Genomic DNA, 72,089 nt, shown 5'->3' with positions numbered 1-72,089 from the left:
AAACAAACTACTGTTTTGGTGTTATACCCAAAATCTTAAAAGAAAGTCCATGTGGTTGTTGACTCTTAAAAACTCCAAAGGCAAAAGTATTCAGTTATATTCAAAATTGTAGAAAAAAGTTTAAACTCACCTAAAACTAAACAATAATTTGAAACAAACTTTTGTAATAATAATTATAGATTTTCTTTTCAATTGATTTAGCAGGCTATTTTTTATGGTACAGTAATTAACTAAATTGTCATAATTCCAAATTATCTGTTGAGGCTTTCCTGTTAATCTAAGACAGTCTAGATATCACATTAATGTGCATTTCACTGTGTGAACATATCTTATGTAACTACACGTATTTGAGATGTCATCTTCAAACACATACACAATAATCCGATAAATTTCTAGCAAGATTGAATAGTTCACAGTTGCAAGGGGAAAGCAAGTGTATGTCTACAACACTCAGCCTGAACATTCACCTTGTCCGTTGTTAGTATCAAAGTACTTCAGGATCAAAATGTGTAACAAAATCTGCGCAGATTGCACTGACTAACTGTTAATGCCAGCCATTTTTTACCACTCACCTTTAAAGAGACAAACATAATTTAGTAGATTATAAACGAGACATACCTAGCACCTCCTGAGATCACACCAGACTTCTGGAACAATGTACCATCTAATGCTACAGACTGACAAATAGAAAACATGTTTAACTTTAAACATTATTATCAATAATTTTTGCTCTTTTTTTCCAATTAAGGAACCAGTATAAATCATTTAAACAGTTTGATAATTTTAAAGTTAATCTTATTTAAACCATTTGACAAGCAACAAAACTTATATCTAGGAGTGACTATCACTAGACTTGCAAACAAAGATGAAAGCTCTATTCTGTTCATATGCATTAAATAATTGCTACCTCCAGTCAGTATTATTTACCCTATATTTCCTAATGGATATCAATGTTATTTAACTTACATGTGCGTATTTTTTATTCTCAAGCCTGTATTACATACCTTATGTCTCTCATGACCTCCGAACGCCACTTTTCTAGCATCCTCTACCGTCTCGCAAACTAGAGCATTTCCACAGGCAAAGATTAAAGCTTTCTTAATAGATGGTGGCTCGTATCTGATTACATCAACTACCAATTTTACATTCTTTGGTTCACGAATTTCCCTAAATAAAATTATAAAATCAATGTTATTGGAACTCTATGTATTTTTAACCACAGCAGGTCAATGCTTCATTTACAAAATTTTATGATAAAATTCTCTATTGTCATCTTACATTCTTTTTTTTGGTGTTATTAAGCCACATTAACATCGCCAATATCATACAGCAACTTTCAAGCTTAACAAGCATTTGATAGTATTGCGGGCAATACAGTAGTCCCCTACCGGTCCCTCAAAAAGTTCTTTAATTGTCATACACTCCTGTGTATTGCCATTTATAATGAATTTGAGGATGAAGTCTGTATTTGAAAATATCAACCACAAAACATAATAAAATAAGTTTGTCTATATCACAGTAATGTGTTAAGTTTCCATGCTTAGTAAGGAAATTATGTTTATACAACCTTGTCATATTATTACGATGTGGGATTTTAAAGTAAATCCTATAAGGAATGAAGAAGTTGGAGTGAAAATACCAGTTTCTCGAAAAAAATCTAAGTTCAAGGGGGACATAATTCTGGAAATAGTCTTGCTAGAGTATTTAACCTTCTCAAAAATGTCGAGTGATAATAAGAAACATATATATGAAGTTTGAAGTAGATACATTAGGAAATAAAGAAGATATTTAAAAAAGACAACATTTTTTCCCCTAAAAAAATCTAAGTTCAATCTAAGTTCAAGGGAGGTAATACTGATATTTTTTGTGCTAGAGTTATAAACCTTGTCACATATGATGTGGTTGATGACCAGAAACTTATATTTAAAGTTTGAAGTAAACACCTTAAGAAATAAAGAACATATAGTGAAAAAGCTGAAAAATTTAAATCAGAAATCTTGAAATTCAGGCTATTTGTTGCCATAGCAACCAGAATTTTCAACATAGGAAGAAAAGAAAAAGATGTGCATAACCTCCAGACTGCCATCTACCCATATTTCAAGTTTCATTAAAATATTTTCAGTACTTTTTGAGTTATCACTGGATCCAGCTTATGTGTAAAATTTGCCATATTTTCAGACTATTTGTTACCATAGCAACCAGAATTTTCAACATAGGAAGAAAAAAAAAAGACGTGCATAATCTCCATACTGCCATCTATCCATATATCAAGTTTCATAAAAATATTTACAGTACTTTTTACGTTATCGTGGGATCCAGTTTTGTGGACGGACGGACTGACGGACTGACAGACAGACAGACAGACAGACAGACGGACAGACAGACAGACGGACAGACGGACGGAGGGTAAACCTAAAGTCCCTTCCGGTTAACCGGTTGGGGACTAAAAAAGTGGGAAAAAATGTATTTGAATTAATTAGCATTTTTAAAAAAATATTGAAATAGCCTATAACACTATTCAAATATAGTGTTATTTATGAAAGTGTTACACATCACATTACTAGCAACCAGATTAACTAAAATTACTACAATACAATATTGAAACAAAATGGTTATGTGAAAGTCAAATGCCCAAATCTGTTAATAAATAAAAAAACTAGTGATGGTGATATAACCTGAACTTTAACTTTTGAACTAAAAGGTTAATGTCATATAGGGGTCAAGGTCATATTTCAATATGCTTGGTATGCACTGGTTACCTGGGTAGAACCAGTTGTGGCTAGCAGGTTAGGATACTCAATACATAAGAGGTATATGCCTGTCAATTTATAGCCGAAACACTGTTAAACAGATGCTCTTCACAACAAATAACCTTACCTTAGTTTTTCATTAACAGGTTTCACATCTAGATAATCAAGGGGAAGAAAGGTTTCAGGTTCAATCCTCTGTTCCTTCATATACTGGATACATTCCTTTGCTGTTTTCAGTGTGTCACAGATGATGGCATCCATGTATTTACCAAGACATTTGGTGATAGCTATCTGGTATCGCTTGTGACTTGGTTGACACAGATCTATCAATCGTCCATGCTGTCAAAGAAAAACAATTTTTTTTTGTTGACGGTTATGACAATACATAAATAATCATTTTCAAACTGCCGATTTTGTATAACAGATATATTATCCTACTTTGGCAATGCAACCATTAATTGCAAACTTGAAAATGTTCCAAATCCCAAAAAACATTATTATCAAGATGCAAATAATTTTAGTAGGTTGTGGTCAGTATGCAAGATAAATACAAACCTAGTTTTAAATATATAATAATACATCACTATACTATAGGCTCATGGTAAACACATTCATCAAAGTAATCCAAGTACTGTATTGGTAAACACTAAACTACCTGTATACAACAAACAACAGCTATAAAAGCAAACAAAGGACAGTGTGCTGGACTATTCTCAGTTTTTGATAGTAATACAAGAGCCTGGATAACCTTAAATTTTCTTACATTCAAAATGGGCCATAATTATGTCAAAATCCATGTTACTGATCAAGGTCCTTGATCAGTGACCTTATATTATGCTCTTAGATAAGACACTAGTGTGTGAAGTTTCAACTCACTACTTAAATTTGGATATAACCAACTTATATGCAAAAACTTAACCAAAATGAGACAGCCAAGTCTACACTTGACCCTTGGGTGGGTACAAGGTGTTTTTCAATTATTCTAGCTCAAAACTGAACACAAATTTGTTATAATAACAAAACATATGCATTAACATTACTTACCACACCAGGATATAAACGCTTTAAGTTGTCCAATAATTCTGCTTTCTTCATAGCTCGAGCCGACTCATGTTTATCAACCTATAAATTATGAGAAATTATAGTATAAAAAAAATCAAATCAGTAAATTGATCTAAACTTAGTTCTAAAAGATATTTGTAAATATTTGTATTCAAGACATATTAATACTGTTATTGACACACAGCAATCTGGCCTTTAGAATACCTAGACTGCAGTTTGTGCATTATTTTAGGCACAAGTAGGCTTCTTGTACAACTTCTAACCATTCAGTTAGCTACAAAGCTTTCTCACAAAAATGAGTACAGGATTCCAAGCAGAAAATGCCAAATTAATTTAAATATATTTCTGGTTAAGGCACCAATAATTCAACAATTCTTTTATTTCATGACAACTTGCACAATTCATACTCAAACAGATTCAAGGGGATTGATCATTACCATTAAAATTATGTTCAAAGAAAAATTCAAGGCAAGAAAATAAACAAATTTTAGATTAAATTAAAATACATAGCAAACTTAATGACAAATTCATAAACATACCTTTGCTTCACTAAGTTGCTCACCAATTGAGCATAATTCATTTTCAATTTGTTGTATTCTTTCATTTGCAGTTGTAACCTCCCCTCCTAGTTCTTCTTCAGCTACTCTTTGTTCTTCTATAGCTTGAGTACTCTGTCTGTAATGACAACACATTTCATACTATGCTCATGGTTTGTATTTAATCACATTTCCAAAGTGCTATTGGGACTACTGTAAGACATTTGTTATTTAAAGACACTAGATTGAAAGACAAAGATATGATCTAATGTCAAGGTATGCCAGCAAATTCAAAAGGGGCACAACTCTTAAAATAATAGGTTGAGTGCTTAACCTGTGTTTTGATAGAACATACTTATGTCCCAAATTACACAATTATAGGTATCTATCAAAAGCTATCCTGAGGAAACCAATAATTTCACAGAAAATATGGATTAAATGGAGCATTACTTAAACAATAATAAAACTGATTGCAGCAAAAATGGAACTTGACCTGTGTCTTCATATAACATACATATATACATGCCAAATATCAACACAATCATTGTCATCGTGGTTATTTTAATTTGCAGGTTGAAAACACAACCAATTCTAACAAAATTTCAACCGATGATATACATCGCCAATCTGTTAACAAAAAAATCCCTGAAAGAACAGATATTACTTTATTTACTGTTTTTGGATTTCAAGTAGTACATGAATTACCTGATATAATCATTTAACTTCTCCACACGTTTCTTATTCTCTTCCATCTCGTGTTCTTTTTGTTTGATTTTAGCTAACAGTTCATTCTTCTTACGTATTTCATTATCGTATCTATCCTGGTCTGACTTCTGCTCTCTCTGAATTGAGTCCATTTCCTGTAATAATTTAGCCGATCTCTTCCCCGCCTCTTCCTTCAGTCGCTGGTACTCTAATACCTAGTAATGGTGATATAGTAATGTAATATAATGCTCATTTTCAATTAAACTTTCAGTCACAATTAATAACACAACAAGGTGAAAGATTTTGAAATATATAAAATAATCTGTTGGCAAAATTTAAATTTATTTTTATATTTAATACTATACAAGTATAACAGTACTAGTACCATTAATATTCTAAAATTCTCATTTTACTGTTATGCATTCAATAAAGTCAATGTTATTCACATATCAAAGAAAAAATTCACTACATCAATGAAATTTTCATGTACTTTTTTCACCTTATAAATACTATTCTGAACAAGGTTTTTCTATTTTTAGCTCCGGTGACCTAGTTTTTCATCTGAAATGACCCATGTTTAAACTGGTCCAGTAAACGCAATGTTAATCTCAAACTTTCATTACATTTTATAGAAAGCAATGACTATTTAAAGTAAATTTTTTTATTATTATTTTTCCATGTAACAAATACTTTTGAGAACATAAAGCAATAATTCACCTGAGATTCCTCAAGTTGAAGGTCACGACCTTGAGATTGTGATTCTTCTTCAATCTGCTCCTCAAATTCTCGTCTCTTTGCATCTACCTCTTCTAATTCTCTCTCTAACTCATTTATCTGCGAAGAAATATGCATATATCTCAGTTTATTTTATATCATTCAATATTTTTACTTCTGCATAAAGACATAGATCTTCTCACTTATTTGTATAATATATTCACAATTAAGTTTTTTATCTGGAGCTACATCTAAGAAAAATGTACAGAAAAAATAAACTTTATAAACAGCAAATCTTGAACTGTGATACCGTGGAGACAGTAGAAAACAAGAGTAGTTGTATGGATGCTTCCAAAGTTGCTTTGACATAGAAGAAGAAAGCAACACAACGTATATCTTGAGCATCAGTCAATAAATGAAGGCACTATGACACAGTAATTAAGCGTGGCAGAAAATATAACAAATTGGTAACTATAGGCTAGAGTGAAAAATTTCTAATGCAGAGATATTCATGTATTATATATACAGCATGTAGATTCATATGTTACAATACCTACAATGTTCATGATAAAAAAGATAAAACCATGTGTAATGAAGCAGTGGAGAAACATGAATTCCTACTTACCTCTTGTTCATGGTTATCATGAGTTTTACGTGCCTGTTTCAGTGATTTTCTAAAAAATACAATACAATAAACAATTGTAAAATGTTAATAAAAACATAAAATTTTCACACAATTAAACATTTTCTTGTTTCTAACAAGGCAAAAGAAACTTGTTTTCTGGTTTTATAATGGGGCAAAGGAAACTTAAAAAGCATCCAATTTTCAGAACAGACTGACATCTTATTTTAAGCCATGAAATGTTACAAATTCCTTAAATCATAAAATCTGGCTCTTATTGTTTAAATTTGACTCGAAATATGAGAAACAGTGATCATATAATGAAGTGAGAGCATTACTTACTTGGCACTGTCTAATTTTTTGATCATATGGGCTGTTTTCTCTTTGGCTTTTATATACAGTGGTCTTTTCTTGTTCAGCTCAACTTCCTAGAAAGAAAGAAATGATTTATGTTACTTATGTTGTAAAACATAAATTATTGTATTATATTTAGTATTATCTGTTATTCAATATTACTAAAGTTACTGTAAATCACCAGCACAATACTGGCACATGGTTTGACTCAACTATCTTTTTTTCTTTTCTTTTTTTATTTAGAATAAGCAACTTTCTCTTCAAAATCAAAATTTAAACATGTTATTTCTAGGGCTGTTATTGATAGAAACAATATCAATGTAGTTTTTATATTTTTCTGTCAATAATCGATACATAAAATAATTTTTTTTGACTAATTAAATGTCTAGACATTATGAAAATTTCACCCAAAACATATTCAGAAGCAGGTGTCCATATCTTACATTATGCTGTTTTTACACAGTGGAAATATTTCACAGTAATGATGACAAAAATAGAATGGTCAGGAAAAAAGTCATGCAACGGGCTTTAATAAACAAGGCACTTTTAACTGTTAAATCATTTAAACTGGTATGAAAATGAATGACAGACAAGTAATTATAGGTAATTATCGATATATCAGTGTATCATTGATATTTGTAACCTGATATCGATATATCGTTGATATGCTTTGCACTGAATCAATGACATCTCTAGATATTCAAAAACAAAGACACACAATAAGCTACACAACTTACACTCTCTTTTATGGTTGCCTCTACTTTTGTCAGTTCTCTCTGAAGCTTGCCTTGTTCTTTCTTTTTTTCTTTGATCTCGTCTTCAATCCTGTCTTTTTTCTTCACCTCTTTCTGCAGGGCATGATTCTTGTGGTTAATATCCTCTGTTACCTTGTCTATGTCTCTCTCATTGTAGAATAAACGTAACAGTGACAGATCCAAATGTTTGTCTTCCTATATATATATATATCATCATAAAATATACTACATTAATACACTTATAATTCAACATGAAACTATTTTTAAGGTATTTAATTATAATTTAATACACATATGATCAAGGAACATTGGTCACACTTTAAATACAAATGCCTATATATATATTTTTTTTGAAAAAGCTTAAATTAAAGTTTATCAGCCAACTGTGGGCTTGGTATCAACTGTCCAACACTTATTCTTGATAGAAAATATAAAAGACTTTTTATAGTCAAATTAATAGGATACTGGTGAAAAAAAATTGTTGCATAAAAAAGGAAATAAAAGATTTCATAGTGACATCAATCTAATCATTTATTTAGGACTCTAAAAACAAGACAAAGCCAGGCCATTACTTAAATATAAACGTTCTTCAACACTGCCTTTTTACAAGATATAAGCTATAATCCGGAAAGAAGTCTACATAAGTCTTTGACTTCCTTTTCAATCCTGTTTTATATATTGTTGTTGTATCATAATTGTATATGTTTGCATTATATAAAATAAATATTGTTTAAACCAAGATATAAGCTGACTTAAAAAATTGTATTTCATAGTACACAAATAGATGTGACTTGTAAAAACCCACCAGTTCTTGTTTAAGTTTTTGGTATCTTTCTGCCTCATCTTTCTCTAACTTGGCCTCTTTTTTCTCTGCAGCAATACCTTTCTTTTTATGATAGTTGAACTGTGTGTCTTCCTCAGCCTTCAACATCTCAGCCTTAGCCTTGTCATAATCCTCCTTTAGTTCTCCTGATCTGTAATCACATGTGGCCGTTTAATAGTTTTGAAATTTCAATAAAAAGAATACTGTATGTTTCAGTTTCAAAAAAAAAATTCTAGCTTTCACATGTTAAGGTACAGTTCTTCAATGTTAATTTCATAGTTTTCTGACAAGGATCAACAAATAGATTATTTATTTCTGCAGAATGTTTTTTTGATAAACATTTTCTATATGCATTTTTCTTAAGATCAAATTATGTAAGTGAGCCACTCAACCATGAAGAATAAAGCATTATCATTAACATGGTATGAAGTTAATACATATTAAAAGACATGCTGATATCTAACAAAGCTCTATGCCTACACTATTTAATACTGTATACCTGCTTATTTCTTCAAACATTGCCATTCTTTCCTTGGCATTTTTCATGGCAAGACTTTCAACAGTTCCCTGGAAGACAAGGAAGTTCTTGGACTTTACAAGAACACCGATTTTCTCCAACTCTTGGTTGTACTGTGATGATGATACTGACTGAAAAATGATAAAAAATAATAAATTTAGAAAAATTATTCCTACTTTATTTCAAATGACTCTTAAAGGAACCCAAAGGAGGTCCAAAAGCCATTGTGTCAGAAAACAAGAGCTGTCGGTAGGACAGCAACGCTCGACTATTCTTAGTGCTTGATAGTAAAAAAAATGCTTGATACAGTTACCTCCTCCTGTTTACAGGTTGGGGTCATGATGGTGAACAAGTGTGCAAAGTTTCAAAGCCATATGTCAATGGACTTTGATAATATTTGAACTATTACAAAAACTTTAACCTAAATTCTAAGTCGAAAAAGGGGCATAATTCTGTCAAAATGCTTGATAGAGTTACCACCTCCTGTCTACAGGTTGGGGTCATGATGGTGAACAAGTGTGCAAAGTTTCAAAGCCATATGTCAATGGACTTTGAAAATATTTGAACTATTACAAAAACTTTAACGTAAATTCTAAGTCGAAAAAGGGGCATAATTCTGTCAAAATGCTTGATAGAGTTACCTCCTCCTGTCTACAGGTTGGGGTCATGATGGTGAACAAGTGTGCAAAGTTTCAAAGCCATATGTCAATGGACTTTGAAAATATTTGAACTATTACAAAAACTTTAACATAAGTGGTTACGCCGACGCTCGGGTGACTGCAATAGCTCTACTAATTCTTATCGAATAGTCGAGCTAAAAATGTAAGGTTTTTCCTGACAAAGTATCAGCTGTACCTACAGCCTACAGTAATAACTTTGATCAAACTAAATAGACTTAGCAGGCTTTCTTTGAGGTATACTAGAAGCATAAAAGCCATTATCAAAGTGACCAATGGCTTACATAATAAAATCTAATAAACTAGACAACAAACCTGTCCATTGATTTTATGATCAGATGACGATCCATGTATGATTCTGGTGAACACTGTCTCCTTCTCTGTTACTTGGTCAGCATACACTGCTGTCACTGAAGCCCTATTAGCTGCTGGTTTACCAACTGGAGCACCATGAATCAGATCCTGTAGAAATTAAATTGTATACTTACTAATTAAACATTTAATAAATATTTAATAAATTTAATAAATGGGAATGATTTCTTGTGTGAATAGGAAAATGCACCATGATGAAACAATATCAATAAAGTTAAAACATAAAGCTTACATGTATTTACTTGTATTAAGATATGGCTATATTGAATTTAAACTCAGGAAATACATGTATGCATTAATTTCTTACCGACTTTAACAATGCATTTATAACTCATTTGATTATAACAAACATACTGTATGACTTTTCAATTTTCATACAATGTAAAATTATATATACAATCATTCCTCATTAAATTACTTACACTTAGCCTTCTCACACGTAGATTAGATGTTTTCTCACCAAGTACAAAACTAATTGCATCCATAAGGTTGGACTTTCCTGCAAATTAAAAATAAAAGAAGTTAGTAAATATTAAATACAAACTTATTTGCTGCATCATGTGACTTCGTGTCTCAGGTGAGGTCTGAGAAACATGATTCCCTGTAACAATGCTCCTTCAACAAGACACAACATGTATCAATCTAGTTGGTTTTTTCATACAGTTTTGTGGCCAAAATAACGCTCCATTTAAAAAGCCAAAAATATTTTTTTTCACAATAATGAAAAATTACAATTGTTAAATTGTAGCCAATGACAACACTGTCAATACCATAAAAACATGAGAAATAGAGACATTAAACTATGAGACTTTATGTGATAAATTATACATTATAATTATTAAATTATAATTTAACTGTATAAAATAGTACTATTTTCACAAATTAACCTTTCCCCTCATAAAAGCGTGTAACGGTGTTTCGACGGCTTTTTGCCCCCCCTGTTTTTGAGGCCTCAAACAGTGAAAAAATGCCTTATTTAGGCCACAAACACTGGTTTTCGTTTGTGAAATGTTGTTAAAAAAAGTGACCACTTTTTTGGCGTCATCCCCCATCCAGATGTTACATGAGGGGGTTGCCAGAAGGGGGACATGCCCCCTTCTGTTTGGGGGGGGGTTTGAAGGGGGGCGGAGTCCCCCTCATCGCCAAGAAAATTTTGGACATGTGACAGGCTAAAAATGGCCTCAGGTTGATCTTAGGGTAACTAGTAACCGACGCTGAAAAGCCTTTTACTCTATCTCAATTCATTGAGAAGTTACAGCACTTTGAAATCAGTTTTGATGGAAAAAAACAATGCAAAATAGTGATTTTTGGCAATTTTGAGACGTCCCCCTGTTGCCATGGTAACAGGAAATTTACGATTGACGTGCTGTTAAAGAGGCTATGGTGTAGTCAACATTTGTGCCAAGTTTCATCAGTATTGAAGCATTTTTCATAGTTTCATAGCAGTTTGAACTTGTGACAGGAGGCTTTTCAATGAAAACGGCCATTTTAGCAATATGCTCATGGGGTAAAAGGTTAAGGAATTATCGTGTACAAACAAGTTCTCAAACCTCTAAGCATTTAAAGGTATTGTAGTATAAATAAGAATATATCTTTATGAAATTCTTTACATATGTACACTTTAATCTTTATGTAACATTTCTGTAAAATTTGACTGAAATTCAACAATTAAAAAAGCTCTTTTTCCATCTTGGAAAAGCACAACTCTCTTTTGTAAAACTGACATGGCCTCTTAAAAGAAAGAACCTAATCTCAAACCCCTTCAAGTATTTCTGAAATTCTACTGTTTAGTTTAGCCAATGAAGTGATTATCATATGAATATCACAGGACAATGAAATACCCTACAGGATGCAGGTACCTGCTTGAAGATATTTTTGTCTCTAATATTCATTTTTACAAATAGTTAATGGTGTATTTACAGGACTTACAAAAGTAATAGCAATTTGTATGAAATTATGCTAAGTAATAAGATATATTCAATGTAAATATTCCTTACTATGCACTGTTTTAATTTAACAGCAGCAGACATGCATGACATGTCTGTCAGAATCTAAGCTTTAATGCACAAAAGTTGAGAACATCATAGTCACTTCTAGTAAATAGATAACAGCTCATAAATGAAAGGTTTGAGAATAGGTTGGATGTGAGATCATATATGGCACAAAAACACAATTCTTTTTCACCCCCTCATCACATGGGATACAGCACAGGCGCTAGTCACATAATCAAATATTTTACATAATCGGTCTATATATGTATATAAAGATATAAGGCCCCCAACGAAACAAAAACATCATGCAGAACAAACAAGAACACTGCTGCAATAAACGACCAGATCACGGTTATCTCTTTCTGGTCGCCATCTGAAAGGATCAATCCAAGTGCCAATGCTTTTTATTTCATAAAAATCCCTCAAATAGCAAAGAAATTGGGAAAAGTTTCGCAAAATGCCATTATTTTCAATTCATGTCGTTTTCGACGTCCAGTCCATTCATGTATACAAACACGATTTCTGATCGATTTTTACGGAAAAAAACAAAAAACGGCTAGAATTTCCACGCACGTTCCATAAACAAACTCTTTTCCTATCGATCTGCGAAGTCTTCACTGATCAAATGCCCTCTTCGTACGTATTTCATCAGTGTTTCTGCCAGCTCTGATTTTCTGAGGGTCTTTTATGACCCCCTGTATGATATTTTAGGGGTCATTTCAAATTCATAAGGGTCATGCCAATAAATTTAACAAAAATGTAAAAAAAAAAACAACAGGTAACACTTTATAAGTTTTATTTACAATATTTTGTATATTTTTCGTGAAGAAATTGGTCAATCTCTGCTATTTTGGATTATTTGTCATCCAATAATAACGCTGTATTTCTTAAAAATTATGTGTGTTAATTTTCATAGAAGAAAATGTAGATACTATATTGAAATTCGTTCATAGTCGCCTTCTATTTTTCATAGTGCTTCATAGTACCGCCTAGTGACGTAATCAAGGGCCAAATAAAGCTTGACACTAAATATGTTAGTGTTCATCCTTAGCTGTTTTACAGAAATTAGAAACATTCTCCTGTCGCTATCGCTCCCTTCGAAGTTTCTTATTTTCTGTAGAACAGCACAGATGAACACTAACATATACGCAGACTGCATTTTCCAGCAGACAGTTATTCGTTCGCAGAATATGACGACAACAAAATAAATAATTTTGTCTGGGCGCTTTCAATATATGCAGTAACGTATAAATGCAAGCGTTTATTAACTAGTTGAAATTGGCTAATGCCGGACCACGGACCCGGTAAATTTCATTTCTCATTAAAATTATAGTGGAGCCCACGGTAAACATTCCGTACATTTTTATACTGAATTGACGGTTTATAGTCTGTATATCTTGTGTTGAAATCAGCGACGGTGAAATTCTTGCGTCACAAAATACGCACTAACTAAATTTCATTGCGTCATGGCTGAAAATAGTGCGCCAAAAACGCAAAAACGCGCTCTGGCAGAAACACTGATTTCATTAAAAAATACACAAGGATCTTGCTTGTGACAGTATTTTATCGCCATGTGTAGCGCATGTATATACTGTTCCGCTCTGAATATTATATAAGGATTTGATTGGTTAAGATAATTACCGGAATACTATTGACCAATCGTATAATACTATTTCTTTGCTTCATTTATCTGTCACTTCAAATTACAAATGGCGCACTTTACTTGACCTCCGCTTCTACAACCAATATTTTTAAATATTTGAGTTCAAAGAGGGCTCTAGTTCAATTTAGACTTCGCAGATTGATAGAAAAAGAGTTTGTTTATGAATTTTATGAGGAAATTTTAGATGTTTTCTATTTATTTCGTAGAAATCGACCAGAAATCGTGTTTGTATACAGTGTTAGCGATTTTCCCTAACTTTACTGAGTACCTGGGACTCAGTGCTAATAGATCTGTTACGTCCCAATTCAAATGGAACGAGTCCTCAATTACAAAAACGAAAAAGAACGATTTAAATAAAAATCCCATATTATAAATACTATTATAAATATGGGATTTTTACTTATATCGTTCTTATTTTTTTGTTTTGGAAAGAATTTCGGTATCTACAAAGACCGGTCAATAACGGTATGACGGAATTTAGCGCAGAACTGGCAATGGAACCGACGATGGGAGAAATGCAGTGATAAATTCATTCAATTGCCGTTATAGTTGGATAGTTGATAAGAGTAATCAGTGTTTCTGAAAGATTTTAATGTGCTTTATTGATTAAAAGTGCTCGGAAGTAAATCCCAGGCGTTTTTATAAATATTCCTTGTAAATGTAGCGGTGGGTGGGGAAATGTTGTTGCCTTCCTTGTGTTTTTTATAGTATATATATGGGATTTTTTTTTAAATCGTTATTTTTTTTGTTTTTGATATAATTTCAGGCTCCTGTGGTCCCAGGGACTCAACAGCCCTTTTTTTCTTTCCTCCCTGGCAATTTTAGCGAGTAAATTGATATGTTTACTCAGTAAACGCGAACACTGGTATACATGAATAGATTGGACGTCGAAAACGACGTGGATTGAAAATATTGGCATTTTCTGAAACTTTTACTCATTTCTTTGCTATTTGAAGAATTTTAATGAAATAAAAAGCTTTAACGCTTGGATTGATCCTTTCAGATGGCGACCAGAAAGAGATAACCGTGATCTGGTCGTTTCTTTCAGCATTGTTCTTGTTTGTTCCGCATGATGTTTTTGTTTCGTTGGGGGCCTTATATCTTTATATACATATATAGACCGATTATGTAAAATATTTGATTATGTGACTAGCGCCTGTGGGATACAGGGATACTATGTGAGATTAGGTACTTATAAAAAGCCAATGTACCCTTGACCTTCTGTACTCATGAAAGACCTGGAAAAACGGGGAAAACCCGTTTCTGTCAAAGTCCATGACAGTTATGGCCTCTTGCAAGCTGTGGGTGTGATGGTCTCAAACAAGTATACAAAGTTAATACCTCAAATGTAGAGTAATCATAGAGAAAATGCATATACCTGATCCATTAGGCCCAATGATTGCTGAAAACTTTTTGAAAGGTCCAATCTTTTGTTTACCGAGGTAGGACTTGAAGTTGTCCACCTCAATATACTTTAAATAACCAGGCATTATTTATTCTGAGGATGCAGTATGATTTGTTTCAATTCTTTACTACATATAGCACACTGCAATTTAATTGCAAATATGTATTTTGTTTATATTTGGCTAAAATTTGACATAATTTTAGCGCGAACTGTGTTGTTTGCTTTGATCTCGTTGATCGCGAGATTTGAAAAGGTCATGATAATGTCCAACTGTGAAAATGAATTTAGGAATGAGAACACTATATAAAAAATGTCTTTAATTTTAGGGTAAACACCACTAAATCAACAAAGTATTATTGAACAAAGACATTTTAGATAAGCAAATATAGCTTGATGATAAAATACTTTTTATCCCAGGTATGAGATAAGAAACATGTATTTAGGGTTAAATAGAAATGTTGAGCAGGATTAGAAAATAGTCATAAAAGAAAGTGCACACTTTAATTTATTCCCTAAGGTATACACTTAACAAATCTTGTAAGTGTGCATGTATAAATTGTCTCATATGTGAGTCAATTTTGACCCTATCATGCTCAAATTTAAAATAAATACAGTTGGAAGACATGATATTATATTCCATTCATAAAATTATATGCGGCAATGTAAAACTATCTGATTTAAAGCGCGGGAAGATATTATCCAGGGATAATTTATGAATGGGTGTAACCATATGGCCGTTCTAAGGATATTTCTAGAAACCGTGGCTAGCTATAGATTTTCAAATGAATTTCAACAGTTGATAATACCAGTTCGTAAATGAACCATTATCATGGATTAAAAAGTTCTGCGAAAGTTTGAAAATATGCTTCTTATGTGGGAGTCTCGATGAGAATGTCGGACTCCGATCACATATATAGATTCATCTTTTGGAAATCATTGTCTTAAACTTTTGTAAAACAGTTCCCTCTCCAACATGCACATTACCTTGCCTTTCTCGCCGAATTAGTTTGCATATAGGTTCAGGTTTGACCATGTATGCTTCTGAAATCATTTTCAGGAAACCTGTGAAAGATTATGTTTCTTATTCTAAGCGTTTCTATACTACAAACAAACGTTAAACTAGAATTTATCTAACCATTAAAATGACCCCAATCTGATCAAAAATTTAACGACTGATCATTTTTCAACGACTTTTTGATTAAGATATAATATTTAATTGTTGGCAGGGTCCATTCTCAACGTTGAAAAATGAGTGTCTTCTTAACAACCTTTTATCTTCCGCGCGGCTTTAGTGCAGTTTAAATATATATGCTGTCCTACTTGGGCCAGTTGATTGACACCTATTCATTGACACGGAATATTTCTTTCTCTAAAAATTTTGTGTTTCCCTATTGTATAATTGTAGATAAAGTAGCGAAAATTTACATGAAATATCCGTCGTCATTGGAGGTTGAATTTGTCGCATACTTAAAATTAAAATGTTTAAAAATTCGCGATGATTAATTTTAATTCTTGCATGTTTCTATCGAGAACTGCACAGCTTATTTACCATACCAGTGGCTATAGTGAAAGTTCTTCGGAAGAGAATGATAAATATCGCTACTTATCTATTAACAAGAGCCAGTGCGCTCGACTGTTCTCAGTTCTTGATAGTAATAAGTTCAAAAACGGTCATATTCTGTAAAAGTCTACATAAGATGTACGTGTCTTGGATAATGACCCATCATGCTTTCAAATTTAAACCATTCCCTTCAGCAGCCGATGGAGTCAATTTTGAACGGATTATTGATCAATTTTCAACGTTGAAAAATAACCCCTACCTGTTAAATTATGACCCACCACACGTTACCCCCGTTGAAAACAAATGAACTGACAGAAGACATGTTTTCGATAATAAGAGACATCAAATAAAAAATGTTTAATTGATTATAAAAATATTCTGTCGCGATTCGTTTACACAAACAAGATGGAAGGACTTACGCAAGAAGTAAATAAAATAAACAGGCCTGCATGTTGTAATCTTTTAAATAGTTTATTGCATGTACAATCGCACAATGGTACAAATAAAAGTACATTGTATTAACAGATTAGTTGTTCCTTATTTTTTATTATATCATGCTTATTTTTTCATGCTTTTATCAGGCACACTATAAACCACGTGAATTTAAAGTAAAACTTTATTTCTAAAAATACTTGAATCAGTAACACAATGTTTGACGAATTCTTTCCCCGAAATGAGTTCTGCTTGAGACGATCCTTGTGATCTTTAAAATGACTTAGAAATAAAAAGCAAAGCATCTATTTATCTGTTTATTTAGAAATTCTCTTTGGTCTTTTACCAACCACTTTGTCATTCAAGCATACATTTTATTTCAGACCTTATTTTAACAGATGAGCAAATATTATATATAATGAAAGATGGTGTCAATGTGAAATTAAGTACACGAGCCGGTATACATATTATATTGTTATTTCTATGATCATCTAACCCTACGTTATGAAACTGCTTTTGTTACATGAATGATAGAAAGACACGTCTAATAGAATCTTAAAGTTTCAACGAAGATAAATAGATGGGCACACTACACATATAAATCCGATTATATCAGTTATGAAAAGAACACGTCTAAGACCTCCAAACATAACAGAAAAATAGAAAATACTTTGTGACAGTCTGTGGAGAATTATAAAGCAAGAACACATACTAGTAACTGTTATTTTACAAAGTGTTGATGATGTAATATAATACCAGGACAATCACATGTATTGTTTAAACACACCTATAAAAACATAGGTGAATGTTAACAATTGTACAATTAAGATAATAAATGAAATGCAGGAAGCAAAAGGCGAAATAGTCGTCTGTAAGAGTTATGGCGCTATCATCTTGACAAATTCTGAAAAAGAGAGAAAATGTCATTTTAAATTTTCAGTTATGAAAATCAGTGTAGCATTATTTTTGTAGGAGATGTTTTAAAAAACGCCAACTTCACTGATATATATAAATCTTCAAATGAGAAAACAATAAGCTAACATTTATATCACATTGTTTTATTTTATGATATGTCATGAGGACATATCATATCACATAATATCATAATGCCATATCATCATATCATAATGTCATAATAGCATACCATATATCTATCATGATGTCATAATATGATATCATAATGTCATAATATCATATCATAATATCAAATCATATGTTGTCATAATGTCATTATATCTTATCATAATATCAAATCATCATAATGTCATAATATAATATCATAACATAATGTCATAATATCAAATCATATCCTATCATATCAGAATGTCATAATATCATATCATAATGTCATAATATAATATCATATCATATCATATCATATCCCATGATATAATATTATATTGTATTATATTGTTATAAGAATAACCGACATGATGTGTGAAAGTTGTGTAAAGAATACAAAGTATTATTACTTGAAATGCAAAATCATAATACTTAGAGACATTACATATTATACATGTATTCCTTTACAAACATACCACTATAGTTAATTTGTCCGTCTCCATTGAGATCTGCCGCTCTCATGAGATCATCAAGTTCGTCTTCTTTCACTTTTTCACCAAGTGTTCTTATAGCAACCCTTAATTCGTCTTTTGAGATGGAACCATTGCCATCTTTGTCAAACACTCGGAATGCTTCCAGTATCTCCTCTTCGACATCTACACTCTGAAGTTTCCGTGCAATTAGCTTAACAAACTCGTCGAAATCAACCTCACCATCATCTGAAAAAATAAACCAGAAACAGTAACATTCATGTCGAAGCTAAACATGAAGAGAATTACTTATTGTATTATTTTGTAAATGGTTAATAGTTCATAGTTGACTTACTTATATTTTTTCTGATATTTAATTACAATGTAGATATTTTAGAAACATTGTAGTTTTGGCCCTTTTGGGTGTATGTTACATGATTAAATGGATAAAATTGTATACTGACTGTTAATGCAGTGATTAAATTATGATTAGAACAGTGTTTTAAGTAAGAACACCGATTTTGGTTCTTTAATTTGCCTATTTTTGATATGTAAGTTCGCTACAAAATGTTTGTGGTCATTTCATACAATGATGATCTTTCATAATTGATTTATAAATAAACACCAATATACTTTGTTTATGAAGATAATTCAGTCTTTTGAAAAGAAAGACATGAAATAGGCACCAGATTGGCATAGTATCCTTACATATTTCTTTTACAAAATATATTTTTAATGTGAGAATGTAAATTATTTATTACTGTCACTGTCGACCATTTTCACCATGTGATTGAGTTCCTGCTCTGTGGGATTTTGGCCCAATCCCCTCATAACATCTGCTAATTCCTTAGTGGTAATGGTCCCTCCTCCATCTTGATCAAATACTTTAAATATCTCACGGAATTCTACGAAAATACACGGAACAAATAATTAGAATAGCATTCATGTCATATACCAAATGATTTTTTTGTTGAAGTTTACGTCGCATCAACACAGTATAGGTCATGTGACGTCTTACCAGCTTTACTGGTAGAGGAAGACCTCAGGTGCCTTTCCGTACATTACCAGATAAAACTTTAAAGTGCAATCATTCTATGGTTGATACATTCATGAAATCCACAGACAGATATGTTCTCCATTGTATAATGTATACATGAATATAATATGATTAATAATCTAATGGACTCACACACTGGACAATCAATTCATTCGTTAATTTCATTAATGAGCACATGTCAAGCAATTATGTCCGGTAGACCTAGTTTGTTCAATATAAATAATAATACACAGTGGTTTATTTTGGCCAGGAAATCCACATGTGACCAGCTTAAATTACCCTGATATAGATTTTGTAGAGGGTGGATATCCTATAATTACGTCAACGTGCGGCCAATGATACTATCTTTTGATAACATATTAAAGTACTTTTTCTAAATGACGCATTTATTTAAATATGAATATATTCATTTTGATAAGCTATTTGCATACAGGCATGTTTGCATAGAACGAATAAGTTACACGTTTCTGTTAACATTGTCAGGACTTGGTAGAGATGCACACTGTCTTTATAAATTGATATATTTAAGTCATTACTTTATTTGAGGAATACATAACATTTTAAATAACATGATTTTAGTTTACAAATGTATGCATCTTAAGGTGTCTCAGCAGTTGACAATGTAAATTGTTCTAGATGTTCTAGACTTTCGAGCCGAATATCAATTGTTCACTGTTCTTTGAAACATGAAAATATTAAAAATGAGTATTCAGCAAAATATCGTCTTGTCAAAACACACCAGCATGCTAACTGGCCTTTTTTTTTAAAACAACCATTCACAAGAATAACATAGATCAAACATAATTATGAATAGTTAAAGTCACTTACCATCCGCGATCTTTTGTAAAGAAGAAGAGCTCATTCTGTTTTGTTTTTTCTTTCTTTGCGAATTTTTTTTCTAAGATGTTGCCGAATTAAAGATGAATTAATTACTCCGCTTCATTTGATCAAATAAACATATGTTCACTTTTTACAATAAAGTTAACTCCATTTACCAAGAGTAAACATGAATTAAATCCAAATTTAGGTACACTATAACATATACAGTCGAGTATGTTTTGTTAAAATATTGGGTAACTTTAATACACTAGAGGTTAGGTACGTAGTATATTGTAAAGAAGAAATGACAAGGTTATATTTCATTTCATTTATGTTAGATCAATCTATTTTGATAATTGCTTACCATTCTCATGTTTAAGATCGAATATAGCACATCAAGGCGGCCCGCGGATAAATCATGCACAATACACAGCTGATCAAATATATATTATTGTAATACAATATGTGACAGGCTACTGTATGACATCGTGATATCAAATTAAGAAATTTTCTAAAAAAAATTGATACATTTGATAAGAGGAAGAAATGACGTAAATCTTTGAACAAATTGACAATACCGTCTTTAATATGGCGTGATATCATATGAATGACGGCATCCAGTATAGTTTTAATATTGCAGTGCTATATTTAGGTGATTCCACATCGTCAGCAATGTTTTATTTTCGCTAAGGGGGGCAAAAGTGAAAGTAAGCCAATTTAAAACACAAATAACTTGCAAAATCTTAATCTCAAATAAATATACATCAAAGCACATGACCTCCGCAAGTGATTATGAACTACTTCGTTAACAAATTTTAAGTATTCTAAAAATTAAGTGAGTCTGTCTGCCATGTATACAGTGTACACTAAGAGCCCTCTAAGTGAAAATCAGGTTTGGTTGACAGTGTGGAATCAACCAAATTTAAACTATCAATATAAAAATATACATACATGTATATAAACACAATGTATTTAATACAAAAATGTAGTATTTCATCTAATCTATTGTGGTTTCATAAAAAGATAAACGTAGGACATTGACTGATATAGATTTTTTTTAAAAAAATTACGTACATATATATATTTTAAAAACATTTTTTTTGGGGGGGGGGGTAGTCACTTACTCTTATTAACGAGTCGATGATACCGCTAATAAAGACATTTAATTGTAACCATCAGATAATGTGTAAGTATTGTAAGACTGTTGTGTTATTCAAGTATTTTTTTTATCTTGTTGGTTTAATGGAGGGAACTTGTAATCTTACAATAACACCGAAATTCATGGTAGTTTACCATTTACTTATCTATAAAAATTGTAATATTTTGTAAAGATATGTACCATACCGTATGTATGTATAATGTAGCGAGTTTTCGCTTGGGGTTAAAAGAATTTGATAGATCCCTACTAACTACAGGGATAAACCACGGCCAATCTTGCCAAAATTTACAAACTATAGAGATAGAGACACCATCCGTAAAGCAGGTGTAAATTTGAACATCTAGAAATGACCCGCGTCATGATAAAACCAACATAATGGGTTTGCGACCAGCATGGATCCAGACCAGCCCGCGCATCCGCGCAGTCTGATCAGGATCCATGCTGTTCGCTTACAAACCCTATTACAAGTAGAGAAACTGATAGCGAACAGCATGGATCCTGATCAGACTGCGCGGATGCGCAGGCTGGTCTGGATCCATGCTGGTCGCAAACCCATTATGTTGGTTTTATCATGACGCGGCTCAAATCTGGCAAGTATGTATACCCACCTGAGATGGAATTTAAGAGCTGCGCCGGTAATTGTTCCAGACACCGAAAATCGAAAAATGATCCATAAAATACACAGAAAGACACCATTTTACATGACAAATTGTACGTTAATTAACAGTAAAATTTGAATGCCGATAGCTTTGAACCGTGCCCATATATAAAACGAAACCGAAATTTGCTTATGACGAATATCGCCAGCCAATATAAAGTCGAAGTCGAACAGAACAACAAATTTATTAAGATCCCGAAGGTTTTACCGACTGTGCGGACGGGCCTCATATCGAACATTCCCAGCTATACGGCAGTAAATTTGATTGACGAGTTGCCCGAGGAGCACGAACAGCACGGGAATGTTACTGTAAACAGACATGTAACTGACAATATTAGAGCTAGGGAGAGTCTTCTGTTTGTTTACCTGTAATGAAATGAAAATGTTTGTCATTTTCATATGAAATTACTTTTTTATTATTGAACGTATAAGGTCTTTCGTCTCTGAATATACTAGTTTTATAGAAACCACGATATACATTTAATTATTTGCTAATGCATCCGTTGAATTGATATTCCCGCCGTATACGTGTTATACAATTGACCTTACTTGTATTATGTTCCTTCGGATATGTAAGATTAATCATACCCACATCAATGTACTTGTAAGGTATATGTCTATTTTGATTTGAAACCTAAAGAGCGGTACACAATTTGGATCTTGAATTTTGCTCTTGTGGGTTACAAAGGACCATATCACAGTACATAAATGTACTTTGATATAAGTTATTGTCAATCAAATTTTATTTAAAAAACAACAACAAACAAAATCAACAACAACAACAACAACACACACACGCACGTACGCAACAACATCAACAAACAAATTCATGTCAATATGTATTAAATCTAGTTCAACCGTTAACTGTAGCGCCGATATATGTCCAAACGTCGAAAAATGTCCAAACGACGATAAATGTCCAAAAATTAACGAAAAATGTCGCAACAAATTAGGTGCTCATAAATGTCCAAATCGGTTAACGATAAATGTCTCAACTTTTCATATGTTAATTGCACTTATTTCTATGATCTTTTCTATGATCAACACCCGCCTATATGACTGAAATACTGTTGGGAAAAGGCGTAAAATGAAACAAACAAACAAACAAACAAACTATGATCAACAGTAATGCATCAGCCAGTTATAAAGGTTTCCATAGGGATTAAAAGTACCGATTTAAGTAGCGTTCTCACAAGCATCCCGGCAAATCCCAGGACCACCCCAGACGATCCGGGATGAAAATATTGTTGCAGTCTCAATAACCCCGGTAAAACTATGGCGATACCCAATTTCCATACTTATAACAACCAGGATGAACTCTGGGCCATCCATGCAGAGTCCAGTTGAAACTACGGATAATGCAGATAGTAAGTGGACGACGGATGACCTAACACGATATTCAAACGCTGTTAAGTCTTCGATCAAAGAGATCATAAAAGCTGAGATCCATGCTAGCACATTCCCGGATGATGTCGGCAGAGTCCCGGATGATCCCGGCAGAGCCCCGGTACGGTCAGATAGAGTGCCGACAATCACCGGTAGAGCCCCGGCAGAGCCCTTGATCATCCCGGACGTTGCCGACAGAGTTACGGACGTACCCCGGTCGTTCCTGGATCACCCGACCGACCACCGGGACTCTAGCGGGATGCTTGTGAGATTGTTAAAAAAGTTTAAAAAATGTATTTGAAAATAAGTTGATTGTTGGATACAGTCTATCTCCCTTACTATTAAAAGGGAAAAAAATAAGTTAAACCGAGGTGCATTGTACTGGTGCTTTACACCGGGCACTTAAAAGAACCAGGGTCGCCTCTGGAACGGGGCGTCTTCTGTATCATGCACTATCCCCCGAAAAATAATATACTAACAATCTTCAGGGGACGTTGGTCATATGGGCAACCGGAACCAACGATAAAAAAGTCAAATAAAATAAGTTATTATGCCCCTCTTCGAAGAAGTGGGGGTATATTGCTTTGCCCATGTCGGTCGGTCGGTCGGTCCGTCGGTCCGTAGACCATGCCATTTCCGCTCAATAACTAGACAATGCTTTGGCTGATGGTTCTATTATTTGGTGTGGAGGTTGGTCATGACTAGTAGATGACCCCTATTGATTTTGGAGTCAGCAGGTCAAAGGTAAAGGTCACAGTGACCTCACCATGAAAAGCTTGTTTTTAGAAGATATTTTGTGTGAAACATTGGCTCATTGACAACTACAGGGTTTACTAAATTCATGGACCCATGGGTCATATTGGTTCTGCCCCATGGCAATGATATACATGTATTCCATAACAAATTACTATGCATTTTTTATACACATTTAAAAATCTAATGTTATAATATTAATTTGGCTGTGTTTAAGGGGGCATACATGTTTTACAAACATATCTTGTTAACATCTGCATTGCGCTACTCTACACTTATAGCTATATTCAGTGTCGTCACTCGAACTCAACCTCCACTCAAACTCGGGAAAGGTTTCCTTATGGACGAATTGAGGACGCCTTGGTCAAGGTGAACTCAAGTGTAGAATTGGTTTTCATATTTGAAAGTCTTCCTCGACTTACCCGAGGAAGGTTTGAGTAGCAAATCACCCGTAAAATCACTGTTATAGGTGATCTGTTCAATAAAATATACAATAATTACATAATTCATTATGTATATCAATTGGATTTCAAGATAAGTATTGATTTGAAAGTATCATAAATATGAGTTTGGTACAGACATCATTTGTACATGTACTTTTGAAAATGATTTGTAGAATAAAACGTTGACTAATGAGCAAGTGGTCTGTGTACAATAATAATTCATCTATATTTAAATTATATTCTTGCTTCTACCATCAAATTGCTGAAGTCTATCGACAGAACTAATATATTGTACGTTTTTTGAGAATGTATTAATCAGGTTTTGAGTTATTTTCGCGACTAAAGCGCAGTTTGATTAATAGTGAACACTAATATAACTTGAAAATGTGAAACATTTTGGACAGAAAAAGAGGTATGCTTATTTCTACCATATTCATTTATTCAGTTGATGCACATAAACTAATAATTTTCTTAACAGTTGATGAATTTGTCTTTACGTACAAAAATGGTTGTTACTATTAGATTGGTACTTGAATATTCATATAATTGTGTCTTGAAATCTCATCTGATGATGCTGAACGTCAACGACACTTGGATGCACAGGGGTACATATTATATCGATAATATATCACATACGTTACACACAAACACCTATTATTCATTGACAAATTGTGATTATTTCAAAATAACGTTTGTCGAATGGAGAAGAAATTTTAAAGGTTTTTGTCAACAGATTAAAATAAATATTACACAGCATTCGAATAGTAACATTAAAATTGCTATATGATGGTGTCATTTAAACATTTATATTATTATACCTCAATATATCCTTCAATGTAAAACTCCCATAGGCCTACAATGTGTTCTGATCGAATATCACCCTCCTAGAATATATTCCCCGGGGAATATTTCTTATATCACCCTGGGGCACATAACTCTTACATAACTCTGTATTCATAATAGCGATAATGCCTTAGTAACCAGTTAACATAATGCAAAAATATACATACTAATACAATTTAAATAGTTTATAAAAAAAATCTTTATTTAGCAAAGAATCCCACGTGGAAAGCGAAAAGTTCGTGCGAAACCGTTACAAGCTTGTACATGTTCACGTGTATAAAAATTACTATATACATATGAAACTTTTATAGATAGATGATTAAAAATAATTGTAATTTTGCAGCCATTAATAATAATTATAATAATTTGATTTTGTTGTTGTTATTTATTTTCTAATGAAGAAATAACGATATGTCTGTCTGTCTGTTTGTCTTGTTTTTATCAATACATTTTTGTGTTTACATATCAAAATCGCTGTAATTTTGAAGTGTTGACCTGTATTTTCTCTTATGAATGTTTTGGAACCTAAGGTTTTTGTCGGTATAATAAAATAAATAACATATGGCCGTCGGGGTGATAGAGGATATTGCCAACCCTTGAACTGGCATATTACCCTCGGCTGCACCTCGGGGTAATATACAACTTCTCGGGTTGACAATATCCTCTATCACCCCGACAGCAATATGCTATTTATATTATTATACCTCAATATATCCTTCAATGTAAAACTCCCATAGGCCTTCAATGTGTTCTGATCGAATATCACCCTCCTAGAATCGGTACGTTACGATACCGAAATCAACTTGATTTCGGTAAAGTTACCGAAATCAACTTTTCATTACCGAAATCAACTTATAAAATCACAATTAAGCGTTTTATTATATTTTTTTCTTTATAATATATTACAATAGGTTAAGTTTGACTTTCATGCAAAAAATCAGTTCGAAATAATCATTAATAAGGATATTAGAAACAAATCACTAAATATCAAGATTATTCCCTGATTTGTCACGAACCGAAATATATGTTACAATACCGAAATCGACTTGTAAAATCACAATTAAGCGTTCTATTACATTTTTTTCATTATAATCTATTACAATAGGTTTAGTTTGACATTCATGCAAAAAATCAGTTCGGAATAATTAATAATTATGAAATTAGAAACAAATACCTATATATCAATATTACTTCCCCGATTTGTCACGAACCGAACTATATGTTACCATACCGAAATCGGCTTGTAAAAGTTAAAATAAACATTTTTCAAAGATCTTGTTTAATTAATTAATATATAATCATTCAAACTGAACCATAAACATAGGAAAATAATATTTAATTATAAAGAATGATGATGTTATAGACGGATATGTATATTATATATCATGATTACTTCCCTTGTTATTAATGTGTTGCATTACCAAAATCAAATCAGATTTCATTTCAAAGATGAGAACAACCCCTAAAATATTTGCATGAATTTCAGAAGTCTATGAAAAAGGTATTTGAGTGAGTTTTAAACTTTTGAATTCATATCGCTTATTTTCAATGTTTAAATTTTTCCCTTTAGTCAGATAACATAGCAGCGTATCATCTCTTTGATTGTTTCTTAATGATTTCAAAATACAAGATTAAACAAAACTGTGTTTGAAGTTATCCGCCTAATTTAGATCACTATTAAAATAGTTGATTGGAAATTATCACAGTATTTAATTTAAATCCAATGATTATGATTTGATTAAAATAAAAAGACGTAGCGGTAGCCATTCATCATAACACCTTTACTAATAAGGAGCAAGCATACACGTGCTCGGACAATGGAGGTGTTAGTTGACATAATTAACATACTCGTTAACCGCAATCCTTTAATATTCATCGGCGCATGCAAACTTTTAAAGTATCCAAAATAATTATTTTACATGAAATTAAAGCTGCTTGTCTCCATTAAGACAAAAAATACATTACAGTTTAATATAAAAATGACATATAGCGACCATCCCTATATAATATATATCAAAAAGACTCTTTTTTTATAGTTCTATATTATACATATTTCAGATCTAGTAAGCTGGTAAAAATATAATTTTATATTAAATAAATTGTCAAAAGACCGGTTTTAACTAATTTGTAGGGGTAGTCCGCTAAACGTTTCCGTAAAAAACATTTCGGTATATGAGACAAGGTGCTTTGATACTATTAATTACCAAAATGCATATCAGTTGTTCCAAAAATGTATGCAATTTTTTGATGTCCCGGATACTTAACTACATATTCTACTTATTGAAAAAGTGTTAAGTAATGATTTTATGTAGATCGATTTAAAATCATTTTAAATTTCATATCTGTAAACAGCATAAATTTATGAAATGACTGGTATATATTTATATGATGAAAAAAATGGAACACTTTATACTGACAAATTTCAATTATGAAATGTTGCAACTTGTACGATATGACATGCTGTGTATTAAGTAAGGTGTGAAGTAATTAAGACAGGAGGTACAGTTGACATATATTGTATGTTAAAAGATAAAAGATTATAATGAACATCTGTTTATTTCGTAATTAAACATTTAAATAAATGACAAAAATATAAAAATATTATAATAAAGAGTCCCCATAACATATGTTAGTGATTTGTTAATATATAGTTAAACTGTTCATTAAAAGAAAGACACAAACTTTCCAATTTCCAATTTTACTGCCTGATACATTATACAATTTTTATGGAACATTTTTAGAGCAGTCTAATTATATATCTGTATTCAAATTTATAATAGAAAATCATAAACTTCCGGTTGAAGTTGGATATTTTTCTTCATAAAATATAAACATGTACAAATTTATAATTATCTTTAACTCATATTACAGAGTATTTTATTTTTCCATAATAGTCCGATCATAGCTTTTTAAAAATACGATTTTATTTAGAAAATTGTTATGCACGACAATCACGTGCAGATATATAACATGCTAATATGGCGGAATCAGCAGACATTTTCACAAAAAATCTTACAATTTATCTTAAGTTTTTGACTTACGATAATCGTAAGTTAAATCTTAAGTCATTTTCACAAAGCCACCCGTAAGTTAAAATTTTATCTTAAGATAAATTAAAATTCACTTACGATAAATCTTACGAAAAAAACATCCATAGCAACGTTCATTTGATATTGATGTGCATGCTCTATATTTAATTCCGGTTTTAAAATCAAGTAATAAAGAGCTTGAAATATCTATTGAACACAATAAAATTTCAATAAGAAAAAAATAATGATTCAAACTGATATAATTCAATATCTTGATTGAAGATAATTATAAATATCTAAAAGATTCAGAAAGAAGGTCTTCATTGTTATTAATAAATAAGTCTACGTTGTTATTAATAAATAAAAAGGTACCACTAGTACATGCTGGCAATGAAATCGAACTCCCCAAATGTACAAATTATTAGTTTTCAATAATACTACATAACCCTCTCCATCGTGACGTCATCAAGTCATGACGTCACAAATGTTTATATTTAAAAATAATTAAACCTCAATTTGTGTAATTTATAGCATACTGTTTGCTTAATATATATTTGTCCTCCAAGTTTTTGTTTGTTTTTATTGAGTTTAGGTAACAGATATGTGATATTTTACCCTTAAGAAAGAAAAAATTACACTTACGAGCGGGGAAGACCTATCGTAAAGTTACGACAGATTTTGCACTTAAGATTTTCTTAAGATTTTTTGTGAAAAGGAGATTTATCATAAGATTTCTCTTACGATAAAAAATTGTCGTAAGATTTTTTGTGAAAATGTCTGCAGACTTTTTCTTAAATCATTATATACATTGCATTCTAATATGAAATGGTATTAGTCTTCTAAGACATTACATGAAAAACATTTTCTATCATTTAAAGGTGTACTATTTGGTTTAGTCCATCTACCTGAGTCTATGTGCAATCTATGAGATGATACTCTTAACCTAGTGAGATCTTTACAAAACCGTTCAAGATTGATAATATTTAGATATGGTTGAAACTTAAAAACAGAAATATGTCTATAAAATAGAGCTCTACTAGAGTTATCTAATCTACTATCTACTAATTATATACATAATTTAAACTTCACCGCTGATTTCGGTAATGCTAAACACATAACGGGTTGTTTAGAACAAAGGCTAGTAACTGAATAATTACATTTGTGGTAATAACATCATTGAAATAAAATGTTTTCAATAGATTTTTTAACTGAAAGTCTATTTCACTATTTTTTATCAAATAATGAAGAAATAATAGCAATATCTTAACTAAAGTGGTTTTTACGAGTTGATTTCGGTAATGCTAAACACATAACGAGTTGTTTAGAACAAAGGGAAGTAACTCAATAATTACATTTTTGTTAATAACTTCATTAAAATAAAATATTTTCAATAGATTTTTTAACTGAAAGTCTATTTCACTATTTTTCATCAAATAATGATGAAATAATAGCAATATTTTAACTAAGTTGGTTTTTACGAGTTGATTTCGGTAATGCTAAACACATATAACGAGTTGTTTAGAACAAAGGGAAGTAACTCAATAATTACATTTTTGTTAATAACATCATTAAAATATAATATTTTCAATAGATTTTTTAACTGAAAGTCTATTTCACTATTTTTCATCAAATAATGAAGAAATAATAGCAATATTTTAACTAGTTTGGTTTTTACGAGTTGATTTCGGTAATGAAAAGTTGATTTCGGTAACTTTACCGAAATCAAGTTGATTTCGGTATCGTAACGTACCCTCCTAGAATATATTTCCCGGGGAATATTTCTTATATCACCATGGGGTACATAACTCTTACATAACTCTGTATTGATAAAAACGATAATTGCTTTAGTAACCAGTTAGCATAATGCAAAATGACAGCCATGTGTTACATATATAATATTGTTAAGTTAATATTTGACATATAAGTATTTTTAAATGTACATGTTTGTATCCAACAAGCACAGCAAGAAAACATACTATTACGTCAAGTGTCTATTACGGTGGCACAGATGTGACACATGGATGTCTTTATTTATCTTGTTCACACGAGATATTATCTTGTTCCCACAAGTTATTTATCTTGTTCCCACGAGATATTATCTGTTCCCACGAAATATTATCTTGTTCCCACGAGATAATATCTTGTTCCCACGAAATAATTATAGCCAATCAGAAGCTGTAAAATGGTAATATAGCAGTTACTTCCCCTTATTTAGTTGAACATTTACTTGATTATATATATACATTATATTCATGTATAACAACCATGTAGGTTGATCTTGAAAGTGCCACACTGTAGGGACATACAAAAACCTTAACTACCAATTACTGGTGTTTAATAGCGAATACCCTCACATGTAAGTAGCCTTTCAAAACTCTGTATTTGTAAGGCGGTGGCCCCGCAGTGGCGTTCAGTCCACCACGCGCGAATGAGTAATAATCAAATACAAATGTCTTAAATCAATGTAGCATGATAGACCGTCTTCGCAGCACTTAAGAGAAAAGTCACAAAACCCATTTAACACGTGTTGCGTATATGCTTAAAACGACCATTGTCGAACCATATCCCCCGACAAGCAAATGCGTCATCCTGTCAAGGTCTGCACTGTTCGCTGTTGAATCAGTAGGTCAGATTTTAAACTGTTAATGCAGTTAACCCCTTGATTAGCTCACATGGTTTATACAGGTTAACTGCTTTGTTTGCCAGATAGAGTTGCATATTTTTTCTTAACTTTTGACCACTTGACAGTAAAGGAATATGCAACTCTGTCCACGCCCCTATACCATTCACAAACTTTCGGGACGGACACTTAGACACTCGGACGGACAATGGCAACGCTATATGGGGCACAAAAATATTGAAGAACACAAACAATGCTAAAACGTATTGCGTCGGTGAGTTAAGAAGGCACATACCCCCGCGCCCCATCCGGATCTGCAACTGGTCATGCACAATAATGTATCATACATTTTACGTCGGGGGTAAACCAGAGGGTAAAATCACGGGTTAGTTGGATAGACTGTTACAGTATCCAATACAATAAATTACAAATTAACATATGAAAAGTTGAGACATTTATCGTTAACCGATTTGGACATTTATGAGCACCTAATTTGTTGCGACATTTTTCGTTAATTTTTGGACATTTATCGTTAAAGGAGTTTTGGACATTTATCGGCGATTGAGACATTTATCGTCAATTTTTGGACATTTATCGTCGTTTGGACATTTTTCGACGTTTGGACATATATCGGCGCTACATTTAACAGACAGAGGCTAGTTTGTCTTAGATGATGCTTCTTTAAATTGGAAGGGCCATAACTCAATCATGCACAACTGGATATGTTAGCATTTTATGAGCTTCTTTTCCTTATTATACATGCTGAGTTTAATTGAACTTCAATAACACACTAGATGTAAAATATAACTTAGGATGACTCTGGTTAGCCTTATTTCTTTATATATGTACTAGTATAAAGTATTTTCAAATTACATTTAAAAATGACTACCCAGTTATAAGATATGGAACCGGAAGGGCTGAAGATCAACTTTTTCTGAATCGTCGACGAGAAATTATGAAATAAAACCTGCTAAATATTATGTATTTTGTCTCTGTTCTCTGTGAGAATATTGCCTCTAAAACATCTGCAATCTAACTGGTCCAAATAGTAGTCGATAGAACAAATTATATATCATAATCAGTGGGAGAAGTATGATATTCACTGCCCCGATCTAAAAATAGAACCAGTCTCGTATTCTATGACCATATGTTGACACCACCGTACGCGTGCGCATAACACAAATTGTTGCGTTTTGTCTTTGATGGCCTATTTTTCATTTAAACTTATAAACAGTAACACGGAAAGAATAAAGCTAAATTGTAACATTATATTGAATTGTCATTGAAATAAAAAAAATGTGCAACTTTCATTTAATTGAAAAAGAACTCCAAAATGATATACTGCCCAAGCGATTACCCTGCTTAGAGTTGAAATTAGATATAACATAAAAGAAATGAATTATATTTCAATGCGGCTAGTGACATTTTCACAGTTAAAAAAAGTAATTTAAAAAATATACGTATAATAGATCAATTTGAGTTGTCAAATATTATTACCGATGATCGTACAATATAATAAAAAAGAAACTCTTAAAATCTTGATCCATACGTGATTTAGTTGTCGTTTTTTTGCATTTGGCATGGGGAAAGACAAGTAGGACAGCACATGTCTAAGGTATACTTTTATATTTTATTTTAATACCACATGTACAAACATAAATAATAAACATATTACAATTAAAATGAATGACAATACTTAAACGTACAAACGTGTTTGGGCAATACACGGGTTTGAATATGAGTAACTTAAGTAAAAGTAAATCAGTATCTTCTGTCGTAAGAATTTTACCTGACCAGAAATAGTTCACAAACTTCAGTTTTACACATCAAAAGTTCGTGTCATTATTTAATAATATTTTAGCTTTTCTAAACTGTAAACAGATGGTTCCTGTGTCACTTTTCTTTGCCCTATTGAATATTGCCACACTAAGAATGAGATACAAAGTCCGACAGAAGAATAAATTTTTATTTGTTCATTTATCATTTGAAGTGTTTACTTCGGTGAAAGTTCGACTATCTAATAATAATAATGATAATAGCAATTATAACTGTATTTAGACGAAAAATGTCACATTTTCGTACTCATTAACCCATTTTAAAAGTCATACAAACTCGAATAAGAGTGATTATCATCATCTACAAAACGTCACATATTTGGATACACAGTACATAATCTTAAGCAATATGGTATTATACGTACATGTAATACTGTGAAAAAATGGATGTGAATCTGTTAAATAACATTTTTTTTTACAAAATTTTCAACAAAATATCACTACTCTCAAAATTTTCAGTTTACACCGAACGCCCTCTAACATGTCGCACCTTTCTTGACCACAGAAATATCAACATGCCTTCGGAAAAACTATCAACGCATCTATCTGGTTAAATCGGGCGTAAGAACATTTAAATAACATCTCATTCATCACATATAGTGGCCTTTCTTAACATGAATCATTTATACAACATACAAAACAACATGTAAAAAATTTAAGATAAAGATTTTGTTAATATAAACAACAAGATTACAAAATCAGCATCATAAACTCCTTTTTCTATAGTTCCTCCTATATTAGTCGTTTTTTTCTACAAATATAACTTGGTCAAACAGAAACAATAATAATCAGCTCGCAACACCAACATACCATGTATTAAACAATCAGTAAAGTTTTTTACAAGCTTGTCGTATCAACAGATTAATGTAACAAATAACTAATTAATATCAAATTATTCCTGCACGCGCTATTTTAACATTCATTCAATGATTTGGAAAAATGAATGAATAATAAGTGCATTTCATATCTTGCTTTCGGTGTGCTTTACTTCACAAAATTTACCAGTTGTTTGCAACATGGTCTTTCAAATATTTCATGTTTACAAACAGATATATCCTGAACTTCTTCATACATTCATTTACTAGCAAGAATTACTTTATACATATATTTTAGTTGAACAATCACATTGCAATGATCAGTTAATATTTAACAGATAACATTGATCTTAGTGCCGCTTCTTGAATGTATGTATACTTTTTATCTTAGTCTAATCATTCAAATTTGATGTCACAATACAGCGTCTTTACAAAGTCGATCTCTGAGCACTGGCCTATTTATTAGTCAAGATCGCCTGAACTTATATCTCTCGGGACATGAAATATTGTTACTGTATATGTACAAATGCTGTACTTTATGTTCATACTTTTCAAAGTCTGGTAAATTCGTCTTGATTTGACATATACCCTGAATGTCGTTTCACTCCGTTATACTGTCCTGTGTAAATTGTCGTTATAGGCGCGGATTGGTCGCTCGAGCGTCTACATTGGTTTCCGTTACTGCGGTAACCGTTCCGATCATAATTGTCATAATTTCTCCCATACAATCTTGTGCTATCTGAACTTCCACTTCTTCTCTCGCGACCTCGATGACTTGGGTCGTCATAGTAACCGTGGAGATCGTTAGATGTTTTGGCTTGCATATTGGTGTTCTTGGAAATAAGGTTTTTGTCATTGTTTAACACGTTTCGCTGCTTTCCAAGACTATTATACATATTAGATTTCATAGTATCATTAACACTTCCATTAAGTTTGCTTTCACTTTTAGAGGACGTAGAGTCAGAAGTGTAAGCGGTAGCTGGACCCTTCCTGCGCTTGAATTTACCCGTTTTTATCAACATTACCCACGCCATTCTAACCTCCGGATTAAAGCAACACCGGAACACAAAGATTAAAAATCCTTGTAAAGAGTTAAGTATAGTAAAAATATAGTTTACGACAACCTTTGCCTCATTTATGGCAAAAGGTCCAAAGACCCACGTGACACCAAGAAGCGTCATGACAGTGAAAGCACCACGTATCTGCGCTGGTGTTACTGAATCAGACGCGTTTTTTCCGACTTGTCCATGGAATTTGGGTTTGAGGATGACGCGGGATACCATGATAAAAACAGCAAAATTGACAAGCAGGATAAGACAAGCTGGTCCAAGAAGGGCAATGTAGAAAGCCAGAGGATTGCCTTGTGATAAGAAACACCTGTAAAACAGTGATAATACAAATGTTAAGAGGAGGCATATAAAAATTGTTATTTAACTTCTTATGTTTACGATATCTAATATGTAATAATTTCACAAAATGTAACAAGGGTGGTATATGAATATAAAAAATGTACGATTTAACGAAATAATATTCATGTATGTTAACGTATCGTTTGTATCTTAGTATTTGTACATACAAATTTAATTGTTTTTGGTTGTTGTAAATTGTTTAAAACATTATGAATGCTTACAATTCTGTAGTCGTTTTATAATTATCGACACTAATAGCAACTGTTGCAATCACAATCACTGCTGGTGCCCCTGTAATACGAAAATATAAAAGTTACACTGTACGTCATTAACTAATATGTCCCCAATGTGACGCTACATTAAGATCCGTTTTATTGTAGAGCTTATAATAATGATTGTACATGTTTCATCTAAAATAATGGTTGGATATTCTTTTATCAAAGTTTTTTTCCCAATCAGTTTCATTTCATCTTTGGAATTTGCTTGCTTTGATTATAGACATGTTTATTAACAAGTTGTAGTACATATAATATTGCGAGACTGCACAAAGTTGCAGACAGGGCTCGAGGTTATACAACTTTCTTTCAGAGCTCTGTCTTAAATATCAAGATTTTCATTGGTCAGTGTACATTATATACCGGTTTTACCACCAATCCAATCCAATGCCCGAAATCTGAGTTTTAGCTCAATAAATTTCTTTAAAACATCGGACCCAGAAATAAGCATATAACATTGCCTCTATTATTTGCTGGAATTTAAGATAGATATATGTTTGCAATGATTTACAACAGTCGATGACAAGATATATGTTACTAACATGTCAACATGTGGCCATGAATTATACATTTGTTTATATTTTTCCATATATCTTACCCCATGCAAATATACATCTTTTTAGCATAAAGAATCCTGAATATTTTGTGAAGACGGTAATGAGCGCTTGGTACATATTGATTGCCTCGACAAGCATCCAGGTGAGCGTTGTCAACAGGAAGTAGTGAAGCAAGATGGCGACCGCCTTACACATGCCATCTCCTGATAGTGACAGAGTGGTCTCGGAGCCGAGAAAGAAGACGGCGTTGAGGAGTAACATTGAAGCACAGAGGTTCATCAGTATCTTGCCAGACTTTTCACGGTTTAGACATCTGAAAGCGAAATTGTTAATTGTTACACTTTGAAATCAGTAAGTTCAGCTCTTGTCTCACCATAATCGAGCACTTAGATTTAGAATCTATATATTTTACGAAGCATACTCTTTACAGTGTGTGCATTTTCATTTCTTAACATTAAACACCTATATATATGTTGTAAAACATAAAATTACAAAATTTAAATATTTGTTTTCGTTTATGCAAACCAAACTGAAACTCATGCTTGTTGTTATACTATGTCCATGCTAAATATGGTATAACTAAAAAGGAAAACATTGCAAAGTAAAAATATGTGTAAAAAATGAAACGTTATATGAAACGAAATGATAATATTGCAACAGAACAACGTGTTAACTGCAAAATAATTAACTAAACGCTTTCAATTTCTAAATCTTTAATGCAACAATAATAGAAAATATTACTATATTGTTAGAGTGTAATCATATTAATTATAGAGGTATGTGTACGCTAAGATGCTATGTACACGAGTATCAGAGTAACTCTGGAAATGCACTTATTGATAACAAATTCAGTTACAATCAGTTATGGTTCAAATTCTCAGACCAAGTTCCAAACAAAATAACTATAAATCAATCTTTGTTCCACCAGAGAATCATTCACTTTAACAATAAATCAGACTCGAAAATCATTCGCATTTACGTCGAGACTGCTGAAACTAACGGTATGTTTTCTTTCTTTCTTTTGTGTGCATTTGGTTGATGTGACAGTCTCACAGTTTTACTATAGAATATCCAGACAATTAAAATACGAGTCTGATTAGACCTCTAGATTTTTTATATATTACCTTTTGGGTCATATCATGCATAACCGCTACAAATAGTCACTTTATTATATTGAATGCCATTCGTTAGAAAGCAAAACAGTTTCGAAACAAAAACGCAAACAAACAGCTTAGAACAAATTGGTACATTCAATGAACTAAAAGAAGGCCAAACATTTCCACATTTGCAAAACAAAGGAAAAGTTACAAAAACTCACCTCGACATTGAAGCAGACCGAGGGCTGATAATAAAAACCAATCATTTGGAAACTGAACTCTTATTGGTTCTATTACTCAATGAGGGTTTCACATTTTGCAAAACAATTGCACATTTACATTTTGCTAGATTGTATGGTAAAGCTATTATATTGTAAAGGAATTAATAAGCAAAACATTTAAGGTGGCAAAAACGTTAAGGTTTACTAGATAATAATAGAGATTTAACAAATGATACTTCAATATTATCATACATATAAAACTAAATGCCCGATCCCAGGATATATAAATAAAGTAAGATAAAGAACGTGTATTAATGTATAGATACCACTTGATAAAGTGACAAGGGCCTACTTACCGGAATATAGAGTAAGTGATGAGGGTCAGAAGGAGTCCTAGCATTGAAATACCACAACCAATGTACGAAATGAAGGTCAATATTTGCTCGTGTTTCTCAGAAAGATCGTGGTCAGGACTAGGATCCTGAAATATTTTTGACAGAAAACAAAAATATAATATTACATCGCAAGTTGTATACCATCCAAGACTGGTGTAAACACAGTTACCAACGTCCCCACCTAAGGGAAGTTTTACACGAGGCAGTCAAAACTTTTAGGTGCCAATCTGCAACAACGAATTCATTGTAGAAATAAAAAGTGTCAATAGAAATACATTACAATAAGAAATGATGGACGGACGTTCTTCATGGGTTGACGTTATGTTTTTTTTCATTGGTGTTCACACCAAAGTACAAATTTTATGGAATGAAAACGGATATTTATCCCGTTATGTCACGTCAGTCCGTACGGATAGACAAACAGACAAAAAAGGATGGGCGGACGTACGTACGGAGCCTATTTCTATATCCCTTTATTTCTTCGAAAAGGCAGAGACTTAAAGAATATTTGACAGCTATAAAACAACATATAGATCTATTAGAAGCACCAAGGTCCTATAAAATTAAATAATACCATTGTTTCTAAAAATATGCATATTACATGTACCTAAAATTTGCAAGAAATGGGTAACTTTATATTCTCCAAACGCTATAATGATTGGAATTGGAAACATGTATGATTCACTTACAAGTAAGATTGCGAAACTTGTCAAATGGTACGATAAACACTTAGTATAGTTGGCCCCTCTCTCCACTGTTACTACACCATCGTCTGACCATGTACGATCTGAAACAATAGAGTTGCATTACAAAAACAATGGGATATGATAATTCAATTCCACAAATTTGTTCAATACTTGACAATTTACAAACTGACCCTGTATAACTCTAAATTATATGAGCCGCGTCACGACAAAACCAACATAATGGGTTTGCGACCAGCATGGATCCAGACCAGCCTGCGCATCCGCGCAGCCTGATCAGGATCCATTCTGTTCGCTTACAGACCCTATAACAATTAAAGAAACTGATAGCGAACAGCGTGGATCCTGATCAGACTGCGCGGATACGCAGGCTGGTCTGGATTAATGCTGGTCGCAAACCCACAATGTTGGTTTTGTCGTGACACGGCTCATATGTCTTGTACCCGTTTCCTTTACATCCATCTCGTTACCCGATTTTATGACAAACGTAGAAACTGAATTATTTAAAATATTTGTCATTTCTATTTATCATTTGTTTGGCATATGCACAATTTATAACTTGCAATACAGTTAAAGTATGAAATTGAAAATTTAGTTAACGAATTTAGTGGAATGTACTATTTTTCCAAGATGGTCACCAAATTTCACGAATAATTCCTGTATGAATTGTATTTGTTTTAATTATGTTTACATGAATATCTCAGGTAAAATATTCATATCTAATATTACAACTGATGACATAATGAAAAAGATGATTGGGAATGCTGAGAGTGTAAAGTGTAAAAATAATATACGTTTGAAAAGAAGACTTCCTGCTAGTTCATAGCGATAACTGTGTTGAAAAATACAGGACTGTTGATAATAACAATAACAACATCAATAATAATAACAACAATAAATTCAATTTCTGTCTAAGGTTGATTCATTCCAATTTTATGAACTAATAAAATCCTCGGATATCATTTTTTTACTGTTAATAACATTAAGATCTTTATTTATGAAACCAAACAATACATCAGAAAAAGCTACACATATCACGCCAAACATAAAAAAGTCTTTGGCGTGAGACGATGATAAAGGCTAATTGAAAAAGAAAACTAGCGAAGGATAGGTCATACTTACTTTCAACGTTCCAATAAGCGCACGAATGATTGGCACCGTCCTGGAATCAAACATAATTTTTACAGATGATATAAATTTCTGTATAATTATCTAAAGGTAGTCTAATTAAAAACTAAAACGTTTCGAAAAACAATAGAGAGACGCAAGATTTATGCAGAAGGATGCCGATCACATGTATGAATAAGATTTTTGTTGCTAAAACAATGATAAAAATTTCTCTCGGAAAATTGAAAAAAAAATACATACATGTATGTAGACAACAAAAAATTATAATCTACATGTATTTGTTTTATTCATATAATCCTACCTCTATATTTTTGACTGTTATCTCAACTGGTGTAGTGAGATTTTCAAGTTTCCGGCCGTGTACCACAGCACTTACAACCCATTGCTTCATAACTACTTCCGGTGGTGGAGCGTCTTCGGGGATAAAAAAGGACGACGACCGGAAGGACATCAACCGGATACGCGAAAAGTCCTGTCCATCTGATGACGTCAGCGCTTCTGCCGGCAGTTTTAGGTCGATTCCACCCTATTTGATAGAAAATGATGATGAAATGATAAATTTATGCAAACCGTTTAAAAATGAAATCTCAGTTTATATTTAGATTTTGATACCTATTATTCTGTACCTTTATCGGAGTTTAGAAATACACCTGACATCTTCATGTATTGATTCAGTTAAGAGGTCCATCTATTTTTATGGCAAACTCTGTAAAGGAGGTAAAGGAGGAGTGAGGGGAAGTTTTCCTTTGGATTACCTGCTCCACACGTCAACTATTACGAGGATTATTTCATGTAAGGAAAACATTAAAGTTAGCTGGATTAAGATGGGAGCTTTTATTGTCGGAACCTATTTGACATTGGTGAACATCGTATCACCAGTAAAGCTTTACAATAGCCATTTGATATATCGCTTTAGCTGAGAATAGTCTACAAAGGTATACTCCTTATGATTGAGGCATAAGAATTGCAGCGACCGTTTATCCCTGTGTGATCGTAAGAGACGTCTAAATAGGTTCTAATAACCTGGAATCTATGCAACTCCTAGCTCCAGCAAGTGAGGTGGTACACCCCTGGTGTTCTTGTTTTGGTGCCATATGACCTATTATTATTGTGCTCCGTTAAACCAAACAACCAAACAAACAAAAGTATACTGATCTTCAAAAATCTGATACCAATATTATACAAAATAGTTGCGTAGATATACTCAATATAATGTATAAATTATATTCTGAAGAACCAAATTGGTACGAATGTTAAACATTGATATATACCTTCTGTACGACACTGTTTTGTTCTAACTTGGGTTGATAACTGTAGCTTGTATCCGGCAGGGTGTGATTTACTACTTGTAAATTGATGTTTTCTGTTTCTATGACGATTTCACTTGTGGTATTCACCCTTTTTGAATACTCTTCAAGCAGCGAAAGTAACCTAATAAATGTAAATAAGTTTTAATCATAAAATATAACGTTCATACGGCCAAACAAATTGTAAATCAACACGCAGTAGTCTTGTAGAAAAAATATAGATAGAAAATATGTTTTTACGAAAAGATAAAAAACAACAACATTTACATTATTCGAAATGAATCGGTGTGTGTGCGTGTAAATATTGAATATTGTGAATAATTGTCAAATATGGACAGTTTTATTGTAGATTAATCAGACAAGTTTTATTATATAATTGGAAAACAATTACTCTTGGGAAAATTACCATCTGAAAATCACACAAAGCAATGATCTGCGTCAATCATTATTGCCAACTCAAGGTGTTTTACCCTGCTAATCCATTATCATTGTTTGATAAAATGCTTCCATGGGTAAAAATTATTTCAAGTGAAAAAGTAATTCAAAGGAACCACGCGGCATAATTCCTTTGATTTAGTTATAACGGCTGATAATGCTATAATGCATCGATGGACATCTCGAATTTAAAGTGAAAAACGGCGTCCGATGCCTGATGTTGGACGGTGAAAAGGCAAAATCCAGCCGACATCTCAACAATTCATTAAAGACACGATTAAAAAAAGTTGTTAAGATACCTTGAATTGCTTAACACTAAAATGAACAACTTCTTTTGACATAAAAACCCCCATTAGGCATACAAAAGGCAATAAAATGAAATGTTTTAGCTGTGTAAAGGAACATCAAAAATATATAAAAAAAGATCAACAATGGAGTGCGACATTCACTTAACGCAGCCCAGACACTACCCGGCTACACAGAACATCGTTAAGTCACCCAGCAGGGCAATAAATAAAAAAGATGGTGCAGAACGAGCGACTAATAAACAGGCTAGATAAACCTTCTCTATTATTTTTTTCACATTCTCCTTTTTTCTTAATATTCAGGATGAATTTCCGCATTTTTAGAATATCAGAATTTATTACTCTGAATGCTCGTTATTTCTTTGAACGCTAGCGGCTATGACGGTTACATATCTTGTTTATAACGCTCGATTATCAAACCAGGGACCGCAGATTCGATACCCCGCTCCTCCATTTATAACGCTAGGGCTCTTTCTGTGAGACCTTAAAAACCCTAGTTAGCTATACATGTATCTGTATTCATCAACGAACTAAAAGAACAAAGGTCGCGTCTGGAATCTGGAAAGAGCTATATCATGCACTACCAAAAAAAAAACAAAAAAACAAGCAAACAAAAAAAACCAAACAAACTCGGGTCGTGGAAGATATGGGCAACCGAAACTTGATAGTAAATATAAAGGAAATGAAAAACAAATACATGTGCATCTTATATGGTCAGACAAAACTTTATACCGCCAACTGTTTAATTTTAGTATTTTGATAAACATATAGTAATGGACTGTATGTTATTCAAATTTATACAAATAAAGTACTGTAAATGATACAGATAACCTACCGTTCACTGGAATGATTTCTAAAGTTGCTCTCGATCATGACACTTTCGTTGGCATCAAGTAAATTTCCTACCACCATAGTCATCTCCTTAGCTATCTATAAATAGATTAAAATATATTTGATAGAACTAACATCGGAGAATCGGAAAAAGATACATGTGGCTAGACTGACGAATCTTTTTTTAATATCATTATTCATATAGTACAACTAAAGTGCACTATTCATATGCCTTCATGAGAACCAGTTGGAGGAAAATTATACCGCGAAAAGACATAAACTTGTTCCATTCATTTTTATAGAATGAAATGCGCTTCACATTTGGAGTTAAATTATAAACACGTTGTAAGTGTTTCTTGTTTGTTTTTTGTTTTTACCAAACTGTCCACAGAAAAAAAAGCTTGCTTTCACAGGTAATATCAATTTGTTAGACGCAGGAGAAAAAAAGGAGAAAATTAATGCTTTTCTGTACTATTTCTAAAAAGCCGGTTTAACTACACGGGCTAAAGATCTTTTTTTCACTCTGACTGATAAAGATTATCTTTCAAAATTATTATGTAAAAATAACATGTCTCTTCCGAAATATTTTAAATGATAAAAATGCAGTGACAAGTGTGGACGAGACTCTTTCAAACTGTTTGTCTTTAAAAATTGTAGGGCATTGACTAAGATTATATTTTACTAAACAAACTAACAATTAAAAGTATATCTAATGAGATCAGGAAGAATAAATAATATCATCAAAAAAAAAATTAAATGAACAAAATAATAATAATAAAAAATACACAGAATGATAAAGAGTCACGAGGGTATGATGATGCGATTTTCACGTGATATGTATTCATACGCCTACTTCCATAAGTCAGTTTGTTAAAAGCAACGAATAAATAACTAATACATGTTTTTACAAATGCGGTTTCCCCAACTAAGTATTACAAATAACTGAAACAACATGTAAATGATCTAACGCTATTTTTTTACCTTATTATTATTATTATTAGTCTTTGGAAAGTGACACATGCAATAAACAATTAATTACAAATAGCTAAGCGTATGTAGAGAAAGTAAAAAATATATTTGAAAGAAACTATTTTATTCACTTTGTAAAAATTTAGTTATAGTGATGAGCCGATACCGAAGGGAACCTTCATATCAGAATTATGTCTCTTTGATAATGCCTCGTATGCCCCTGCGATTAAATTATGACAGTGTTTGCAATATTGTTTGAAACAATGAAGTTAATTTTAGCATATTTGAAAAGAAAAAAAAATCGAAGATTTTAGCTATTGTTCAAAAGATCTTTTTTTAAAGAATATAAATAATTGAAAAGAATTAGAAAGAAGGTAAAGAAGATTCATTCGGATAGGTCAAGTTGGCAAATTATTTGCTCATGAAAATCGATTACTTTCACGTATATATACATGAACTGCTTGAACAATTTTAGAATTAATGTCATGGCTAAGATTCTGGTCTCTGTTTAGTAAGGTATGAAGTGTTATAGTACAGATATTAAAAACAGCATCAAATAGTCTGAGTCTGATATCATTATAGAAGTGACACTCAAAGAAGAAGTGGTGGTAACTTTCCAGGAGACCACATTGACAATTTGGTGAGGGGGGGGGGGGATATTTTTCTGAATAAGTGATGGTTTAAAGAGCTACATTCTGTTCGGAGCCGTGTATGCATGACTTGCCATTTTCTTTCACCTATGTAATAGTATTTGGGGCATTTTTTATATTACCTTTAATTTGCGTTTTAAAAGAGGACAAAGATATTGAGTTTTGTACCTCTGTTGATAGTAAGTTCCAATCTCTCAAAGTAGATGGCAGAAATGCATTATGGTAAAGAGAAGTTCTTGTTCGTATTGTTTGCATGTCAGAAGCATTTCGTAAATTGTACCTAGACGTTTCTCCAACTGATGGAAATATATTTCAAGAGAGTATGATGATGCGATTTTCATCACGTATTCATACGCCTACTTCAATAAGTCAGTTTGATAAAAGCAATGAATAAATAACTAATATATGTTTTTTACAAATGTGGTTTCCCAAACTAAGTAAACAATTTTTATATCTTTGAAATAATAAACTATTTTATTCACTTTGTAAAATTTAGTTATAAAAGTTTCCAAATAGTGATGAGCAGATACTTCAAACAGAAAGAGAAAGGAGTCTTCATAATTATTAGAATTATGTCTATTTGATAATGGTGAGCGACAAAGTGTTGATTTTGATAAATGTGTCCAGTGGCCTCAAAGTTATAAAGCTTTTTCCTGAGCTATGTCTCAAATCTCAGGATTTGCATTAATCAGTGTAAATTCTGCCCCAGTTACTGACCAATCAAATGCCTGAGATCTGAGTTTGAGCTTGGGCTTTATAACCTCAAACCGATACCCTTTTAGATATTAAATACACAGTTTTGGTTTTACTTTGATGTATGTTAATAGATACAATTATGATTACGAAGTAACATATTTGTTTTCAAATAATTTTGCTTTCCATATACACGATAACATCAAACGACAGACAACATTATTCACATAAAAGGATTTCCTTCAGAAGTAACAAAACTTCAGTTTGTTGAAATATTTCCTACATCTAACATGATAAGCATTGGTATTTTGAAAGAAATGAAGGGAATATGGTAGCTATTGCAATGGCAAAGACCGCTTATATTTAGTTTTAAAATCAGATATAAGTTTTTTGAAGTTCTTTGTTTATAGTTTTACTAATTTATTTGTTTATTTGATCTACAAGTTTAATTATGGAGGCAGACTACCTTTGTGACTGGTTCCGTTATTTTATCACGTGATTACTGTAGTGATCCGCAACGGTGCACCAGTAGGATGGTAATTTATAACATTTACACGACAACGTAAATCTAACTGGCAGATAAGGAAACATTTGTTTTGGTTTATCAGGCTATAGATTATGCCAATTATACGTAAAGACATACAATAACATGCAAGATTAATGCCGCCGACAACCTTGTCTTTTAGAATTTATGTTTCATTTTGTCTACATTAGCAGCTGTCGTCTGCATGTAATTTGGCGTTTTACAATGTTTTACAGCGTTTTTAGCTTGACAATGAGAATTAATTAGGAAGGATCAGATTATTCAATCTTGTCTGGAACAAAGTTTACAAGATGTGCTTCAGCAGTTTTAATAGCGAACGAAAAATTAATGATGATGTTAAATATAACATAAAGCTGGTTTAGTAGAAGAAAAGAAAAACTGAAATCACTCATTAGTTTTATTCTCTGCTACTAGTTGTTTTACACGTCGATTTTCTCATAATTTTGTAACTTTTTTTCATGTTTTCATACGTCAACAAATTAATTAAACTAAAAACAGCATAATAAATTGGCAATAAAGCTTTGTATATCAGAATCATTGATCTGTGAAAAGTTGGATACATGAACGTTTGTATTTATAAATGTTATTTCTGCGACACAGACATCGAAGATGAATACCATTTCAGAGGTAAAATTTGTTCGACCTGAGAATAAAATTTATACAAAAAAATGTTTAAAAGCTCAAACTTGTACAAACCTATACATTTATAAATAGAGATAAAAAAGACAAAGGAATTCGGAAAAAAATGGAAAATTTTATACCACAAATATTTAAATGTAGGGCAATGATTCTATAAGAGTAGTCCTATTAGAACTATTTTCAAGTGCGTAAGGCTGACAAGGTAGACAGTTTGTCTTTGCAAGAAACAGAAAAGAATGTGTGATAGAAAAATAGAAAAACTAGGGTATAGCATCACTAGTAGTATTATGAATTTATAACTTATGCATTTAACAAACCATTGAATGAGAAAAATGCTCGGTAAAGACAAGCATTTCACTTAAATTGCCACTGTGACCTTGACCTAACAAACTCAAAATGAATGGAAGTCATCGTCTCAACATGGGCAATCCCTAGTTAAGTCTATTTCTTCTCAAGTTATTAATTGGTCACAACGTGTTATTGTTGCCTTGACATTGGCCATATGCAACGTGCCTACCCTATTACATAAACCACACTCTATTGCGTCTCAAGTTATTGATAGGACTAGGATCACTGGACGTACCCACAGACGTAGGAACGAATCACCCCATTACAGTTTGCTCCCCACTTTATAAGTTTGGGAATAATAGCTGTAAACTAAGTAGTAGCAATGCCCTCATTTTTTTTTTCATTCCCCATTTATATTGTTAATGCCACCCAACAAATTACATTGTATGACACTTTGCTACTTACACATTTACATGCCAAAAATATTAAAACCGTGATGTTTATATTTTTTATATGAACATGAATGTATTTTGTGACCAAATACGTTTGAACTTGTCTTATATGTATACATTTGTCTATCTTTAAAAAGGCAATGTACTTAATTTGAATAAATTTATTTTTATAGCATTGCGACCACATAACAAATATGTCAAATATTATTCGTTAGACTTTGAGTTACATTCTATACCGCACTTTTAAAGTGTACATGTAAAATATGTTCACGTAATTTTAAATGTGTACAAATTAAATTGTGCATTTGTACATTTATTGACTTGTTTTGTCTCTAACATGAGAAAACTGGCATGGACTGGCTGATACTTTAACAAATTAGCTTTCAAAATTGTTGACATAGACCGGAAACTGCCCGAGAAACTAAGCTTGGTCTCTGGTATGCGAACTAGATTATAATACTTTAAATCTAATAATCCAACGTAGGTCAAATCTGCTGTAAAAATATTAATCATTTTTCTTCATTTCACGCTTAAAGACAATATGAGTGTTTGAATTTGACAAAAAAGATTGATAAATTTGCGTGTGTTCTTAAATTTCATTTTGTTTCAACAGGTTTTTAGCTTTAACACCTGCTGCAGATTTTAAATCTTAAAAAAACAAAAACCTACATTAAAGAGGAGGAAAAAAATAATCCCCGCGTATGAATATACTTAACATCTGTTAGAACTATTTGACCTGTAAAAACCGGAATGCGTTCCTTTGTTCTCTCTTAATGATAAATAGAGTGTTAACAATCCAATTAAATAAAAAATATTATCTTAGATACAAGCTGCGGAAAGATACGCAGGGATTTTGGTTACTTTCACCACATTGTACGTGGAGAAATACGTGAATTACGTGCTAAAATTTAATTAGATGTTGATAGTTCGAAAGGCTCATGCTTCAGCACAACCTATTGTCTTGGAAAAAGAAAATAAAACACCATGTCTGTGACATCGTATACTGACTGAAAAGCGAAAACGCTATCTAGCTTTCCTTTATAGTTTCAAATAGTTCAAATCTTTCATTCAAACGAACTTAACTTGCAGTGCATGATTTGTGCAAAGTACTCTTAAAATGCATAAATTGTGCATTGTATTAACAGTGCATGATTTGTGCATTGTACGAATACCTCACGAGTGCACTGACAGTGTACGATTTGTACAGTCTACATCACGAGTACACTTACAGTGCATGGTTTGTGCATTGTACGGATACATCACGAGTACACTTACAGTGTATGATTTTTTTACATTGCATGACAGTGCATGATTTGTGCATTGTGCAACACGAGTACGTCATCACAAAGTGCACTTACAGTGCAACATTTTTCCGGTTTACATATTTTCCTCGTGCTGCGGGGCGGCGAAATATGATAAGCACGAACATACATTAAAAACGGATATGACACTGCACAACTACCATATACTTTGTAACTCAGGCTTGTGGAGCACAGTAACTTCATAGAATTTCATGAGCTCTTCGTTCCTTAAATAACTGTACACAGTTTCTAAATCGATAAAGTATTTCTTTTTTTTTTCATTAATTTATAAAAATGAATTATTTTGGCACAAAGAATGAATTCTAGAATTTTGTGAAGTGTAATAAAAGAAAACAGAGTACAACTTTTGGCATGGCAACACACGCACGAGCTTAATTTCAACAGCAACAACTTTTTGGTGACTTTTTTCTGTTTGTATTTGTGAACAATTGCATAGCTAGTGTTTTGTCAGTTTAAACATTGATATAAGGTTAGGTTCTTGTAAGTTTGTTGAAAGGCGTTGTAAAATTCTGTTTTTTTTTTTTTTTTTTTTTTTTTTTGTTGTAGTTTTTTGTGTGTGAGTAGGGGTATCTTGAATGTTAACTTTCTCTTGGCTAATGTTATTTGCAATTTGATTCTGCGACCTGTTAATCATTTTCTTTGTTATATGGAACCACGGTATATTTTCGTAACATTTATCAATACAATCCACGATAAAGTGATCTACATTTTGATATATTTTAGAGAAAATTTGACAATTTTATACTCATTCACAAAATATTAATACAAACACAAAAACACCATCAGATTTCATACAGTGTAAAAATAGTATTAGCAGAAAAAAACACATGCGTGACTTGAATATCTCTGTTAAAATGAACTATGTTCTGTATCTCAGAAATGTTTGTAAAAGAAGAAAAGAATGAGAAGATGGAAACAGTCGTCGGCGTTGAAATGAGTTATTTTATTATTTTAAAAGAAATAAGTCCGGCTGTTTTTATTCAGTTATGGTAAAAAAGAAAAAGATTTAAGAAAATTATTTACCGTTTTTACAAATGGTCGTTAAATGAAAGTGGCTATTAACACAGCTTTGACCCTACCCTCATTCTTTTTTTTTGGGGGGGGGGGGGGAGGGGAGGGGGGTTTCGTCACATCGACACAGTATAGGTCATATCGCGACGTTCCAGCTTTACTGGTGGAGGAAGACCTCATGTGCCCTTTCGTGCTTTATTTCAGGCACGAACGGGTACCTGAGTAGAACCACCGACGATCCGTAAGCTAGCTGGATAGCTTCCTCACATGAAAGAATCCAAAGTCCCTGTCGGGATTCGCACCCACAGTGGTGAGGGGCAAGTGGTTTGAAGTCAACGACCTTAACCACTCGGCCACGGACGCCCCATACCCTCATTCAATTTGATTGTAATGATATAACTAAAGTAACCACTTACTTCTATGTTTTCGAAAGAGAAGAAGAAATACTCCTCGAGTGTACTGGTGATGTTTGCTATTTCTTCGGATTTTAGACCAGAAGCGTCCTTGGTCAGGGAGGCTAATGTCCGCAGATTTTGACTTACGTCCTTTGTTTGTAGCTGAAACAAACGTATACACACACTATAGTTGTGATATTTAGCATGATACTTATATCATCATCTATTCAAACGTAAAAGTAAGAGAATCATACTTGCATAACAGAGGGGTACATGCTAGATAAAGTGTATATCCGTCTTAACGTACTACATTTGACAACAAATAACGTGTAGAAATGCTGAAAATCAACAATAATTCGTTACTGTCAAAATCTGTCATATGCGAAAATGATATAAGTTATTCATAGTTCGAAATTAATTACATGTATATAAAATAATACTAGCTAGCACTAATAGCCGGCAAAATGCCACGAAAATATCGTTCAAAAACCGTACATTGCATGGTACAACCATCAAACATGGACATGATAAAAGGTAAACATGTATATAAAATAATACTAGCTAGCACTAATAGCCGGCAAAATGCCACGAAAATATCGTTCAAAAACCGTACATTGCATGGTACAACCATCAAACATGGACATGATAAAAGGTAAACATATAAAACATGCACTTACTTCCAAACAATCGGCAGTTTTCGGAAGGTTCCAGAATGTTGTTCCATCCATATATACGTTACAATATCGCGATGCAAAGCCAGTACTGAATATACTGCTGGGACCATGACTGCAGTCTACCCGGATTGTTGCCCCTGACTTTGTTCTTGGCCAGGTGTACCAACCAGTTTTGTCATAAGAGGAACTTTCTTCTACACAAAACACTAGAAATATATAACATGAAATAAAGCGAAAATTTAAACGTATGAAAAATTTAGAGCGCTTAAGATATAAGATATCGACTATTGAAATGTAGGTAATTTTCGTAATAAGAAATTCTATAAAGTTAAAACATTAAGAGGAACCATTCTCTGATTTTTCATTCCACATTCCAGCAGCAGCAGCAGCAGCAGCAGCAGCAGCAGCAGTAACAGCAGCAGCAGCAACAGCAACAACAACAACAACTACGACGAAAACAACAAATCATATGTGCTGCGTTTGTAAAGGCGTGTCAATACGGACAGGGCGGGCCATGTGATTTACCTGACCCAAAACTTAAAATCTATTCTTTAAATATACTTCATTATGGTACAAACCTTCCTCACAGCTGACACGCACTGTCCCATCACGACAGTTACAGATATGACCTTCACCTTTCAGCAAACACTGACCGTCACCACATGGAGACTGAAAACATGGGGATTGTTTTTCGCAACGACTCCCTAAAATGCACGAAATTTATAGATAAAAGAATAACAGTATAAGTAAGTATTTCCAAAAACAAAACAAAATAAAATTATATACGAAATAAAACTACTACGAAAATTAAAGCTAAATGCACGTTAATATATATACAGCACAGTTATATAAATGATTTTTTAATAGAATTATTGAATAATTAATTCGGTGAAAAGTTTAAATATGGAGAAAGATGTTTAGCAAATATTTTTACGAAATGCACACATTTATGTATTTTTGAAGTACAAATTATTGCCGCAGCATAAAAAGCAACATACATGTATTTGTAAGCTCTGATTTGTATATAAATGGACAAATGAACGCGCGGGGTAGAAGACAAGACATGCAAGCGCCTTTATTACACTGAACAAAATAATATATGAGCCGCGTCATGACAAAACCAACATAGTGGGTTTGCGACCAGCATGGATCCAGACCAGCCTGCGCATCTGCGCAGTTTGATCAGGATCCATGCTGTTCGCTATCAGTTTCTCTACTTGTAAAAGAGTTGGTAAGCGAACAGCATGGATCCTGATCAGACTGCGCGGATGCGCAGGCTGGTCTGGATCCATGCTTGTCGCAAACACATTACGTTGGTTTTGTCGTGACACGGCTCACATGTAAAACTGGTTTCTTAAGTCATGATATTTACTTTACATTTTATGGAAAATATATGAAGATTAAAACATGACAGTAAAAACCATGGAAGAAAAGATATAAAGATATTATTATTTTTATATATAAAGTCAAAGAGGTAAACTGTAGAAATGCATAAAACAAATGTGTTAAAATGTAAACATGAACTATGAGCGGCTAAAGGTAAAAAATGACAAAGATAAAGGTCATATCATCAACAAAATTTAGAGATTTCAAGATGCCACAACAAATGAGAAAAAGAAAAATGTTATCAAATAAATATTTATGCTATTGATTAGATTTATAATTCACTGTATGTAATAAATGCAATAAACAAGAATTAACTTACATATCGGTATAATATATATGTTTGTTCTATTATCAAATTGTGATGGGCAAAAATGAATTATGAAGACATTATTGTTAGGCATAGACGTAACAATACATACATTATATTGTATCTATGATAAATAATTCTGTGTAACAGTTAATAGTATACAACCCCTTTCCACATCATTTGCCATAACCTTTGCAGTTTAACTTGTGAACAATATTCAAATTCTGTTACAAATATTTGTGCAGTCAGTCGCAAAAGACCATTAAAAACAAAGTTTTAAAAAAAGGCAACAAAAGTATTTTAATGATATATCAATTCTTTCTTTGAAAAATAAAAGCAGGTAAAAACCAAGCACCTGTAAATAAAAATATATTTTGTCTCTTAATTGAAATAAGATTAAGGAACCACGTCTTTTTTTAACTTGTAGAGTTAAGGAATGTCCAATTTAATGGTCTTTTAAATAATGACGACACAAAATTAAAGAAAAACTTAACAAGTTAACAAATAATCATAAGCTGCAAACGCTTTGCGAGCTTTTTAAATGTTAGCGCGTAAGCAATGCCAATATACAAGAAAACAATTTTAAACAATTTTTGTTTTAAACCAGAACAGTTACATCGTCTAAAAATCGAATTGTTCACTATTGAAGGTTTCAATTTATTAACTTATTTTCTATTCATTATTTATCTTTAATTTTCATAAAATACTGTTTAGTTTGGCACAACAATCCTCCACCGTCTGTGATTACAATCGAGCGTCCAGCAACATTGAACAAAACAGCTTCCCTCCAAATGTTAGACAAACGTGAAACATACACAAAAGCACACGAAAACATGGGGTGTTATCCTCAAGAATTACAATCAGATAATGCATGGATAGAGACATTTACAGGGAAAGAACAAATATCAACAAAGGTGCATGATTATAGACGTATTTTAGGTGCACAGAGGTAAAACAGTGAAATCCGACAACAGCGACCTTGACCCTTGACTTACCAGCATAACCATGGATACAGACGCAAGATGGGCGATTTGTGATTCTGGCATGACCGAGAAGAGAAATGTTTCCATTCAGTGCTATTTCATGAGTCTCTTGACCTTCCTGTGTTATGCAAGTGCCACCATTTTCACATTCGTAGCCATTTTCACAAAAATCATAATTTTCACATTGATTTCCATAAAATATGTCTGCACAAGTGCACAGGTATTTTGATTTGTTCTTTTCACTAACTCTACATTTACCGCCGTTCCAGCATGGGTTTTCAAAACATGGATCATCGAACTGACATAAATTTCCATGAAATTCGTCTGCGCATGTGCAATTTATTTTACCGGAAATGCTGGAACAGGATGCGTTGTTCAAGCAAGGATTCAGAAGACATGGATCGAATATATCACAGAACATGCCAGAAAATCCTGGCTGACAGATACAATCAACTGCACCAGCTTCTGTCACATTAATACAGGAGGAGGTCTGGTGACAAAAATTAATTTTGCATCCGTTTATCTTTTCACAATTTTTGCCAAATCGCTCGATCGGGCATTCACAATGATACTCCATGTCCGAGACATTTAAACACTTGCTATCAAAGTGACACGGATCATTAAAGCAAGTGTCAAAATGTTCACAATTTTTACCAAAGTGTCCGCCATTACAATGACACGTGTATTCTTCATTCGATACATTTTTACAACTTCCCGTTCCACAGGGCTTTTCGATACATGGGTCAAAGTTTTGGCACGAGTCTCCCCAGAATCCATTCTCACAAACACACCTGTAAGAACCATCTTCTTTATACATACATGTTCCATTATTTTTGCATATCGCCATTCCAAGTTTAGATGATAACTCGCACGTGTCTTCTTTATCACATCTTCTTCCCCGGTATCCAACTTCGCAAAAGCACGTGTATTTGTCCTCAGCAATTTTCGATGACACGTTGTTCGCTATGCATGAGCCTTGGTAGCACGGCACATAGAGCGCGCAAACATCTTCATATTCACACAATGTGCCAAAATAGCCCGTTTGGCACGAACAATTAAATCCCGCACCTTCCTCCGAGGAACAATTCCCGTGCATACATGGTGAAGGTATGCACGGGTCAGGTATTTCGCACAACTCGCCTACAAAATGATCTTGACATATGCATTTAAAAGTGTTATTTTCGCTCATGCATGACGCATTATTTTTACAAGGCATTGATGAACATTCGTTAAAATATTGACAAAAATTACCGTAGTGTGTATCTGGACACGTGCACGTGTAATTCCTATCTCCCAAGAACACGCACGTGCCACCGTTCTCACACGGCGTCGAAGCACAAAGATCCACCTCCGTGCAGTTAACCCCACCCCATCCCTTCGAGCAGTTGCACATGTAAGTCTTGTCCGGACTTGCGAGGCATTCTCCATTGTTTTGGCACGGTTCGTAGATACTGCACTTACTAAACTCTGCACAGCTCCCGTACAAACCTTAACATATAAATCATTCGTTAGAATATGTATATACAAAAATCATGATTTGTGGCAGTGGTTAACACAAGCGATTTCTACGAACTTAACATAAATGAATGATTGCATAACAAATCGACAAAATGTGGACAAATGCAAATGATAATATGTCTATAAAATAAACAGATAAATTACCTATAAAAGATATGATAAACTAATTAACTTTTAATTCTGTTTATTTTTAGGGAAAAATTCATGAACTTTGTCAAAATATCTAATTTTAATTTGGCAATTTCAGAGCAACGATTGAACAATGATGTTATAGAAAAATATAGAAGAAAAATCTTTGTAGAACAGCATGATGATAAATTTGATTTTCTCTGCCTCCGAACAACAGTTATACCTGTAATTTATCTTTACAGAAACAACAATAAATATTGTTTTAAAATTTTGGATTACGAGAAATAATGCAGAAAAAACAACAACACTGTTTCTATTCTCTAAACTAATCTTTCCGTGTCTAACAGGTCATATAAATTTATTCATCAAATTTGACATCTGGAACGGAGAAAAACTTGTTAAAACAATACATTTTTGTTAAAACTTAAAGGTTTTAACAATAAGAAGAAGTAGTTTTGTATTGTTTAGTGTTAAAAGTTGAAATTCAATGACAGATTCCAATTGCAATGGAAATTATTAAATGTTGTATTATTGATGGGGTTACTGCCATATCTTAAGCAAGCCATATAGTTTAAACAATATAAATCATTTTACTTCTACATTGTATATATATTTGCTATGAAAGCAAACAAAACATTTACCAATTTAAACTGAAAATGTGTACCTCTTTTTGTTGCAATAAATTTGAGCAGAAAACAACCAATGAGCTAAAACATGAAGAAAGTCCAACGTACAACTTTAAACGTCTTCCAACTTGGACCTAGCTCTTAAACAATGACTAATGTCATATCCTTTCACAATATTTGTCAATTAAGTTCAAAATTGTGAACATATGTCTGTCGTGTTTTTTTAAGAGTTTTATGACAAAACATTCCTTTTATAATAGCGTAACTATGTAGACATGTGAATGAACAAATTAAATAGTTTATACAAAAAAGCATAAAGCCGATTTTTTTTTTATTTAAAGGTGAAGCAATGCAATGTCTTATGCGTTAAGAAGTTCAAGAAAATATATTGCCTTTTTTCAATGTGTATTTTCTTTTTTTTTATCAAGTTTACACATACCTCTCTTTTCGATCGTCACTTTTCTTTGAAGGCTGTCCGGGCTACTCTCAAGCCCGTTAAAGACTCTTACAGAAAATGTATAGTTCCGGCCTAACTGGTTTCCCGTTACAATACTACACGTTTCATCTTGTATGCCTTCCACACGCACTGGAACCGTCGTGGCGTTTTCGTCATCCATTTTGAAATGAAGTTCATACTTCATGACGTAACTTCCGTTTGTTGGATCTTTCCAGCAAACTCGAGCAACAGACTCTTCGACAGCCACACAAAATATATCCGGGGCTAAAGTGAAGTAAAGGGTTAACGTTATATTCCACATGGCAACTTTTTTTCGTTATTTTATTATATAAGTGACACTATGCCTGAAATAATGAACAACTTCTATTTCCAAATGTCAGTATATCGTTAATCATAACACACATTGCTGCACGTAAAACGTCCTTAATTAAGACATGAGAAATCAAATCACTTGTCTCTTTTAACTATATATGCAGTAGGTAACGCTTTTATTTTGAAACTGTAAGTATTTGTTTTCCTCACAAATCTATAAAGGCATTCCGGTAGAGGCATTAAAGTAACGATTAAGAATGACTTTACATTAAAGGAACGTTAAGTCCATCTGTCGCCAACATAAAATGAAACTTAACGGATTTCGACCCGTCATATAGTTTGTTTCAGGACTAATCAACCATCCTCCTCATGACTGAATCATTCTACATCGCGTTCTTCTTAACTAAACCACTTATTTATCTGCCCGTTTTTTATTCAAGATATCAAATCTATCAATTATTCTAGCAACAATTAAAAAAGCAACAACTCGTTTTCCGCAATAAAGGGCATTAAAATCGAAACAAAAGAAACACGGCTTAATTATTCAAAAATCCGAGGCAAAAAAAACTTTTAAACAAGAGGTCTAGTTTTAAGATGCGTTCACGTTAGTTTATATTTCTCAAATAGCAAAATGTACACACAAATGGTTTGTTTTAACTTAATTCATCACCTTAAAGCAAGTATATGACTAAAATTTAGACGTGGCCATTTAGAAGGTTGCCCCATAAATTGTCTTTTTGAATGTAGTTCACATGCAGGCCAAATTAGAGAAATTGCATGTAAACAAATGTTAAAACATGTAACTGACCATTAAAACATGTACTTACATGAACATGTTTGTGTATCATAGAACGAGACTGGTCATTTTTCTTATCACTCGTTTACATTACCTCCGTATATATTTATGTACATGACAGGTCGAACGTGTTGCAAACGCCGGGACCTTCAGGTTCTACCTTTATAAAGACTTTTGTTTGGCCGCGGTGAACGTAACATAAAAATGAATCATGTTTATTTGTGTCCGTACCAAAATGGTCGGAAAGTATCTAGATTTAGAAAAGTCATTTCTGTACCAAGTCTATAATTGATTATATTTTGCTACATTTCGTTCAAAAAATAAATAAATGGGGAATATATTGCAGTTTAATTTCATATTCTGTATTATACTTTGTACGTAGAACATAATTATAGTCCATTAGGTCCGATCCTACATAAGTTATCTGTATGACTTGATAATTTGACATGGTCTTGACTTTTTTCAACTTGCATGTACATCAATGGTTGTACTTAATGAAACCGTTCATATTTTGACTTATAATAACAATTCCTTTCCCAATTTGTTGTTATTCAGTAAAATTCAGTCATATTCGTTTACCTAAATTTCTTCAAGTGTTTATGCTAATATATGTTTTTCTTTTCTTTACAAACTGTAGACTGCTTTATATATGAAATGATAGATAGCAAACCCTAAGGACGTTAAACAAGACCTAGTTACATGAAACTGCATGTTCATGTACTGTTGTTTTTTTCTTCTTTTATCTCCCACTGTTTAAAATGGCCGTACATGTATATTACTAAAATGATATGTGATAATATATAAGTGGTCTTGGTGTCAATGACTTAATGCAAATACATATATTGTATTACGCTTTTCAAATAACTGAAAATAAAGTGTCTTCGTTACTTGTCGGTATTTACCAAGGTTATAAGTCTAGTGTTTTATTGATCGTTAAACCATTAACCTGCTGAATTTGTATAATTATTGTGTAATTATTGTGTAATGGATGTGGTTATGAATTTGAAACAATCAATCCAAAAAAAAAAACACAACATATTTCAATGTAAAAAGAAAACTTAGCAACTGGCCCGGCTAGGTTGGTCTAATATTATTTTGTTGGATTGGCGAAGTCTAGAATACGAGAGAGAGAGAGTGGCTTTATGAGCTTTCAAACGATAAAATAATAATATTCGAACGTAAAGTGCAATAAATTTCTATATATTCCGTTTCTCGTTCAAAATTAGAGAATGTTGTCTAACAATAGTTGCGTTAATCACTGAGTAACAATGAAAAACTCCTTTTGATAGAAAAGAAAGTGTTTTAATAATTTTGAAAATCTGACTGATTATAGCTACTCTCACTAAATATGAAATATACATGGTAGAGATGTGATAGTTTTATAGGAAACTTACGTCGAAGATCTGTTATTACAACAGTAACGTCGGTTGAATTTAACCTCTGTGGGGATCCACCGTCAATGGCCGTAACGCTAAACGGTATACTGGTCACGTTCCGTGGAATGTTGTCGATCATCTCTATAAGACCGGATTCGAGGTCGACATGAAAATATTGTTCTGCTAAAGGATCTAGTATATGATAATGAAATTGTTTGTTATATAACTCTGTGTCGGCGTCAACAGCCTTAACAGTTCCGATGTCCGTTAGATTATAATCCACCCCGTTCCTGAAAGCCTTGAACGTGTATTCTTGTATTTCGAACGACGGCGCATGTTCGTTCTTCTCCGTTACATTGATTTGGATACGTTGTGTTTGCGGAGTTTGGTTGTAATATCCGTAGACACTAAACTTAAACACATAACCCACTGGTTTGTCAATAGTTCGTTTGACTTTCAGAATCCATTCAGTTGGTACTCGGGGTTGGTGTATAAGCTGAAAATATTCGGCGTCCCCACTGGTTGTAAGAGCTACATTGATTAACGGCTGGTTGGTGTCTGTATCGGTGGCTTTCACGGAAAGTACCGGCACATCCGGGATCGCACCCTGGTAGATCAACGCTGGATACGGTGTAACTACAACCTGAGCTTCCGCTGAAACGATAAAAATGTGACGATATTGGGACTATCATATTTTATCAGTTTTTTTATTACACAACTCATATACGAGGAATCTATAAAATATGAAAAAAGTGCCAAATTTTCTTTTTAACAGACCGTTAATATCGGCAAACATCGTTACAATTACTTGAAAAGTACTTAGCAAGATTTGTTACGTTGACACTTGTTTCATCTACAAAAGTGGCGAAATGATCCTGTTCAGTAAATATTAATTTTGTTCTTTGTTTGTTGACAAGAAGTCTCTAGAAGCAGGTAGACACTGTTATAGCTGCACTTAGGGGCTTCCAGTGGTGGCGTTTGTTTGAGCACAGATTAAACTGTATCTCAATTAAAAAAATGTTAATTTACATGTTTTTAAAGTTCGAATGATGTTTTCTGTTAACAAATATTATCATTTATTGCATTTATAAAGACTTTTATTTACGAGTCTTTGCAATTTAAGATAAAGAATATTTATGTAGCAACTGCAAATATTTTATTTGCTTATTGTTATAAGATATGTTATCTGGCATTGTAACATTTTATCTGTTAAATATATGGGCAAGAAGGTGGAATATGACATGACTAGTGGTGAGCATAACTCAATAAGTTATGACAAAAGTTTAACATGACAACAGAAGAGAATAATTGCTTTCAGTTTTATCTTTCAGTTTGATAGCTGGATATTGTCACTATAAAAGACTGAAGTTTTTAAAATGGTTGATATACTATAGAAGGTAAAAGTTAACCTTTCAAAATTGAAAAAAAATAATTTAGAATTTACTTTCGCCAGTCTTTACATAAAAATATAATTTCTATAAACAGGGAGTATAACTTCCGTGTTACTAAGCCGACGAATACATGAGGATGTTTCCAATTCAAAATATCATCATTTCATGTTAGTCGTTGCTACAGGATCCATGAACACAACAGAACAGACATTTTATTTCGATGTATACAAAGAACATATAGTCGTCATTACGTACACACACATATACACACACACACACACATATAATCACATAATCAATGGACAGTTTGTACAATTCTCGAAGATGAACAGTATATTGTATATTGTATCATTCACAACAAAGTTTTCAGATATACAGTATTGTTGACAATAAACAACAATAATAACATAGAATACACACATGATAAAACTATGTATACAGCACAGCATTGAGTGTCTCTTACAGTGCATTATCATTAAAACGATTAAAGAAAAGGTGGTCATTGTTTAATTCGGAGTTACAGTGGTCATACAAATGGTTTATGCCACATTTTACTTTTAAACTATTATAATGAGATATTCAGTTTGGGGCAATAATAAAACATAAAAAACTGTCACCAAGCCACTTTAAAGAAATTTCAGATATGAAAGCTGTTTTTTTCCAAACGCTTTATGACAAGATAGTTCAGAAAAAATCCGGAAGTTGGTGAAACAGAAATGTTGTTTATCGAGTTTTTTTCCTTACATTTCAAACAAAACAAAAGGTTTTTTTTCTGACATTTTAATAGCCTTTATGGGATATTCAATTAACATGGCTGGTCAGGGCATACTAAATTGTTTTATGATTTAGTAGTACAACAAAATGATATATCAATCAGGTTTTATAACAGATGTCAAAAATATGTTTATTTGTCAAACATAACATGAAATAATAAAAACTTCATTACTTAATTGTTATTATAACAATATCTAATGTCAAATGAGATGTTCTTTTTAATTAATAATAGCATAAAAAAGTCATCATTTTAAGGGACCTTGTATTACATACTTTATTCAATAAACCACAGTTGTTGATGTTACTTTGATTACTGTTGTATTTGTTTAATTAAATATTTATGTTACTAATATTCTGACCTAGCCCTTTGATGTTAATACAGTCACCCTTGTTTTTAATATCACCTAATAGACAGGCCACAAAAAAGAAACCTGTCACTTAATGCACGGCTCCCTCCGCAAATAAAGATCAAGTCAAGCAAACTCCTGGATTGTTGGTGATATGCAATGTGTTGCTTAGCAGGTCAAGTTACTTTTTTTTGCTTACAAAGGCTTTACGCCGGTTGAACATAAAGAACTTTCACTAATTCAAAAATCCCCAATTATACTTAGAAATATGTATATGCACATTTTAAGCCCATAGTCATTTGATAGAACTATTTTAGTCCTAGTAAATGATGTTTATAATAAGATTAACAATTGAACAAAAAATCAAGAAAAACAACATTTTAACAGGTTCAACGGAAAAAAAATGTAGATGAAGTGAACATTGACTGATTTTAAATTGGTACAAAAACATGCATACAATTTGTCCAAAATTACGAGCTATAAAAATGCTTTAATAGAAAAACCTTGGATAATGTACTTTTGTAAAACAATTAATTTCAGACAGATCATTCATTATATGTTTATTTATTTGTCTCGGTCACCTATATAGTATTCTCTTTGATGTTACCGTGTGATTTAATGTAATTGTGTTATTACACAATCATTCAAATCTTACATTTGCGTTCTCCAAGCTCGTTTGTAAAATATAAACTTAATCCTTTTGGCAATATTAATCAATTATCTATATTTTTGAATTGTAACGATGACATTTTGATGATTATCATCATTTTTATATAATTCTTCTATAACCATGTATATTCCTCTACGGGAAAGTTTCCAAAGTAAAGAATTCTAAAAGCCGTTGGTTTTATGTGTTAAGGACGCAACCTATTCTAAATATTTGTGCGTATGAAAGCAACCGAGATTAAATAAATATATCTAAACCAAATATATGCACGTGCATTATATGCATGGGAATTTTGAATTTTTTTGTTAAAATTTGACCTGAGGCAAAGGCCACAACGAATGGACATCGAAGACCCCAACATATAATTGTTTCCTTAAAGATCTTTTTCCAGTATGTTATAATGTATAATATATTGTGATATTCACCATGTAGTTTTGAATAACTTACCTTTTACTAATATAGAGGAGGCCTGCCAGATGACTACTGTGACTTGAAGTAAAATTCTTGGCGAAAACATGACTAACCTGAAATGAAAAATAGAAGAAATAAAATATATTATTTGTAATTAATTTTTTCATTTAGCTGTACCTACTTTTTTTTATCTAATTGATAATATTCAACTCATCTAGGATGATATTACGTCATTTACAATTATTAAACTATGAAATAACATAATAAGTTGCAGCACTCGAGTAATTGATACATGTATATTAAATCCATCAATACAATAAATATAAATAAAATATAATTTCGGCAAATATTGTCATCATTCGGGTATCTTAAATTTCTCTAACGTGTTGGTGCATGATGCTGGTGCTGCTGATAATGATAATGCCGATGATGATAATAATGATGATGATGATGATGATAATGATGATAATGATGATAATGATGATGATGATGGTGATAATGATGATGATGATGATGATAATGATGATGATGATATTGATGATGATGATGATGATGATATTGATGATGATGATGATAATGATAATGCTGATGATGATGATGATGATGATGATGATTATAATGATGATGATGATAATAAAAATAAAATGATGGTGATGATGGTGATTATGATTATAATGATGATGCTGCTGCTGATGCTGATGATGATAATGATGCTGCTGCTGCTGCTTATGATGATGATGATGCTGATGTTGATAATGATGATAATAACAAAATGATGATGATGATGATGATGATGATGATGATGATGATGATGATGATTATGCTGATGATGATAATGATGATGCTGCTGCTGCTGCTGATGATGATGCTGATGATGATGCTGATGGTGATGATGATGAAAAAAAGAAAATGAGAAAGAAGGAGATGAACAAGAAGTAGTAGTAGCAACAGTGGTGGAAGTGATAGCCGGTGGTAAATTCAGCAGCTGAAACAGCAAGAATAGAATCAGCAATAAAAGAAGTAGAAAGGAAGGAGAATGTGATAATGATGATGGTGGTGAATGTGTAATAATGATTTATAACATGATGAGAACGATGGCAAAAGTATAGGTTATAGATATGATGGCTGTTATGACATTCATACAAAACTTAGTTATTTGGTTTTTATATGTCACTGATTAAATGTACAGCAGTTATTATTTTAGATACAAATGGAATCTGAGGCAATAATGACTGAATTATATTCATAGTATTGATTTAAAGAGGAAAATGACAGTATGAGACTAAATTGTTATAATTTAGGTCCTATATATCAACATTTGTAGTATGTTTCACCTCGTATGGCCGGTGACTGACAGATAGCCACACTTTATTTGTCATTTATGTTAGTCTACTTGTCAAAGTAACCATGTCAAACATGCACTTCACTCGACCGCCAATATCAATTATTTCTACATAAACATCCTATATCAGTCACCTATACACCTTGCGAAATATTTCACTATCCATATAAGAAATATCGCTTTTATATAACTTTATATGATAACTTAGTCACTTCGAAAGATTTGTCGAACGTAACTTTATATGAATATAGAGACCCAAAAAAGAACATTTAAAGAACACGACGCCTTTTTCATGCACCCAAACCGTGGACACCAAATCACTGTACATGATTTATCCCTTTCAGTCTCGAGTTCTTGTAACTCAACTACTTTATGCTTACTAAAACCATATAAATAAACAATGTTTTAACAGGGAACAAACAAGATCTTCCCCGGAGTAGGTAAGTATAAATGTAAAATACTTCTTCTCACAATGTCATAATAATTTAAAAGAGGAAAGCCAATTTCTTGTTGATCTGACCATAATGAAAGAAAACTTAGCTAAATAAATAAATAAATAAATAAATAAATAAATAAATAAATAAATAAATAAATAAATAAATAAAATAAAACAGCTGTCAGTTAATGAAATACATTTTTGTAAAAACCTTGTAGTATATGAGGTAATGAATATTCATATAATTATCATATTAAACAAAACAAATATATCTTTTTTATAGACTATGTGTATAATATTAACATCAATAATGTATTTCCAGAGAATGTGACAAAACATATACATGTATATATAATACATATTATATGCATGTCATTAAAATGTATCGCACGGACGGACCTTAAATTGTGTCAAACTAAATCAAGAGTGATTGATTTATATGATTATTGTCATGATAAGAATATAATAATGATATAATAATCATGGATTGACTATTATTATATTATATGGTCCTTAATTAATCACATCATGAGAAAAGCCATATAAAAAGTACAAGTGACGGATTTATAACTTCGTGTATTGTCCGATGTCCATTTTGTCCGTGCAGTATATGATTTAATGCACCACAAGATTAGTTCAAGTGTCAACGGTTAAACATTTATAGCATTTTGAACAATTCCTAGAATGACCATGATGCATAGCGATTTTTAACTGCGTTTTGCATGCACGCGTACACTTAGATTATACATGTATATACATCGTCTGAATGATGACCACAAATGAACATATATAAAAAACTTGCCATTAAAGGCAACCATTTTATTTTCCTATGACAGTGATTTCCGTGCAGAAAAATGATTTGTCTATATGTGGAAAGGTACCTATACTATATAAACATGAACTAAGAAGATACAAGCAGAAATAGAAGTCATACAATCATCCTTATAGCATTAGTTCAGAAATTCGAAGCGAATGTTTAAACATAACTTATTATGATATTACACTGGCATTCCTTACACAACTTTTCTGGGTTTTCAACTAAAGACCGAATACATCTCCACTCGGCACGCGGTTGTATAACGCCTAGTCCGGGTGATAAGAAAGGTCTGGGTATCATGACAATGTTTATATGGCACAGCGGGATACTTTGCGCGGTGCTCTAGTGGTAACACACAAATGGTTAGATTACTCGCTACTCCATTTGAAATTACTGACAAGTCTTTCGAATGCGACTTCAAAAATCGGGGTCTTGTGTAATGGTTTATACACCTTTATAAAGAGCTTTTTGTTAATGCTACTGTGTCCGTTGACCCAAAGCAAAAACAAAAACAAAAACCCAAAAAGTGAGAAACTTAAATAATACGGTCTTCTGAAGTCAGTCGTCAATATGGGTTGTCGGTGGCAACTACAGGCAATACATGACAGACAGTGCCCACTGCCACAACTATAGACACTGGAAGAAATGTTAAGAAGGGGTTTCAATCCATCACACGAACTCGCTCAACAACAGGGTTGTAAATCTTATGGTTTGAATGATGACATCGCATTTTTAATATGGCAGTCTTGATGGGCGATAACAATCCCGCTTCAAATAAGGGGGATGTTAAAATATTTGAAATCATGGGCTGAACATAATATGCCCTCTATTAATATGTATTACTAGTGGGTTTTTAACAGCATGTTAGAAGTTAAAAGTTTAATGTTAGACAGCTGGTTCCCGTTATCACCTTATATAAATAATTGTACTCTAGTTGTAATCAAAATGCTTGTCATTTTTTACCCTAAGTACTCCAGTCTTCTATTTGACATTTTCTTTACATCAATTTTAACCTAGCTTAAGATATTAACATTCCAAGCAGTTCATAGTGAAATGAAAAATTCGGAAAAAGGACACGAAGAACGCATTTTAATTAGTAAATGAGCCGTACCATGACAAAACTAACATAATGGGTTTGCGACCAGCATGGATCCAGACAAGCCTGCGCATCCGCGCAGTCTGATCAGGATCCATGCTGTTCGCTTACCAACCCTATTACAAGTAGAGAAACTGATAGCGAACAGCATGGATCCTGATCAGACTGCGCGGATGCGAAGGCTGGTCTGGATCCATGCTGGTCGCAAACCCACTATGTTGGTTTTGTCATGACGCGGCTTAAATGTACTTTATCTTTTTTAAAACATTTTTGCTGGGGATTCAAGTTACATCAGTCTCTATCATGACTATAATCTGACATGAAAATGTAATTGTTGGAGGCCGTAAAAAGTCGCCCCGTACCTCCAGTCAGAGATGTTATACGATCCTTAAAGATCGTTCAGCACGACACTATTGTCGTATTGGTGGTATTTTGAGTTTTTACTATTTGGCCTTTTTCTAGTTGGGTGGTTCCAATATTTCTACTAGAAGAATTTTGAATCACCCCTGCTTTTTAAATTTGTCTGTTGACGTCTTATCTGTTACATGCAGGATTCATAACCTCAGATACCCTTTCAAAATTCCATTTTGATTAGTTCCACCCATTCAATTTTGCCGTTTTGGACTTTCTTTAAGGGTTCTTATTTTTTCTATTTCATGTGTTCTTTCCAACTGAAGCGTCGTCTAACACAATGACAAACGTTTTGTATAATAGCTTTACATATGAGAAAGGTGTAACTATCCTATACATTACTATAGAAACATAAACCCTTTGCCTGTTGGCGGGTACGGAAGCTAACCACCAAGATTTGATGGCACATCCTTATCGTCTGATCATGGTCTGCACTGTTTGTATTCAGTTAGTATACATAATTGAGCCGCATCACGACAAAACCTACATAGTGGGTTTGCGACCAGCATGGATCCAGACCAGCCTGCGCATCCGCGCAGTCTGATCAGGATCCATGCTGTTCGCTAACCAACTCTATTACAAATAGAGAAACTGATAGCGAACAGCATGGATCCTGATCAGACTGAGGATGCGCAGGCTGGTCTGGATCCATGCTGGTCGCAAACCCACTATGTTGGTTTTGTCGTAATGCGGCTCAATTATTTTGAAAATTTTCCTACATTGTCAATATAGAAAGATGGACAAGTCCATTTTTTTAAAAAAGTACATGTATTTAGCGTGGTAATGATTAAATAACACCTGGCTTACAAGTATGAAGAAAAAGTACGTTCACGTAAAAGGTCGACCAGAACTATGAGATTTTTTATATTCTAGGATATGTTTTCATTCAGTAACAATCACATTTTTCATTCTGTTGCTAATGTAATCAGACAAAATAATGCATTTTCCGACATATTCCACTAATCCTTATCAACGTGTGCTTCATTTGTTTACGTTAACCGTTCGCGTATCTGTTTCAATTAATGATTTACGGTAACCAATTTAGAAACTGCTACTATTCACCAATAACTCTGCGCAATGTTCGATAACTCTGTGTGGAATGTATCTATTAACGGCAACTTATGTAAAACAAGCGTTAATCGTGTTATTTTATGTTTTAGATGGTGTGTTTTCTACATTTTGCTGTTTTCTACATTTTGCTCTATAAATTATTATATATTTCTTGATCATGAGGATGTTACAATTTGCCTTTATCTCATCTTCATAGCGTATATTATATATAAATCATATTCTGAGATAACATTTCTCTGTTTTTAATGTTGTGAAACAAACTAGAGGTACAAAACCATTTTAATAAGATTTTGATAAATGCTAATGCAGATTAATACTTCTAAACTCAACATGTGGTATTTTGTCAGTGTCAAATTAATATTTTTTGACAAATTACATTTTTGAAACGTTTGAAAGATTGTGAGCGACTATGCTAAAATTTGAAAATTTTCATTGATATTTATTTACATTCTCTTTCAGAAAATTTTACATCATCGAGGTTTAACATTTCGTTTGATGCAGGGTATAACAGTCATATTTTGTAAAATTTTGAGTTTTGAAAAACAAAATAAACATTGGTTATCCTAGGAATTTTAAGTGACTTATTGAGGTAAAAGCACTCCCCATTTCTTTGAGAGGGTTTATGTGCCGATATACATTGATATAAATCCTGTGTGACTCAGTCCGGCGTTTAGTTAATCGGTTAACATCGTAAAACCTCGGACAATTCCGTACATGTTGCTGACTTTGAAGGAAATGGCGCTTTAAGTTGCGAATCTTTTTAATATTTTTTAAATTCTTTTTTCTTTTGTATGAAAAGGTAATTTTTTAATGAATATTATAATGGAGAGTTTATGGAAGCGTTCAAGAATTTTAACTGGAAACATAAATATAATTATGTATATGAGACATATATTATGTATTTATTTGAACTGAAAACATAAGTACATATAAATGCTAGTATGATATTTATATGATCAGGAGATGTTTGAAGACTCACATATAACAAACCTGAATTTATCCTTAACCGTTGCAGGAAGTGAAAAAAAACTTAACTGAAAGTATTTGGTTTAATCAAAATATGCATTTTGCTATAAAAATAGTGGAAAACAACAAGAAAATATACAAAAATACCCAAAACTAGAAAAACAACAAACAACAAGAAAATGAAGAAGGAAAAAAACCACCATTTTGAGACATTGAACCCAATTAAGTAGGACACTACACCTTTTTTTTGCAAATGGTAACTATTAACGCCTCCGTAAAAAGTGACAAAGTTCATCTATGAGACTTATTCAAATACTAGGATTGAACATGTTATCTTAAAATGACATTAATAAAAAATGTTTAAAATCAAAATAAAGATGGATAGTTAAGTTTCAACTCACGTTTACACAAGGCGCATTAAAGAGCATTAAATTATTAAGAGAACACTGTTGTCTTCTGAAAGATAACATAATTATTTCTCATCGCTCTTCCGCGTTATAAATTTAAAGTTTTATCATTTATTCATCACACATCCTATAATAAATCCCCATTTTCCCTGCATTCGCCTTTGTCACGGTGAAGATAATTGTTGAATTTATAGGGATAAGGAGTTGCACGATCCTGGTATCACATACATGTTTGCTGGGTGTTATTGTAAATCTGGTTGCTGTTAATTACTAGAATATGTACCAGTTCTAACAATTCTCTCTAATATGTATTTGACATGTTTACATATTCATTCTAATATAAAACATAATGTCGTCATTATCATGTTTCTTCATACTTTGTAAATATATTTCTTCATACTTTATAAATATAATTGTTCTTACTTTGTAAATATAATGGATAACATTTTCATTGTTACTACAAAATACACTAGTATATGTAACAGACGGAATAATCAGTCTTAAGTTAGTCATATGTGGCCCTGTCAGTGACTTATTGTGATTTATTACAGAAACATATTCATGCTATGTGATTAAAATGTATAAATGTACGAAATAACAATGAACTCGAGGCGAAACTTGAACAAAATTGTCTTTCGGATTTACATGGACACTAAACGTAGTTCAAATTTCCCAAATACAGAATTTTTTTTTGAAATCTAAAATACAGAAATGAAATATACGAGTACTTCGGAATTGAATAACAGATCAAAACATTTTTGCTCTGATATTTTGTCATGGTTAATTTCATTAGATCTAAGAGTGATAAAATTCTCTATCATTTTTAAGTGAACAGTTCATAAGTTTATCAATATACAATATTTTAGAATCAGTCTGATGAGTGGACCCTCTTTGGTCACCTTAGATCCATATCACAAACTAAACAATCAAATATTGTATTATTTGATAAACAAAGAGGTCCACATACCGCCATGAAGAAGGTCTATACAACTGATGATAAAACATAGATAACCGTTTAATAAACACAAAATAAATCAAAATATGTTACGTAAGAAAACTTAATAGCATAAATCATTATACCGAAAAAAGAAAAGAAGGCAAAAATAACCAGATAATAGCCGCAAAAATAAGGTTTAGCTGTATATATATATAAATATTTTATTATATTTTTTAATAATGAAAATAGGCAGAATGAAAAAATTAACTTACCAAAATTTCTGTGTAAATACATCCAAATTCAATCACAAATATTTCTCGTTTTAGAATATCTGTCGTCAACCAAACTTTAAAAGTTAATCTTCAGTAAGGCCTTGGTGATAAAGACATTCGGATTTTTCTCTTTTCTGGTGTTATCTGCCTTCTATATACAGTCTGAACATCATTAGTTACTTCTGACAACTGATTCTACGGCTCTATTGTGAAATACACTTAGTTCCAAAATGGCCATTCTTTTGTTATATTAAATCTATTGAGTGTTTTCCAGTACGTAAATAATTTCCATAATAACGGTATGGTAATTAAATATCACAGTTCACGGTTACCAATTCGGAAGATTACGGAAATCTCCTCCTTAAAAGCTCTCCCATACTGCGGGTTTTCATTAGCTAATGAAAACTGTTGTTATTTCAAAGAAAGTTTATATTGCGGCTATTCACTCATGCGTGTACATTGCTCATTTTCTCTGCAAGAGGAGGGTCCTATCTCTGAACGTTTCTTTCCCTCTTGTTCCTGAAATATATCCATAAATAATTTCCCCAAAAATCGGTCACACTATTGATTCAGATGCTGAAGAATGTACAATAATTCATAAAATAAAACAACACAATAATCGAACATAAGATTGTAAAATGATAAAAGAATAAAAACTACCATTTTTTTCTTTTTTTTTCTTACATTTCATTTTCATAAAAATGTTGTATTACAAAAACGGTATTTAAATCTAACAACATTCACAATATTAAATGAATTGTAGAAACATTGGATTGCTAATGTATTGATAATGAATACCTGTAAAACTTACTAAGTAAACAATAATTCGTCATTTTGAACCACAGTATGGTATTATTACACGATAATAAATAGAGGATATTTGTTTGTTTGTGTGTAAGATGAAAGTTTATTTCATCGAGTGGGCTTTAAAAACAGTATTCTCACGAGTGGCGTAGCCACGAGTGAGAATACTGTTTTTAAAGTTCACGAGATGAAATAAAATTACATCTTACACAACAAACAGACAAAATTTTCTTTTTATTTTATGCTTTAAAACAAGTTAAAACGAAATTTCTCCATAATTTTAAACTAACGTTGAATATTAAAATCTTGTTTCCCCCCCCCCCATTGAGAGCCCATTTAGAGGGAATTTCTCATTAAAAACAAAGAAGTCTTGAAGCTGAAAAATAAGTCCTCCAATGGAGGTTAAATGAATGTGATATTTATTCATTTTATTAAAAAAATAATGAATGATCGCTTGTTTTAATAATAAAAACAAACAATTCTTGTAGGAGAAAAAGTCCAACCATCCATCCATATTTCTGTTACTTACTGCGAATTTATATTAGACCTGGCTTTGTAAAATGTAAACGGCAGCCATTTTTTAAAGTCGTGTATTTCATGGGAGGAAAAATAATTGTGTAAGATACAGAAGGATATAATTTGGATTTGTTAGTCATACACCTTTTTAAAAAAGAAAGAAAACTTATTTGAGGATTGGTAACAGACAAAAAATAAGTGTTGACAGAAGTGAAAAACATTCAGAAAAGGAGCTAGGAAAATGGAAAACTTGGAAGCTTGCTAAGGCATTGTAAGGAACGCTGGGTTGATTTACTTATTTTACGAGTGATAGCTGTCAATGCTTTTCAATTTTTCATAAAGCATACGGCAGTTATTGCTCGTAGGATACTTTAATATGCCCAAATGTCATCAAGAGCAGTTTTGCATGGGGAAGGAATGTATTTTTCAGACTGTAAAAACGAAACAAAAAATTTAGAGACGAAATTTTGTGATTGGAATTTGAAGGAATAGAAGTAAGTTTTTTCTCTTTATTACTTTTGACATTAATGTTATTTATCTATTTCAGCTTTGCTATTTTTTAACAGCCTGATATTGTCAGAATTGTCAGTAAAAATAGAATTGAGGTACCACATGGGGAAAATCTTAAAAAAGTAGTTTCGTCATTGAAAAAAGTGAAATTATATTTTGATAATTTTCACTGTGAAATTATCAAATATAATTTTCACGGATAAATCAGTAATCCACTGAAAAGCATAAAATAAATGATTTTCTTTAGTTACTAGACTGATTTTTCCCCCAATGTAAAGTTATTGTCTTAAGTTGTTTTTCATGTTGGCATATGAATTATCAAAATGTGTATATAAAAACAATACAAAAAAATGTCAGCTCATGTTTTTTTTTGTAATTGGTTAACTAATTATTTTGTAGTAGGTTACCCTCGCAACTAAAATGTTAAAATAATTCCTTTGTCGTGAATCAATCTTATCATTTCTGAAACATGCGAATGATCGTAACTAAAATTTGTATAATATTCTACTTTTAATGTCACACGTCTGATATGTATTGTTCGATTTTGAATTGCTTAAAAAATATATCTTTACCATCACAAGCTTCAGTGCATTCAAAGCTTTCCAGTGTTTATAGAGTGAATAAGTACTAGTTTATGCATTTTCTCCACAAGTACCAAGCAACTCTTCCACATGAATCGCTTAAATTAGAGGCATTAGACAAACCGTTTTCAATCGAAAGGTTTCTGATTTTATGCTTGCGAACCCCTAAAATCTATGTCACGAACTTGTACGATTCCATCTCATCACGAACATTTTTAAAACCATAAAAACCAACCTCACTAACTCTCCTGAAC

General features: G+C 32.5%; 3 protein-coding genes across 3 annotated transcripts in view; all 3 read right to left on the bottom strand.

Moving 5' to 3' along the window:
- LOC132758105 (structural maintenance of chromosomes protein 1A-like) overlaps positions 1–15,205 on the bottom strand; it is a 29,818-nt gene extending 14,613 nt beyond the window's left edge. Inside the window, exons 1-15 of the mRNA XM_060749617.1 lie at positions 14,920–15,205; positions 10,310–10,386; positions 9,831–9,977; positions 8,821–8,969; positions 8,304–8,472; positions 7,481–7,693; positions 6,732–6,817; positions 6,393–6,441; positions 5,771–5,887; positions 5,054–5,268; positions 4,352–4,487; positions 3,795–3,872; positions 2,878–3,089; positions 1,005–1,167; positions 619–677 (exon numbers count right to left, since the gene is read on the bottom strand). Of these exons, the coding sequence (XP_060605600.1) occupies positions 619–677; positions 1,005–1,167; positions 2,878–3,089; positions 3,795–3,872; positions 4,352–4,487; positions 5,054–5,268; positions 5,771–5,887; positions 6,393–6,441; positions 6,732–6,817; positions 7,481–7,693; positions 8,304–8,472; positions 8,821–8,969; positions 9,831–9,977; positions 10,310–10,386; positions 14,920–15,031 (1,982 nt within the window). The 5' untranslated portion in view covers positions 15,032–15,205. The remainder of the gene's footprint in view (positions 1–618; positions 678–1,004; positions 1,168–2,877; positions 3,090–3,794; positions 3,873–4,351; positions 4,488–5,053; positions 5,269–5,770; positions 5,888–6,392; positions 6,442–6,731; positions 6,818–7,480; positions 7,694–8,303; positions 8,473–8,820; positions 8,970–9,830; positions 9,978–10,309; positions 10,387–14,919) is intronic.
- Positions 15,206–17,243: 2,038 nt separating this feature from the next.
- On the bottom strand, positions 17,244–20,623 carry LOC132758094 (neo-calmodulin-like). The gene is made up of 4 exons (XM_060749608.1): positions 20,357–20,623; positions 19,233–19,376; positions 18,478–18,720; positions 17,244–17,843 (listed from the first exon to the last, which is right to left on the bottom strand). Exons 1-4 carry the CDS (start codon positions 20,388–20,390, stop codon positions 17,818–17,820), a joined length of 447 nt encoding a protein of 148 aa, XP_060605591.1. The 5' UTR covers positions 20,391–20,623; the 3' UTR covers positions 17,244–17,817.
- A 12,224-nt stretch (positions 20,624–32,847) lies between these two features.
- LOC132758082 (uncharacterized) lies at positions 32,848–69,896 on the bottom strand (the record flags this gene model as incomplete). The annotated part of the gene is given in 18 exon segments (XM_060749598.1): positions 32,848–35,265; positions 35,519–35,588; positions 36,171–36,442; positions 37,448–37,471; positions 37,804–37,928; positions 38,532–38,629; positions 39,669–39,708; positions 39,976–40,200; positions 40,946–41,105; positions 42,557–42,651; positions 49,537–49,677; positions 50,193–50,395; positions 50,768–50,893; positions 52,878–54,353; positions 55,578–55,859; positions 58,098–58,733; positions 61,706–61,782; positions 69,425–69,896. Coding segments are annotated over 17 exon segments (4,869 nt in total). The 3' UTR covers positions 32,848–34,439.
- Between the last annotated feature and the right edge of the window lie 2,193 nt (positions 69,897–72,089).

The sequence above is a fragment of the Ruditapes philippinarum genome, unplaced genomic scaffold (assembly GCF_026571515.1).
Source record: "Ruditapes philippinarum isolate M1 unplaced genomic scaffold, ASM2657151v2 ctg3971_1_1_1_1, whole genome shotgun sequence".
In the NCBI taxonomy this organism is placed as follows: Eukaryota; Metazoa; Mollusca; class Bivalvia; order Venerida; family Veneridae; genus Ruditapes; species Ruditapes philippinarum.
The sequence above is the reverse complement of the archived record's forward strand: the minus strand, read 5'-3'. Positions and strand labels throughout refer to the sequence as shown.

Excerpts from the sequence above, each read along its gene's own strand:
- LOC132758094 (XM_060749608.1), bottom strand. The coding sequence starts at position 20,390 with ATGAGCTCTTCTTCTTTACAAAAGATCGCGGATG. Across the intron at positions 19,377-20,356 it reads TTTACAAAAGATCGCGGATG|AATTCCGTGAGATATTTAAA; the intron begins GTAAGTGACTTT and ends GTATTTTCGTAG. Across the intron at positions 18,721-19,232 it reads GAAAATGGTCGACAGTGACA|ATGATGGTGAGGTTGATTTC; the intron begins GTAATAAATAAT and ends TTATTTTTTCAG.